The 72,089-nt window shown below is 43.0% G+C and overlaps 1 protein-coding gene across 1 annotated transcript; it reads right to left on the bottom strand.

The window, feature by feature from the left end:
- Positions 1 to 1,102: 1,102 nt before the first annotated feature.
- UBTD2 (ubiquitin domain containing 2) lies at positions 1,103 to 57,172 on the bottom strand. The gene is made up of 3 exons (XM_061372822.1): positions 56,999 to 57,172; positions 27,395 to 27,631; positions 1,103 to 7,262 (listed from the first exon to the last, which is right to left on the bottom strand). Exons 1-3 carry the CDS (start codon positions 57,066 to 57,068, stop codon positions 6,865 to 6,867), a joined length of 705 nt encoding a protein of 234 aa, XP_061228806.1. The 5' UTR covers positions 57,069 to 57,172; the 3' UTR covers positions 1,103 to 6,864.
- Between the last annotated feature and the right edge of the window lie 14,917 nt (positions 57,173 to 72,089).

The following is a 72,089-nucleotide window of genomic DNA, read 5'->3' on the forward strand; positions in this document are numbered from 1 at the left end:
ATAAAAGGAAAAGAGTTCCAGGAAAGTCACAGGCTTCTTTGTAACTCACATCACAAATTAAACGTGAAATTATGCTTAGATTTAGAGAAAATAATTGAAATGTTTAGCTAACATTAGACCAAAGAGGCCTACAAAAATTATTCCTACTCCAGATACCTTGGGTAGTTAATTAAGACTGTAAAAGTGGTGACTTGAATAAAGGCAATGTCAGTTAATGTAATTATAGGAGAATGACACAGATCCATTATCTTGCACTGTCCCCAGGAGCACATCTGCAGGCAGCAGATGCTGGGCACAGCAGAGGTTGATGCTGGATATCTGAGCACATCTCCAGGCACGTCTCCACAAACTGCACATCTATTGTGAGTTAAAACATCATCAAACACCAAAATCACTGCAAAACATGCCTCTGGGCTATCAGACAGGTAATGAAAAGGCTGTAGAGCTCCAGCTCACAATTAAAAACCCTCCTGAAGACCTTTAAGAAGAAAAGCAACACTGCATTTTATTTTTTAAGGCATGGCATTTCCAGGAGTACTTTTATTTTTTCAAATGCAGGGGAAGAGAAGTTTCTTTTTTGTCTTAAATACAGGACACTGTGTACAGCATTTCTGATAGCAGGTCACGGTGGTTTGCTCTCAATGGCGGAAGATCTTCCCTTGGCTTAGAGAAAAAGAAACCACGTAATTTAACAGTCTAAAGAGAACCTGCTTGTGCTATTGCAGCTGATTAAGAACATGTGCACACACTACTGCGCTCTGTCAACCAAGAAACAGAGATACAACATAAAATACATACTGCATTTTAAAAGTTACCTGATATTCACAGCATCGTTATTTTGGCCTAGAGTTCTTCACTGACTGAAGGAGCCAGGGAGGGGGAAAAAGTTAAGAAGCATGTTTAACACAACAGTATATATGGCTCTAAAAGACTTTATAAAAAGGGGAAAAAAACAAAACAAAAAAAAAGCCCAAAACATTCATGTCACTCATCCTTGTGTTGGAGCTGTGCATTTTGTGTGTCAGTACCAAATCTAGCACCATATCCTGCACAATAGGAATGTTTGTTGCATGGCACACACAAACGAGCTGCATACAAAAGGTTTTACCATAAAAATGAAGATATTTATTCAAGAAGTACAAATTTGATGGTACCAGCCATCTTTGAAAGCCATTACCATGAGGCAGAGAGGACACAAACCAAAGTCTCTTGCTCAGAGCATGTGAAAGTGTATTACAAGTTGCCGGCTAAGAGTCATTTCAATCATTGCTCCAAAGCCACCTCCACTTTTTCAACATTCCCTGGACTTGAGAGGCACAGATAGGGTTTCTAATAAGAGACCAGTTAGTTGTTTTAATAAGCCATCAGCTAAAATTTATGTGGTTTTAAATTTCCTTAGACTGTCTCCAGCCATTCACTGGATTCAAATTTCCTAGAGGAAAAATGGGACTTGGGAACAAGCAGGTACAGAATTTTTGGAGCTCGAGATAAACTAAACAGTTTTAAGGCAGGAGTCAGGATTTTAAGCTCTCTATTTGCCCCATGGCTCTGATCAAATGGTCTTTGTCTGTAAATACACAAATACAGAGTTAAGAGCATAAATACCCAACAAGCTGTCCTGCTTGGAGGGCATGAACATCTGTTTTCATGGAGAGTCCAGTGGACACGTTTCTTAGAAGTCTCCAAGTCCATATAAGAAGCCCGCTGGTTAAAACATCTCATTTTCCAACTAGTTGACTTTTGTAGGCTCAGTGGCATGGACCTCCCCTGGAAGGAGAGCTGTAGCTCTATCTCCTATGAACAAGAGCAACACCCCATGGCTACAAGAGTATCTAAGCGGATGAAATACAGAAGAGGAGAGCCATTTGAAGAACAGCTCAATCAAAAACACTTGATGAAAGGTAAAGTCTTAAAGCAGGCAGACTTGTATATACAGTCATTAACCAACAGAAGTGTTTGTAGCTGTGGATGTAATAGCACGACATTCATCTTCTTTGGGAGAAGACAGACGCACGGTTGCTGGGAAGTATAACTCCAAGGCTTCCTAGATCAGTTCACTTGCAAGGCAGACCACCAACATCTTCAGTGGGTTTAAAGCACATTTCTTCTCAGGGAGTTCATCCCCCCCATCCAAAGCAAGTCTGCTCAAACACCTTTCTCCAACAGCTCTACATCCTGCTCCAGGAGAGCACAAGCTGTCCAAGAGCTGGCAGTCATCATCCAGGAGGGAGCCAGAATTACAGGGGAACTGGCGAAGGGCAAAGGAGAAGCAGCCCCTTTAACAGAGACTACTGACAATACAACAGAACAGGAGTGAGCAGCGCAGTGAAAAAGCCAACAGATTTTTTTAATGTAAACATTCTCTGCATAAGGTGCAGGGTCTTGGATGTCTGTACAGTGACATAGAAAAGAGTTTGTAAAGTAGACGTCAAGAGTCAGAAATGTAGCTACCACTTTTGCTTCTGAAGAAGATAGAAATGGAGAAACGTACAGCATTCAGTCTGTCAACACTTAACACAGCAAAAATGCTTTCAAAAATCCATGGCTAAAAGCATCCCACCATTGTAACAAACAGTCTTTTTTTAATAGTTTTTAAAAGGTTTTTACATTATTTACTAACAATAGATATATATGCAGAAGCATGTCATACTACAGCAATATCTTATCAATCAGCCATCTGCTTTACCAAAGGTTATGGACATTGCCATGTGTTGCCTTGCTGCTCCAATGAATCCCCATTCTCCCCTCCCCAAAGCCACTTAGGAACTTTATGTGGAAGGCAAAGAGGAGCTGGGTTTTGTTTGGCTCCTCCTGGGGAAATGTTTGTTGTGGCTGTTGTTACTACTTTTAGCATTGGGGTGTCTATTCGAAAACTCAACTTACTACACTGGTGACTCACATCATTTAGTTTTCAGAAACACTTTCCAGATGCAGAGAAGAAAAGGCTTTCAGAAAACTAAACCAGTTCTTGCTGCACAGCTATTTCAAGCTGTGTTTTCTGCACCAATAAATTGAGGGGCACAAAGAGCCAAGGTGAAACTTTTGGGAGCTGGATGCTCTGAAGGAGCAGCTGTCACTTCATTGTGGAAGATGAGTGTGAACATCCTTCTGCAGTGCACCAAGCAATGGATCTACAGCATCTGGGGCTTTCTTGGAGCTCTGTCACCCCAGGAGACTACATGTTTTTGTGTCTCTCTGCCCTTCAAGCTGTTGAGGAGTGGGGACTTTCACTGTGTTATTACTTCTGGGTCAGGCAGATGCAGCAATAAGGAGTATAAAAATCTGAATCACGTCAAACAGACGTGATTACTGTCACTAACATGGTAAAAAAAGTTATCTACTGGCAACAGTTCATAGCCAGAGCTAATCAGGAATGACACAAAGGGCTGATGGGCCTAATAAAAAGTCCTATTACTCCTCACTTGTCTGTGCTTGGCATTGCAGTTCATGGCTGTGTGTTAAAAAACCTGTTGTGTTGCTTCAGCTATGCCCAAGACACCCCATGGTGCTGGCAGCACACCAACTGGCAGGCCGAGAGGCAGCCCTGGCCATGCTGCCAGCAGCACTGAGCCCAAGCTCAACACACTCTCCCTGCAAAAGAAAGATGGCCACACCAGAATGCTTCTACCCATCCTTGCTGTGAGCAGCACCCACCATGCAGACTGGCACCAATCCTCACCAGGGCTGTCAGCTCAGCAGCAGTTTAACACTTGGTCAGTCTCACTCCAGCCAAGCCTACTCCACTGGTCCATTAAATGAGTCTCCTCTTCCTCCTTCCCTCCCTTCTCTAGGGCATGTGGGGAGCCCCACTGTGCCCCAGGAACCCACTTGAGTCCCACGGGAGCCCCAGCCCAATCCCCTGCAGTGGTGTTTATAGCCAAGACCATCTTGCAGGACAAAGACAATTCATTTCAGAAATGGAAATCACTCTTCTCTCAAGGGAAATTGCAACCTCTAGTTACACACATGGGATATGTTACTCAACATGCTGTATGCCTGTATGCCTTCATTACCAGTATTAAGTTACCTGTTTTGAAACTTAAGAAATCTTTCCTAAACCAAATCCTGTAAAATTTGTTTCCTGTCTCCAGCAGGGTCCGTGCTCACCTGTCATTTTGTACAGAAGAGGATGAAAGGTCTTTCAATTATGAAAGTATTTTATCACTGAATTTTTCCAGTTATACATATGTGCTTAAGGGACAGGAGGGGGAAAGGAGGGGCTGTTAGAGAAAAGAGTATTTTAATGAACCAATTCTCTTTCTACTCAAAGCCCACTCACAATTTGGCCTTCAGCTCACCTTGCTGCCCAACATAAAAGCAATTAATATAAAACATAGTCATCTGTAATGGCATAATAAAACTGAACCTTTTCCAACTCAGAGTGGGGAGAGGGAAAGGAGGAGCTCTCCCTGACCCTACACACTGTAATCTCAAAGCCAGTGCAATTATCTGAATGAAAATAGAAAAAGAGAAAAATAATCATCAAATTGTATCCTTAAGAAAAGAAAGAAAAAAGGAAAATAGTTGTATGCACTGTAGTGTTCACAGTTACAGAGCTGTTACCCTGGTTTGCTCCTCCTTTATCACAATCTCCCCCTTCCATAAGGGCTTCCAGGGAAAGGACATCATAAAGACCATTAACACAGAGATGTAATTTATGCCTCATGGACAAGCAGTGTCTTTCTGGCATGAAACCATCCTTTGCCAGCAAAAATCCAAGAGAGCTTTGAGCTATTTATAGACCAAGTACTTTTTTCCCTTGTGGAATGCAAAAGATCTTGGTGGCAAAAATACAGTATAGGAAATCAGATTTGTCTTAAAAGAAACCTTCTACAATAAAAACCTTTTGTTACAGATTAGCATTTATCAGCTTTGAGTTAATCTTTTAGAAGAAAAGAAGAAAACCAAGTCACTTTGTTGTTTACAAGAACAGGGAACTAATTTTCTTTTATACAGCTCTGCCACTGCACTTCAGTTAACCTGTACCAAAGTGGGTCTAAAGGAGCTGTCAGAAAACCATAGGCTTAGTACAACACAGGGAGCAACAAGAAAGCTCTATTTATTTGGAGTAGGGTTGGAGATGAGTATCACATGTGGATCTGTTTTCCAACCATCAATGTAAATTCTGTGCCTGCTTCCAACTGCTAGGAAAGCCTCATGATATTGTACAACTGACCACTGATCAATTTTGGCTCTCTCCTGATGCTCATGGAGCAAGAACTCCCTTTGAGTCCCAGAAACTGAGTTGTAGGGAATTAATGAAGAAGCAAAAGTAACTAGTTTAAAATTGTCCCTGCAACCCACCAGTTTCTCTAGTAGATGAGAAAGAGCTGGGACAACTGTAGCTTCAGACCATTGATTCAGAGAGGGAAGACAGAAACCCACAAAAACAAGCTATTCGCACCTGAATAGCATATTTGACTTTGGAAGAAGTTATTTCAAATCTGGTTGAAAAAAAACCCAAAACCCAAGAAAACTAGAAATTGTGTTCAAAAGGCTTGATCTCAACCAAAGGCATTACCAGACAGGGGTGCAGAGCAGCCAAAGGAACACAGAGAGCATCTTGGAAGGAATAAGCAGTTGGATCTCTCACCCCCAAATATGCTCTGATTCAGATTTTTGAGAGTACAAAAGAATTTGTGATTTACTGAGAGAGCTCCTGTTACATTCTGAAGGGAAAGCACTGGCTGTGAAACCCCACTGTTATGCTCAGGGCTGTGGGTGCATGCTGGTGAGGATACCTCCAGTGGTCCTGGTTAGAGTCCCCAAGGCTAGAAGACTGCTGCTGCAAAAGACATTCACACAAAAAGCTGAAAAACACCTGCTGTCATGTCCTCCTCACCATCTTCTAGGCTTTGTGACCTCTAGGAACTGAGCAGGGGAAGCTGCAATCCATTGCATCTGGGTGTAACTGCACTTTAACCTGAACCTACCACAATGCCATTTGACAAAGGTGATGCACCTAACACTTAAGCACAGACCAGCACATCATTCCCCTCAGCTAGCCTGTTCACAGCTTGTTTTAATGATCCAAGTGATATACAGGAATTCAACAGGCACATGCTCAGGTGCCCGTGAGCCTGTAAGCTTCAGGCTAAGTCAGTCTGGTAGCAAGTAAGCTTACAGTACAGTACAGTACAAGAGAGTATACATTGACTAAGTTATTGCCTAAGGCTCCGGTGGGCTGTCTTCCCAGCTCAGGAGCCCGCAATGGCACAGGACTGCGTTGCCACCTTGGAATGTACAATTGCTTGGTCTGAGCATCACCAGGAACTTGAGCCCCCAGGCCAGCTCCACTGCCCAGGGCTGGCTGTGCCTTGGCAGAGCCTGGGTAAAGCCCAGGAGCTAGGTCAAACCAGAAAGGATCCCTGATAACAGGCAGCACAGGACCTACCCAGAGCAGCTGAGATTCTTGCATGAACTGTACGTGGTGCTGATACAAAATGTTATCAACTGATGAAGGTTTTGTTTTGATTTTTAAATAGAAGTGCTCTCTGTTGCTCTGGTTCCATGGATCAGGACACCACCTACAGTTTGAAGAATCGCTACGTATTTGTATTGTTTAAGTGAACAACAATCTCCTCTCTCCCTCTTTGTACCTCCTCTCTCTTCCCTTCCCGCTCTTTCCTTTGCCCTTGCCCTGTGCTGCTTGCTGTTGTGTTAAATATGAAATCAGGCAAACCCTGAAGGCCAGTTTACATTTTCATGTTTTGTTTTTGCAGCTCTCCATCACAGATGGAATTTTTGCTGGTCATTTCTTGGAACTAAGCCATTAGCAGGACAAACCAAAAGAAGAGGGGGCAGTGAAAACAAACCCCATGACAGAGATGGAGGCTAGAAGAATCAATAAACAAGAAACAGAAATCAGTTTTCCACCGGGGTGGGATTTGCTAAGGGCTGGCTCACGATGACTTGCACCACGTAGTCCTTTGGGATTTTCAGCTCCTCCAGTTTCATTTTGTCTGCCAGTGGCCTGCCTGAGAAGAACCAGCGCTGGCTTCCGGGCTCCACTCCCTCCACTGCATGCAGCCGCCTCTTCATGTGGTACACCGTGTCCATGCTGCGGACCATGAGTTTGAGGTCTTTGCCTGTGGACAGGCGCAAACGGAGCTGGCATTCGTGTCCTGAATTGGGTGGGGGATCAGGAATATCCAGAGTCTCCAGATCACCCTTCTCCTCTATCATGTTGATAGGTGGGGCGAGGCAGTAGACGGGAAGCTGGTACCGGTTGCCCAGTTCATCGTAACACTCTGTAAGAGCACCTTTAGGAGATAAGAGGGGGGAAAACAATGAGTATGAATGCATTTCACATTTAACACTGGAGTGGTCATGCTTGGAAGCATCTGCCCTACGGCTAAACCACCCAAGTGAAGAGGTCTGAATTCAGGCTTTAAAGGACTGATACAAAAATCTTTTCATTAAAAATTGCTTCACCTCGTTTCCTTATGGAAACTTGGGGTTGAGTTAAAAGCACTTCCCCGATAAACCAGGATAAACTTCAAAAGCAGCAGGAAGAGATGAGAGAAGATGATGTTCTCCCCATGTGACCTTTAAAAGAGGAATATTTCTCTGGGAGCACAGCCCAAGGTTCAAGGCACACATGTACCCATAAAATGCTACTTGGATGAATTACATGATCCCAAACCCAAGCTCTGAATAGCCAAAATGGCAAATACCAAAGGCAAGAGACCACTGTGAATGAAAGGTTTTGTAACTTCGCAAGCATTCAAAACTTGCTGAAACGGTTTCATATAGGACCCATGTTTTAGTGAGCACTGCCAGAGCAAACATGACCACCCAAGTCAGACAACTCTGTGGCTCAGTTTGGAGCACGGTGTTACCACCACAGCAACAACACCCAGCTGTACTTTATAGTTGCACACCATCTGTAACTCCCATATTCAAAGCCCTGAAGTTTCAAAAGTGATTTGTATTTCTGCAGACTCCTAAGAACTTCCTTGGGATAATCTGGGTGTTCATGTTAGAAACAACTGGCCAGCTGTGTGCTGCCTTCACACAGCATTCCTTCTTACTGAAAGAGTACAACATACACGAACAGCTCAAGAATTATAGCACTTACTGAAGTAACAAATGCAAGATGACTTTTTCCCAGTATGAGGCACACTTTATAAAGATATTTTAACCCAGACAGATAGATATGCCCTGCAAAAACAGCAGCATATTTTTCATGTTTTAAGAGTTACAGAAGGCTGAAAGCAGAGCCCTGCTGCAGACAGCACAGCTCACCTCTTGCAGGAAGACAGGAAATTGAGATGCTGTGAAAGATGCATCCTAAATCACAGCAGAAATCTCTTCTCACTGTGGTTAACCCCCTCCAGATATTCAACCCTTCAAGCAAACGCTTTTCCCCTGTTTTGAATTTACCTGCTAGCACAAGCTTCCACATTTTTGCCCCTAGAGGGGGCACATTCCCTTGCAAGATCACCCATCCTTTTGCAGGCAGAAATGTTTGAAGAGGAGCCAAGTCCTTCAGCTACAGAATAAGTAAAAAACTCTTTTGACTCGGCAGTTCTGCACACAACTGCTCCTTGTTAAAAACTAAGGGCGGTTCTTTGAGTTGGAGGTTTTTCATGCTGTCAGGGAGCCGTCTTAAACTTGCCTGTTTGATCAGCACAATTACTGCAATATAAAATTCTAACTCAGGGAGTACTGTTGTCACTCTGCCCACTGTGACAGCAGCATCTTGTGCTGCATCTTTCCTTTAGACAGAAGCACCCCCTTTTTAAGGATAATCTGTGTGGATGAAAACACACAGAGGAAATCTCTGGCTAGAAGATCAATGTTCTCGGTGCAGCTGCTTTTGGAGCTTTTCTGTTTGCAGAGGTAGCACCAAGGCAGCTGAGCCCTGAGATTTAGTGAGAAAACAAGAAATCCAGGAAAAAAAAACAGTTATACCACTCACTGCAGTCCTGTTTCATTTATGAATTTTAGAGCAAATCAGCTTTTATCAAAACCGTATTGGATCTATCTATACCTTCCATGGTGCTTTGTGTTATACAGACTAAAGCCCGGAGTTCCCATACTTCAGTTTTACCTTACAATGTTAGTTTCATTCTGTACGCCTGATCTATTTAGTAAATGTCACAGTACTAAATTCTGGATCACATTCATAGAAACAAATAGATGCTGTCTGCTGATAAAGAAACATCCAAACTTCAACAGCCTTTACATTTAGCCAAACCAACTGAACATGTATCTTTCTTCAAAAGCCACTATCTTAAAAGAATGCTCCTACTTTAGAATAGGGTTATCAAAGAGTTAATTTTAGATACTGTGGGGTAAGTTTGCTAAGGAATTTCTTCATCATTTACATCCTTGCCCAGCTGAACTAACATCAAGGTCAAAGCATATGCTATAAACACTGGATTGCTTAATCATAATCAGATAAGCAATATTAAAAAAATCCTCTGAAACAGCAGCTAACTTGGAGGTCTGTCTTAAAAAAACAAAAAGAAGAACCATTTGCCAGTAAGAACAGCACAGTCCCAGCCCAGGCTGAGGAACAGCTTATAACAAACTGTTAACGTAACAACATGTTACCGTAAGCCTCACCAGTAATCCTATTCTTCCACTCATACTGGTAAAAACACTCTGAAGACTCTCAAGTCCTTTTGCCTACCATTCAATGGCTTTCAGGACTGGATATACTGATCAAAGCATAGGAGACTACTATTTGTGAGCAGAAGAGACTTTACAATGCACCATTTCCTTACCGGCACCCTGCCCCTGTTGAAGGCCAAGCTGGAGCCCCAAGGAGGAGGCGAGATGTTGAGCTTCGCCTCCTGAGAGATATGGAGCTGTGCACAGACAGCGTAGTCCTCTTCAGCCAGCTTAATTCCCACTGGGCTTTCTGAGGCTTCAGTTAAGTGATCTCTGGAGAGGGTCAGGCTCTGCTACAACCTTCAAGATGTTGTAAACCACAATAAACCTAAGAGCAGAATGTGAAGGGTTGTATCATGTCGGTTCTAGTTCAAAAGCAAAATGATGGCTGTATGCGTTCACCAGAAGGCATGGTGAGCATGGAGCTATTTTAAGTGATGAGGCAAACACAAGTTATCAGAAAGGAAGAGAGGAAAGTGGCTGAATTACCCATAGTCACCACAGCAAGGCCTATCTCACCAGCCAGATGGCAGCTCTTCACCAAGGCATTCACTGCAGCATCCTTTACAGAGCACAAAGCACGCAGGAAATTAAACATCCGAACTACAAAACCCTTTGTAATTTTGCTTCTATAATTGAAAACCATGTTTCTGATCCTTCCTGTGAGATACATCAGCTTGGGTCACACAAGTTATTTAACAGGAAGGGCACTAAAAGAATGTCAAGCTTTTATGAGAAAACAGAAAAAGAGAAAGATTATTATTTTTTTTTTTAGGTTTCCCGTTACTTAGGCAACCAGGGTCCTCACCAGCCAGTTACAGCATAGGAAAGATGCAGCCTCCCTTAAACCAGAGGAGGAAAAAGCAATGCAAACAGAGGTTTGGCAGCTCAGGCAGGCTAGAAAGAAACCACGTAAAAGGGGCAGATTTCAAGAACAAAGCAGCAGAGGATGGGTGGCTGGCATGCAGGTCTAGGTGGAGGATTCTGTACTGGACGTGAAAAATCAAGATGTTATAAAAAGAGCTGACAATTATACTGAGGAGAGACAAATTAAGCTTATCAATAGTTCAATATATTCTCTGTATATTTAAATACTCCTCTAGATGTTAACATGACTTTAATAAACTTGGATAAGGAACATCCTGGTAGCATCATAAGAACTGCCTTTAAGGAGAGCCAATGACACAACCAACCAACCCACCAACCCCAAACCCTAATCCTCTCCAACCTTCTAGCATTCAGAATTAAGGTGACAGGCAAGGTGCTTCGAGGATCTCACTAACCATTTTCAGGATAATTCACATTATCCTGAACATTTCCCAGTTAAAGACTTACACTTTCAACCAAACTTGAGTCATTCGGTACAAGCGACTGCAACGCAGTTATGCAGTTAACTTTATAGGCTTAAAACAAGTCAAACAGAAGATACAATGGTAGAATCACAGCAGATGGGATTATTTTAATATTTCAAAAGTAGTATCATCTTGGAGACTGAGGAATTATGGAAAGAGCTGCAAGGCAGAGCTTCTCGTTGGTTGTTATCCAGGTAGAAAAGAGCTTGAGAGTTTCAGGCAGAAAAATAAGCAGATGTGATCATGAAGCATTTGGAATTGGAACATTTTGAAACGAATTGCCTTGCAGGCCATAAAAAGTCTGTTTTACTTAGATGATGAGGATGGTGATCTTTCTCTGGATTGGTAAAGGCAAACACTAAAAAACCGACTGGTTGAGATACTGCTTCTGCTGCTAAGCAGTTCAGAGTTTGGACTAGCAATTTAAATGACATGAAGGTAAACTTGCAAAAGTTACTGCAACCAGGCATGTATGACCACACTCATCTAAAAATGTAAAGAGTTTTAATGCATTCTAATGACATCTTGAAATTTCTTTAAAGCTGCATACCACTCTCTCTTTAGAAAAAGCAGCAAATTTATTGTTTCTGCCTTCTGTTTCTTTAAGATTTTGGACAGTTTTGAGGAGGATTACTCAGAAACACGCAAACCCTAAGAACTGAGCAGATTCCATCTCTTCTTCCATTCCCTCAGACAGACTTGCTGCAGGAAGAGAAATTAAGATGACACAAAACAAAATCTAGCACTGCAGTGAGACTAGCTAATTTAAGGCATTTAAGTGTCTGTATGTAACACACTTGCCCAAGGAACAGCTGGTTCATTTGTTTTTTTACTGAAAAGCTTCATTTTAAACCCAAGTTGAACCTGGATTGCTGAACAGATTGGCAGTAGTAGAGCTTTCACCTCTACATCGGTGGTTTGAATTCAATATAGGTCTCTAATGCCTGAAACTCATTATCAACATCAGAAAACAAGTGGGTCTTCTTCTGGGCCCTACAGTACAGCAATTCCTAGAGAGCAATGACTGAGGCAGAAAAGCTGAACTATCTCTTAATCTTTATTAGTCACCAATTCTCAGTCACAGCTGGGAAACACAGGATCTTAGAAGAAAAAAGAGATGTGTACTGACGTCAATGGCTTGCGAGAGTGGTGAAGGATGACTGCTCACTACATGAAGAGGATCAAGAGAAACAAGTGAAAACATGCAGTCGTTTGTTCCAGCTCACCTACAACCATCACAAACTGGGAGGAGTTAACAGGGAAATAAAAAAGGTCTTCCACATTAAACCCCGTGTAACTTAATAATGACTGGAACAGCTTAATGCTGCAGTTAACAGCTGTAGCTCTCTCTCCCGTTTTCTGGAGGGCATCGTGTGGGAGTACTCGTGCAAGCCTGTGCCTTGCACCACGTACGGAGCACAATAAAGCAGCTACAATCATTAATGGCGTGGATGAAGCACTAGATAATAAGCCACACATATAATCCCCCTCCTATGCTTCTTCCACACTAAACCTCCACAAGCTATGCAAGTTTAAACTACCATAAAGCTGCTGCACAAAGCCTTTATAAAGGCAAATGCTTGTCTCCTAAGCCACAGCACAACTGCTTACACAACACAGCTCTGCTCTCATCTTCAGCCTCCCTTTGTTATAAAGGACTTACTCCAGCTCTTTAAAGAATGGGTTTTGTAGATAATGGGTGTTAAGCATTTCATAATTCTCATTTCAAATTCACTGAAAAACAGCTCTTCCATTACGGAAACATTATTGGTCTGGCTCAATTCCACAAAGGAGAACTCCCAGAGCCAGCGGGAGATCCCAAAGCTCCAGGAGCTGCTTGATGAGCGGGGACCAGCTCACTCCTGCTTGCAGCAACTGACACAAGAGAAACAGGAATTGTTCTTGGCACATGACAGCAAGAGAATGGAGGAGAAAAGATACCCTGCCTCTGTAATCCTCACCATGCTCTTTGGCAGAACTACCTTGTAACTGGTTCACTGAATCAGCCATTGCACTGCTCACGCTCATATCCATGCTTGGATGTTCTTTAGAGAACCCGGCTCACCCGGACTCCAAGATCACTGATAAAATAACACACATTCAGCTGCCTGAAAAGGCTCTGCAAGGCAATAACCTGAGACATGCTTTCAGGAGAGCGCTGAACTACAGAGATTCTTGTGGTCCCTTCCAACCTGCATGAACCTAACTAGCTGCTTTTGCTGCAATCCTGTTTTAGAAAGGAAATCACAGTTGTAGTATCCACCCAAAGATCCCCCATGTGTATCTAAGTCATCCTGCTTCTGACGAAGCACACCTCACCCTAGTGCTGGGTAGGTTTGTGAACCAAGCTGGCAATCTTCATGAGTAAACCATTCTTAAACCAGTTTTGCAACTCATGCCTGCACACTAGCACAGGGAGGAAATCCCAAACCACTACCACTGAATCAGCAGTGCCTGGCACCTACAGCAACCAGAGGTTTGCTGCTCTGCAGAGAGCAAAGCTTGCCCTCTAAGATGGAATTGTCTGAGCTCACATGCCAAAGAGACCCAGATGCATCTGAACAGCAAAGCAAGACAAGGGGTTTGAGCAGCTCCTTCTGCACTAATCCACTGGCTAAGAGGGATGTGCTGTCATTGCCCAGTCTGCCATATGTCTTGTTCGTGCAGTTGTCTGCAACCACTGCTGTTCGTCAGAAACCTTTTGGTTTGGGTTGGATTTTGGGGAGGAGGGGAAGAGAAGGAGAAAGGGGTGTTTATTCTGGGAAGAGGCAGAAATGCAAGATGCATCACTGGGCACAGGGATCTGCTCCCTTTATCATAGGGAAGCATCAGCATTAGTTAATTCATTAGCAGTAATTAACTAGGCTGAAGGTGAAAAATAATTAACAGTCTTCAGAAAGACATGAATTTCTGCACTAAATAAGCAAGCTACTTCACTTCAACTTTTAGCCACAGTTAGCATGTATTCATCCCTTATTGTCCCTGCTGTGCTAGAGTGGGGAGAGCAGGGCAGGGAGAGGAGAGGGAATAGCTGTCATGGGAGGAGGGACAGCTGGAAAGAGAACGATCTGTGAAGGAGAATGCTTGTGGGAAAGGGGGCTCAGGGCCCTGAACCAACTCCCTCAAAATTCCTATTAAAAATCCTCACTGATGCCAACAGCAGCAGTGACAATCCTGTCAAAAGAACTGGGATCTGCAGCCCCACCATGCTCGCCTGCCAGAGAAAGAGGGGAAGCCAGAGAAAGAGAGGAAGCAGGAGAAGATAGGAAGTACACCAAAACCCTCAACATTTGAGTAACTTGCTTGCAGAATAGACATAATTCTTCCTTAATACAGTTTTACTAGAGCACAAATACCTACAGGCTATGCAATTCAAGGGCTTTTCATCTGCTCTGGTTGTGGCAGACAATTAAGACACCCATCAGGCTGCTACACACCTCTAATCCACAACATGACTAAGGACTGCCAGTTACTGGACCAGGACTCTGAATAACAGCTACCAACTAAAATTAAGACAACAGTGAATTTTAACCATTACCATGGGTTCAGAGGCTGATTAACCAGCCACCAAGTCACCTTTACAACAGTAAACAGCCTCCCAATCTCTTTCCTTGCAGACTTCTGCCATGATATGAACTCTAGAGCAGACCGATTCATTGGCAAATTCTTCTTTACCCAAATAAGGTTTGATAAAGTCAATTACGTATTAATGCTTGGTAGTTGTCATGTTAGCTATACCATATGTACTGCCACTTCTATATTGCTCTGTAAAACTTGGATCTAACATTACAAGAAGGTAACAGCTTCCAAGAAACATTACATCAGGGTTCAAAGATGACAAGTTGTTTTACTAATGAAGTATTCATGTACTATTCTGCTTTGCATGTCATTAAAATAGATGCTTGTCTAGACAGGCTTCTCAAATAAAAATAAAAGATCTGGTTGGTAAAACAGTTTCTCTGGACTGCTTTTTCATTTACAAGTTTTTGCTTTCTTTGAAGATTCACAAAGCTTTCCCTCTGCTCACCTAAAACAGACTTGAAAAGTCTTCGGATGCATAAGCCATGAATGGTTGACCAGGATGTTGCAGAAAGGCCACCAGAAAACACAGCATACTGGTCCTTAAGGTACAAACGCTTTACTCTTTCACAAAACGGGAGAAGCTGACATTTGGACTGCAGAAGTTCTGTTAATCCTAAACTAGACCTCTGTATTTACAAAGACTCCATCATCCTATGAAAAGAAACATGCTTTGGGAACATTGTTTTCTGCCTGAAGAAAAAAAAAGTCTTAGGGCCTTTTACGTAATAACCATACGCAAAACAACTATTCAGTCCTACTTTCTTCATATGACAAACTACTTTGCTATTTCCAGTTACTTCTGGAAAAGAAGTAACTGCTTTGCTATTTGTATTTTACTTTAAGAGGATTTTCCTTTAGCTAAGATCAGCAGGACACTAGTGATCAACACTGTAGACCCCTACACCATCCAGCAAATACTCCAGAGCCTGCTGCACTGCTTTCCAAATAAGACAAAAGGCAAACATAACTTCACCTTTGCTTGAGACTAATCTCATTAAGCACAATCTGCTTGTCCTACCTTGAACCACATCTTCTAGCCACCTAAAGAAAAAGCATGTCCTTTTGCTTCTCAGGTGGACAAGGCACAGCCTGACCGTGCTAAGAAGCCCTGCCCTACACATGGGGAAGCTGCATGACCACTGCCAGTACTCTCAACCTTCAAACAATCCCCTGCCCACCACAATGCCCAGTCTGGGCAGCAAATTATTTGAGACTTAATATGATCTTGAAGTGGATGTGGATAGAAATTTGGCTTGAGACAGCACTTTGAGCAGGATGCATCCACGGGCAAGGAGCATGCGAGATACCTGACAAGGCTGAGCTCCTCATTTACCAAACTGAGGTACTTTGAAGGACACCAACTCCTTCAGAAGCACTAATTTTAGGGCAAAACACTCTGTCAATTACAGTACCAAGCAATACCACCTTTGAAGATCACCTTTTCACACAGAAGGCAGCATCTAGGGGGCCCTCATTGGCTTAGACTGAAATTTTCAATGAGGAATATTTTGAACACTTCATATTTCTTTTTCTCATTTTACTAGAAGACAGCAAGGGTAGATGAAGCAGATATCCAGCTTCAGTGGTGTAAATGGCCAATGACGGAGAAAATGCCCACTCCTGAGAAGTACTTAATAAACTAGACATCATGTCCTGACCACTATCAGATACCAGCAGAGTATTATTCATTCAAAACAGATGTGCTACTGCCTGAAAGACCTGCAACACACAGATCAACAAGCAGTCTGCAGCTTCTTACATGAAGAATTTTAAACATTCTCTTGTCATGAGTCCAGGTTTATTTTGTGCAGTTAATGGCCATCACGTAGAGTCAGTCTTGTGGGTTTTTTTGTAGTTGTTGTTCTTCCTTAAAGGAGTTAGCTGCACTTTCCTGGTCACACATTAATGGTTAAAAAACCAAAATGCAGGTCTGAAAACAGTGTTATACAGTCATCTTCACTGTACCCAAAAAGGCACACTGAAACCAAAGACAGGAAGCAGACAGGCATATGCTACCAGGGGAAGAGACTTGAGAAGAGTCCAAGCAATTATGTTGATGAAACTCCCCAAAATACCTTTCGAAAAACAAGAGCAGAAGTTAAAAATATTTAAGGAAAACAACTGTAGGATGTAGCCATAAGTGGGTTTTTATTTGAAGGGTTGATAGTTTCTAACCTGCACTTAGATAAACAAATATTTCAGCCAGCCACAACTACTTTACATCCCGGTGATTTGATTCAACGCTCCATTTGAAGAAAGCATGGAAATCCAGCATCCCTCAGAAAGGATGATGTGCATCTATTTTAACAATATTAATCACAGCAGAAATGACAGAAAGCATCACCTTAATTGTAGCTCTGGACTGAAGAGGCTTCTGAGAAAACAGACCCTGCTTCAAGGTTAGGAGAAAGCCGGTGAAGCACAACAGCATAATGTGTCCTTCACTAGCACCACCAATGCATTGCATTTAGGAAGGCAGAGAGAGCTTGTAATATTTATATGGAACACACATGAGCCAGCAGCTTTGGACTTACACGCATCCCAGTGCTGCAAGCACTAACGAAGGCTATAAGGTAAGTAAATTAAAGCAATTCCCAAATTTGAATGGGTCTCTTCATCTTTCATGGTAGCAATCTGCTTTAAAGTAGCACTAGGTGCTTTTTCCATTGTGAATACATATACTTACTCCTCTACGTTTGGGTACCGGCCCAAGCATGTTATCTTTAAGCAAATGGGAGGAAAGAGAAGGAGATCCCACATAACAATCTGGAATTTCCAAGAGAACAGAAAACAAAATCAAGATAACAGAAAAGGGTGCACCATTAGACTAAAAGCACCTCCAGCAGCAATATGCTAGCCCGATTCCAATGATTATCTCCAACTGCCTCATTGATTAGCTGTTGTCATTCCCCCTCATTCTCTGCTCACAGACCTCTATGCTCAGCTGTCCACCACATGCTACGCACAGTGGTTGCAATGTGGAAAGAACATGAATATTGGCTAAACATTAATCTGACTGTTATTTGCTTCCTTGAGAACATGAGGAACACCAACCCTATGGAGAAGCTCCTGGTAGGCGCTGCAGATGTAGCCTTCTTGCATGGAATTCTCCAATTAAAAAGGAATTTATTGGCATTTCTCTAATTTTCAGTCAGGGGATCTCTTGAACAGCTCACTTTTACAAGAAGCATTTCTCTAACGAAAAATACCATACAAAACATACGGCTTTATTTCAGCCACAAACTGCATGGTGACAACCTAGCAATATACAATACTACAAGCATCTCTTTCTCTCGCTTCTAATCACACCCCAGTGGAGCACAGTCCTCTTAGGACACAGGGGCTACATCCCAATGCTCTTCGGAAACCTGGAGGCACACCCAGCCCAACAAAAGGAAATTAATAATCCATTTAATGGTGCTGTTAAGGATTACTTCGATGAGGGATCCTCTGCAGTGCACTGCATTTCAAAATCAATGCTGGCTTACCCTTCTCTTTCTACAATGCATGCAAGCCACTGGTTGTAGAAGTAAAGGCCCTTCATAAATGGTTCCCTTCCACTACTTCTGAGTCTGTGGACACAGAGATGTTTTCTGAGCAGCACAACCATACTAGTAGTTGCCCAGTTCCCAGCTCCTGCTTGCTCCTGCTGCTGCGATACCCATTGAGCTGTCCTGCTGTAGGTGCTCACAGCTATACAACTGGACAGGGGAACTGATAAATGTCAAAAGCAGCTCAATGTTGTGGCAAAGGAGATTTTAAACCTAGAGATGTTCACTGACCCTGCTCAACATCCTGCAGCCCCATGAAGAGATGTGGAAAGGGAACAATGAGATTGTGTAAAGGGAAGCAAGCATCTTTTTCTGCTGCTTAAAGCACTCAGGGTCTACAGCCCTGTTCGGTATTAAGAAGCCAACTCCACTTTACCAAAATGAGAATACACATTCTGCTTTCCTCTGGGCTGTGCTTCATACCTGAAAGAAATGCTGAACACCCCACACACTTCACAGTCACCAGTTCTCAGTAATTCCCCTGTTAGGATGCACACTCTCCCCTCCAAATACTAAGAGCTCTACAGCGTGGCCTTGGCAAAGCAGGAGCCCCATCCTGTCATACAACGCTGCCTTCCTGCTCCCTTGCATCCCTCCTCTGACTCAAGCGAAAACAATCGAAGGAATTATATCAAATGAAAGAAGCCAGCAACAGCTGGCTTTGCTATTTAGGAAGACTTTTATACTGCTTCACACAAAAAGAAGGGTTTCTCTTCTTCAGTTTATTTTGTGCTTTTATAGGCATCTTCACAGTAACACTCAGCTTTCTATGGGGCCTTTTAGAGTAAAAACCGGAGCAAAGATAGGACAAAACAGAGCTGAAGAGGAAAAACAACTGCTTGTGAGACTCCATCAATGCAGGATGAGGTTATTCACATTAACTCCCTGCCTCTCTCCCTAGAAAGCTTTCAAAGGGGAAATGGGGAGAGTACTCAAGAGCATTCACAAATCAAATAAAATCCAAACCAAAGGTTTCTCCAAAGCTTTCAACTCCCAGCTCCAAAGCAGTTATTATGAACGAAGGTATTTCTACTGCACTATAGTTCGTAAATTAATGCTGCAAACTTGCCCTTTGTCAGTGTGACGGTAAACAAACCGATTGCTTTTAAACACCCAGGAACTGAAATAACGTGCTGTATTTTCAGCCAGGAAGAGCTGCTTTCTCACTCATATTTATAAATTGAGTATCTCCTCCTTGAAGTTCCAGTTTAAAAGAAAAATGCAGCTAAGGCTGCCAACTGTGCAAGTCATGTGGTGAGGCTTTAGAGGCTTGACAGCACTGTTAAACCAAATGACAACAGTGGTAAAAGAGAATGAGAAACAAGGCTTTAGAGAAGGTTTAAACATTTTGCAGTTTGTGTCTACAATCTGAATCCTCCATTTCTTTTCCAAAGGACAACAGAAATTGAAGCAATTGGTGTTATAATTGATTTTTGCCTTTTTAAATTGCACATGGATCAAAAGCAAAAACCAAACAATTGTCCCGCTTTTATAAGACAACTTGCTAGTACCTGGCCAGTCTTCAACTGTGACAACTATGGAGCAAAAGGACCTGTATAAGCACTTTGCTCATGCAGCAGGGCAGCACTGCATCTGCCCTTTCCCAGCACTTTGTGCTCAAGTGCCTCTCTGGAAAAAGGCATTTCTCAAGAGCAATAAGCCATCCCTCCAGGCATGGCAGCTCAATGGTGGACAGAGAAAATGCTGAGAACCAGAAGCAAGAGGTGGCAGAACAGGAGGAGATGCCACACTGCTGGCTGTCTCCAAGCAGCCACTGGGAAGCAGGCTGAATTCAGTGTCTACGCAAGGAGCACACAGCCTGGAGGCCACTGGTTGAAGATCCCCAATTCAGATGAAGTCTTCGCATGAAAAAGGAATTACTGTGTCTGAGCAGAAGTGAAACAGCCACAGCATTTCAGAGATTTCTCAGCAGCAGGAGGTTCTTTCTGAGGACAGGGATGACAGAAGGAACACATATGAAGCTGGTCCATAAAATGGAATCTGAAGATGAGTTATCTCCCTCATGGCTCTGCAGGAGCCCAGAGCAGGTACCCATCCAGCAGCTGGATAGTAGTACTAACACTTGTCACATCCTCATGTCATGTCCATGCTTCAGAGCAATGTGATGGTGAGACTGCAACAACTGGAGTGGCCAAACCGTGAGAGAGGCACCTCTGAAACTGGGACCGCAGCCCTTGTTCAGAGCATCTATCAGCGCTGTGCACCCATGGAGGCAGAAGACTATCAAAACAGTCTAGGTGCAATCTGGTTAAAGGTGGACTCAGTGAATTCACTAACCATTGCAGCAAAGATAAGCCTAGGGAGGGAACTTGCTGTCAACACCTTTCAAAAACAGATATTAATGTGTAGAAGTAAACCAAAATACAAGCACCCTCCTAATGCACACTCATGTTCTCAGTGCAAGCAGCAGTGAGGCTGATTCCTTGCAACACATCAGAAATTTCTGGGGTTTAATCCCTTACTTCTGGGGTGTTTTTTTTGCTTAAGAGAAAATGCTCCCCTCAGACTACGAGCTTCTCTCTGCTGAGCAGAATTTAGTACAAGAAAAAAAACCCAACCAAGCAGAACAGCCCTCAACCAAAACCAGAAAGAATAAACCTAGTAGTGGCAACTATAAGTTTTATGATGCTCACTGCAGATTTGAGAATTTCCTTAACTTTTACAGCCTGCATGCTCATCTCAGTACTACTGCTGATCATATTGACAGACACACTTTGATAGTCAGACCTCCCAAAGCTTTTTTAACTGCTGGAATCTAAAATTAGACAGCCACAGTCCCCAAAATACTGGCTTTTTAGAGAGACATTAGAGACACCTGACTGAGCATTCTTGTATCCACATACCAAAGCCCATTGTTCAACAAGGTTTCACGCGTGTGTGGACAATGTAATACATTACACAAAAAATATTTTGTCAATACCAATTAAAAAGCCTCTTCAGACAAATGAGCTACTGAGAAAGCAATTCTTACAGCCTTAACCCCTAGCAAAGGCTATGTAATGGTACAGCAGCTTGCAGGAAGGGGTGGGGTAAAAACCCCACAAGCATCTTGTGGCTTAACAGGCAGCAGTTTACAGAAGCTGATTCAATTTAAATGCTAAAGATGCCGTGGCAAAATTTACTGCCCAGATTCTCTCAACCACAGATTCATCAATACAACAGTGAAGTCCAGTACAGCCATCACAAAAGGCTCTGCAAAAATCAGAGAGATTCACTTCTGGAGCTACTTATTTTACAGGATACATACATGAAATGCTTAGTGTTAAACATCTACTATACAATTTTGTCACAGATACAAGCAAATTATTGTACAAATTTAAAGATTAACTCCTGAGAGCCTGCTGACTACCTTACACTGCTTCCTTTCCCATTTACAGCTGGCAGGTCGTTTTTAGCAATTACTGTTTTGAGAGCCTGGAAAATCAGTGCATGGGATGGCTACACAGGACCCACTGCAGAAAGCTCATTTACAGTAGCATCCCATCACTGGCACTCCCATGCAGCACTTCTCGGATGTTAATAAAGACCAAGCATGCAACATGAGAAGCCTTAACATTCATAAAGGAGCCGAGTTTGGCAGATATCGCCATTTAACAGGTAAAAATGCCACAGCAGGTGTATTTCCTAAAACGTGATGCACAAAGTCTGCAACAGAATAAAATCTCTAATCATTTGAATTAGAGACCATGCTTCAACTTGATTTAGAAAAACTGATTTCACTCATGGATGGTATAAAGAACCCCTGTTCTGATATAGGACCTGGATTTAATAGAAACCAGTGTATATCCCTGTGACGTATAATAACTTTTATTAAATTGATACAAAGTGGCATAGCCATTAATGGCTGATACAGCCTTAAAAGGACTACTGGCACCTGTGTGCTAACTTTCTCTCTCCAGGACAGAGAGCTGCCTGGTTCCTTTTTAATAGAAGCATTGAATGCTATTTTCATCTTTTGCTCCTTTTTCTACAAAAATAAACTACAATGACCACTCCTCCCATCCCTCACTCCAAGTCATATGCAACTTCAGCTGGTTTTCCTGTGCAAAGGAGGCTCTGTACACCCTCTACCTTCCCTATGTATAAGGATGAGGCTGGTTGGGATGACTATCCTACATTGATGGCATATACTGCTCAGCTTTTCCATTACTGTTGTGTTCCTCAGCCCTGCACGGAAGAAGAAAATGGTATTTTGCTTATGGTTTGCCTCCTACCACCAATACAGACTGGACTGACCACCCAGTCCCTGACACTGAGGACGAATGTTTTAGGCAAATCCTGCGCACCAGCACAATCTTGGTATTTAAACTTGCCATGAAACTACTGCAGAAAGTAAGTTAGAGAAAGGCAAAACCTGTCAGCCTGAATTTTCCATAAACATTGGAACAATCTCAGTATGGATGGAAACTAAGTAACAGCATCCACTGAACAAAGTTAATAAACCACCATTGTAATAAAGGTACCATGAACAGTCTGCCAGCACTAGGCAGCAAAGCAGCACACTGATGCCCACCATCAATAACCCACGTGCCTATGAAACACTTCTGGGCACAGGCACTCCTTTTGTTTCCCCAAAAACTTGAATAATTCTTCCTGGGGACCAACAAGAGAAGGTGAAATACCAGCTGCAGCAGGCAGCAGAACTTTTACAGTGCTTATAGTGATTTACTTAAGTAGTATATACACCTCCTTGGGACTTCTCACACAATGAATGCAATCAGTGCTAAAAGCAACACTGACAACTTGCCAAACACACCCATGCTATGGGCTGCTGTCCTGTTCACCCATAATCATACTGTTCCATCAGCTTTAGCTGTCACCTTCTCTCCTTGTTACCTTGCACTCCCAAGGTCTTGAGCAACCACGTGAAATCCTTCATTTACAGAGAAAAATGGACTTTTCAGCACAGCAAAGGGTCACTTTACTGAGTACAACTGAAAATGCTCACATAATACTAAGTACTAAAATGAAACTAAACAGAACAAAAAAACCCAATCCCAAATCTGACCAGTAAGGAACACATGCATCCTTGCAGCCTTTGAACCCCAGTGCTGTACTGCAATGCAGCTGAGCACTATAGGATGGCAGATACCTGACGTGATGTAACATGTCCTTTCAGACAGCAGTAGCCTCCCAAACCCCAGTGCACACAAAGGGGAGGCAGTGCAGAGGGATGAACGACTGCAGGCGCAGCCTGCAAAGCTGCTCTTTAAGTGCAGGGAAACATCAGGCCTGAAGGCAGCAAATCTCACAGTGTGATACAAAGCTATAGCTCAAGAGGGAAAAAGAGTATTGCTGGAACCGGGGAGTTGTGTTTGGACTGGAGTGGGATAAACAGGGGAGGTGAAGCATGCTTTTCCTCTATACCACTGCTGTTGGCTTTGGTTTGGGGTTATTTTTTTATGGTTTTCTGTTGAATATTTCACCCAAAGGGGAAGAAAATGCTCTATTCACAGAAAAGAACATTTCAGTAATTTCACCTACTTTTCTCCAGCATTTAAGTTAAATACAGCCCTGCTTTTCATGATCTCAAGTATTATATGCAGTAAATGTGACAGTTCTGCTTGCATACAAAGAGCCAGCTCTGCAAGACTACTCACTGAAAAAGCATGCTGCGAGCTACACGAGCTGTATTTTAAGGCACAGAGAAGTTGACTGCTCTCCAGCACAAACCCACTGCTTAACAGAGAGGCCCTTTTATCATTCAAACGGCATTAAAGGAGTTAAATCCAATATACTGGTAACTCTGCTACAGGAAAATTAAATCTCTATCCTGAAATCTAAAAACTCCACTTAGCCCCAGACAGATTCCAATTAATACTAGCTACTTTCAGGGCAAGTTCAGCTCAATACTAACAGTTGTTGCAGACCCTAATAAAATACTACACACTCCAACATTTCCTTTTCGATAGCTAATAAGTATGTAAAACTGCTCTTCATTAAATTTAAATGGACTCATTAATAAAATATTGAGGATGTGCTACTTTAAGACATCAGAAAAAAAAGTATAAATTGGCGATAACGTTATTTCTATTTTTAACACACATCCCACGGAGGCACCCAAGATAGATGAGAAGTGCTAAGCTCATCCCACAAGCTTATTTATTTATTTAATGCTTCTTATGTGCTATTTTTAACCGCAGAAGACAGCAAAAGGCATCCATTAGAAGAATTACATTGGTTAGAGCCTTCCTCACACCGGTTAAGTAAGTGAGAGACCTGGCTGAACACGGTGTTAACAGATGTGTTTTTTTCCTCCCTTTCATATAGGTTTCTGGAATAAAAAGGCAATTTTATTTTTGCAGCATCAGCTAGGCCAGAATCTGTATCTGCAAACCTCTGTCAATCCTTACTCATTCCCTCATCCCCTCTTCCCACTCCTCCACTTCCCGCATGGTTTAATTCTGTAAGTAATACATGGCTTGAACGCATACAAATGTGTTTAGCACACAGGGACAGTTAAAATGTAGATGTACGGTTATGGTTTGCGCTTTTAAAGCCTCAGTTCTGCACAGAGAAAATAAATGAGAAGAAGTGCCATACTCTCCTACTATTGCATCATTTTGCAGAAGATCTTTTCCTTTGGGAGAGGAAAAAATTAGTTTAAATTTTCTGTTTTTTTTCAGTAGAGTTAATGGAATTTATCTTAGCTGATGTTGGTTTTCCTTAGGAATCACAATTCTTTGGTGGGCTAAGAAATCAAAGGAAGATTCCAATCCTTGTCTGTCCCATCACAAATACAAGTTTTCACGTACAAAAATGCTACAGCTACACTGTCAGATTATTTACTTAGAAAAAAACACTACTGACTTAGCTTCTCCAGGCCATCTTCCTAACTGGCTGCTTTCTCTGGGGAAATAGAGTATTTTCATGCGCAACCTGAGCAGCAGATATTCCTTTTTCCTCCCATTTGCAGAACCAAAGCCTAAACTCCACGGAGGCACTCCAGCGCTTCCGAGCAATTTCTGCCAGGGTTTCTGGTGGAGCAGAACACAAAACTGCTCACAGACACTCAGGTACCATTTCAGGAGCCTCTGCAAGCATTTTGATTCTCATCCTAACTTTGCTACAGAAGACACAGCCTGACCTGGATGTGCAGTTGCTGCCAGGTTAACAGCTACAGACAAAACAGGTACAAAAGATGAATTTCAGAGATGACACAGGCCCCTGCCATGCTCCAGGTCCCCACATAAAGCCAAGGGCAGGGTGGGAGGAACGATCATCCCCCGTGGGGTACAGCATTGCTCAGCAAGTTACATGGGTGAATCTAGACAGAAGCGTTAAGTCGGGTAAGCACAGGACTGGACAGTTACTGCATTTGCAGCAGCTAGATTTCTTAACAGCTATTTTCCCTCCTTTTTAAATTTTCCACAAAATGAGGTTTTTGTAATCAAAACCATGGAGGTTTTGGTGTCACTCCGAACAAGGACAGTTTGCTTGTTCTACCTGCCTGGAGATAAGCTCAGTTTGCTGAGAACAGGCATGACTGAACCCCATAATGGAAGGCTTTGATTCATAATCTGTTCATACATGGCACTAACAATGCTTGATGGCTAAGAAATACTTGAATTTCTGAAAGAAGTACCTTTCTCCACAGTGGGAAGGTCACATTACATAGGAAACTATGCAAGCAGCTGATGCACAAGACAAATGTCACCAGCGGAAAGTTGAAGAAAAGGCAAGTAATGCAATTTTGTGGGTACAATAATCACTACTAAACTTGAGATTCTGGATGAATACTCCAAATATTCTCTATATTGGAATCCTGCCTCAGGCCAGGAGTGGCTTGGCCAACAGAGCCTCTGATACAAGTTTGATTTCCCCACTCACTTCTGAAATAGTCTCAATATTCTGCATGTGGGCCTTAGAAAGAAGGCTGCAGTCTGCCAGCAGCAGGCAGGACCCCAAGCAAATTGCCTGCTGAAAAAACAAATTTAAGAGTCTACATACTTCTTTCCCCTTAAGTATTACATTCAATTACATTAAAAGGCTAATTTCCAGAGCACGGCATCCATCCTGCATTCCTCAGGCTGTTCAAAGAGAAGAAATGCGAGTTCTCTGCCCAGTTTCAGATTTTTGCTTGAAGCCAGAAACTGCTGGGACTGAAATACACTTACAAATAATCAGTTATTCAAGAAACTAAGGAACATTATTTTCAAAATTTGGGAGTGCTGTCCTCCATCCTTCCCTTCTTGTGAGGAACACTGACACACAAGTGACTTCACCTCAGAACCCAAAGAGACTGGGGCAGACAAACTCCCAAGCAGGCTTGAACTGCTTTAATTTTCCCACCTGAATAGAATTCTCCTCCACAATTACCAGTTGTTTTGCCAATCAAATGAGTAGAAGCAGAGACCTGACATGTCAAACAACTTCTCTGCATGACTTGATGCCGTAAGTTTAACGTTCTCCTTGGAAGCACTGTTCATATGTACACCGCACACATAATGCCATCAAAATAGCTCATTACCAGTGTCTTGCCCAATTCCATAACCACACTAACTCATAGCAGGGACATTATTTTATTTGCTCCAATGGATTTAGCCTAGAATGTGTACAGGCCTCCAACAGGTCTGTCAAAGAAGAGACCCGAGATCTCCTTGACATTGGCAGGTTCTGAAAATAACTGACAAACTCCTCTTTAGATCTACAGCTACTACAGAAACAACTGCCCTTGACAAAAACTCCCTCATTATCAATCAAACCATCAAAACACAAGCCTCCTTGAAAACAAACAATGATCTAGAGGATCACAATAGGTTGCCCATGAATTATGGAAAAGCCAGGTTGTGTTGCAGCACTGGAAGTTTCCACATCTCAGTGACATTTCAGAGATCCTTACTGCTCAACCGGAGTGGGGAAAAGAACATGTTAAGCCACAATTGCCAGCAGTGTTTCACACTTTAGTACTGGAAAAGAACAGAGATCCCCAAATCCACCCTTTTCAAGATAAATACATCAACTGTGACTTCAAGAAAGTGATGTTCTAGACACCACCAATATAAAAAGAAACAATAGGCAATGTGAGTAGTCAAGTTCATAAAGACTAGTTACCCCAGAAAACAAGGTACATGATCTTCCAAATCGTCCTTTTTTTGCTTCCCAGGAGACCTGAGTCAGCACACACAGAACGTCTTTTAAACATGTCAGAAACAAGTTTGTTATCTGACTGCATGCATTTCTCAATGATTTTCAGGTTAAAACCACATTTGCCTTAACCTACTGTTAACACTTCTCACAGGCCACATCCATCTTAGATGAACCTACCATGTGGTAGTGTTATGTTTGCACCATCAATGATTGCTTGTGCCAGTTCGTGATCATTGCTCTCGAAAGCATGTGCAGCAGCCTTGAGGGCATCCCAAATCTCCTTGCGACCTTCGAAAGCTGGCGCTGTGTCCCAGAACTCGTCTCTCTTGCTGCGCAACTGTCCGTCCGTCATGGGGTAATCACTTTTCCATTTTGGTTTCTCTTTTTTCAAGGGCTGATTACGACCGAGAGCAACTGTTGAGGGGAGAAAGAGGAAGGGGAATCAAAAAAAGGCAATAGCACAAAATTACTGATGTGCCCCTTGGTTGTTCTGTTTAGGATCTCCTGAGCTAAAGTTCACTTCTGGGCAATCCTGATCTTTTTCCATCCTCTTCAAGGCATTGACTCCCTTCCTCTGGGCTCCAAGCTGGTTTGACCTCTTTGAAAAACTGAGGGGATACCTCCTCCTGCTTGCTTATTTCACCTTTACTCCTGAGCACCCCACAGCTTCTGCCCAAGCTCCTTGGTAACTCCTCATCCCTCCAGCTGCGCTGTGTGTGCCTGGCTGGGAGACTCACACTCAACACAGACATCTGCCAAAGGCCACAGCCAAAGCAGTGGTACAGCGAGACATCCGTAATCGCAACAGCAGGGTGCAGTGAGACCACACTGCATCTGGATCTCTGCTCTATGCTGCCAGCAATACTCCCTGCTCAATAAATGAGACAGTCTGTTAATATGAGAGTTTCAAGAGGCTAAAGATTTTTTTCATCATCTCCTTTTTTAATTAACAGTTTAACTGACAGGCTTTTAATTAAAAGATTTAACTCAGAGTAAGTATATGCAGAAAGGCAAATAAGATGCATAAAGGCTGGAACTGTCAGAGAGAGAACACTCTAAAGAATAACTCAGGAATCCATCAAGCTTTAAAAACTGGTTACCTCATTCACAATAAATGCGAAAGCATTTGTTTCATTTTAACTACAGCTGGTTTTGTGTAACAGCCAACACTAATCACGTAATGTTAGTGGATTACAACTACCTGCTCACTTTGAATTACAGCCTTGATACAACTGTGTTAAATCCTTCTCTTCCATTTGTGTAAGAGTTATTTCAACTTCTGTTGAAAGGAAAATGAAAAAGAAGGGAGCAAGCTTCAGCGCACACCAGGAAGACTTTTGTCTTCGCAGGAGTTAAAACCCCATTTCCTTCAGCCCCCTCCTGGCAGTGGGAGAAGCAATATCTGAAATTGGACCTGCAAGGACAGTACAGGGAGAGAGCAGCAACAACCCACGAAAACAGTTCTCACCCTGGAAAACCCTGAATACATAGTTTAAATGTCACCAAAGGACACAAAGTGTCTTTCAACATTTGAGCTAAATTCAAGTGTTCTTGCAACTGAAAATAAGCAGCACCTCCATGGTCACAGAAACTGGATGATGAGCGCAGAATGCTCCTGAAAGACAGGTAAACTACACAGAGCTGAAGTCAATTAAAGACCCCACCACATATGATGCTGGAAAGCCATCCCCTCTTATGCTCTCCATGAAGAGCCCTTGCTGTTCCAAGAAAGCGTAAGTACCCCAGCTGCCATCAGGCCAGAGAAGCATGAAGAGATGCAGTCTGTTACTTACACCCATTTTTATCAGGCCAAAACATCTCTTCCAAGAATGAGACACCACAGCTGCTGTGATATCAAAGCCTGTGAAGCAAAACTGCTGCTTATCAGGTGCTCCTGGCTAGTCTCCAAGGATGGGAGAGCACCCGGGCAATCACAAGGGTTTCCATTTAGCACTCTGTATTCCACGTACATCCTTAGAGATAGTAAAAAGCATTTCCTTCCTCCAGACCCTCTTATTTTTCTGGTAAGAAGTCAACAATAGCTGATAGACTTGCATCTCTCCTCAATCTTACTCCACCATTCATTTGTGAATGGAAAAACAGTGTAATGTTTAAACATTCTTCATAGCTCTTCATGTAGACTTACACTGTATCTCTACAGTTAACTACAAAATGTATTTACGGCAAAGAGTGCGTGTGTGGGTGAGGGACATGACTGAGAAGCCTGTGTGTCAATAGATCAGAAATACTCATTTCAGATAAGCACGGCATTTTGCAAAAACAGTATTTAATTCCAAGATTCCTTCTTCTTCCTTGTTGGTTTTTGGGTTTTTTTTCCCCTGCCACAGATGCACTCAGCTGTTTGCAGATAGCACCTGGCAATGAGCACTGGGGCTCAGGGTTGACCACCACTGCCTGGTGCTACAGCAGACGCGGCAGCTTAACACATGCTTTAGGGAGACCAAAACTCATGTACAAGGTTTAAACCTCACGCCCTTACACAATCTGATTTTATATGACCAAAGAACTATCTACTTAATTTTGTACTCAGAACAACGCTCAGATTTAAGAAGTTGAGACTTAAATCACTGAAAATAGGGTATTTCAAAGAATTCCTGATGGTGACATTGACAACTACGTAAAGGCATGAGCCTTCCTCACATAAAAAAAATCCCAGTTTATATTTGCATGGAAACAAAGTCAGACCATAATTAAAGTAGCAAACGACAACTGCACAGCACACATGCAATGACTCCAGCTTTTATTCCGTTTCCCATGCAGAAACTAACAATAATAAACTTCTGAATCCTTTCAAGTGACCACAAACATTTATTGCTTTTTGTTTCCATGGGATTGCTTCCATTAGATTGCTTCCATTTGCTTTTCAAAGAAGTGCTGACCATTTAACAAATCTCAGAACAGCAAACCCAAGTGTTTACAAAACACCAAGTTTCCTGGCAAAGCCCAGACCTCACTGGTCCAAGTCTCAGCTGAGCACACGCAAGCTGGGAGCCAACAATGGTCCAGCCTAGAACAATGGTGAAGGAGGCAGCCCAGACAAGATGGACTGCGTGCATTACACAGTATATTATGAAACTGTAAAAGCATATGTGGTAAAACACTTAAACCAGGAATTGTTTCCTTTTTAGGCTTAGCAGTCAGAGCATGAACATTTCAGACTGAACAGGACACTAAGAAATATGGGTCAGTGGGCAGCTCTCCTTGCATTCTACTTCAGCTTACATCTGTTTGCATGAACACTCAGTGAATGCTAATTTATTCCACAGGGCCCTCTCTTTCTCCCCAAACATTAATTATGAAAGCAGGTTAACAGCACTTCCCGAAGTCCCCAAGCATGGCAGCGTTTCTTACACACAGCCCTGCCAGCCCTATATCTAGTACCACAGCAGAACTGTGACAGGCCATTTCCCTGCCTCGCTTGCCCTTTTGCCCAAGATAGCATCCCAGTATACTGCTCTCCACTAGACAAGAATAGCAGCGGAGAGACTAAAGAAACAGAGATCCCAGCAATCCCAAATAACTTCTCCCTGGAGATATAATCCTTCCTACAGTCAGCAGTGATGATAAACTCAGTGATAAAGTCTTTTCTTTCAAGCTGGAAAGAAAGATGGTGGAAGAAAGTGACTCTACAAATGCCTCTAAAGCCAAATCCAGCCTAACAAGCCATCTATCCAAGCACTAAGCCTTTAAATGCAACTTGGCGTCGCAAGCCAGTGTTTAAAAAGGTCTTTAGCATGTTTACCATTTATTAGAAGTGTTTCAACAATCCCCTAAAAGCTTTATACCTCCCCTGAAGAAACATTAATCTCTCTCTAGCTGTATGGATAGATGGAACAGAAGGGATAATAAGAAACTGAAGACACATAAAAAAAACCTAACGTGCAAAAGGGCTGAAATCTTTCCACCTCATGTTTTAGTCACTAAAGATAAACATCACTATGTGAATTTCTACAATCAAAGTTTTGGACCACATTAAAGGACTTCCCCATTTCTGTACTAAAAATAATAAAGAGTAGTCAGAATAGCACTGAAACAAACATCAGGAGTCTGAAACGCTTTGACAGGTATTTACAGTGTCAGTTTTATATTCCTCGCTTTGGAAGTAAACTAGAGCTCAAAAGAAAATGTTGAGTGCATTTAAGACCATGCACATCAGAGGCACAGCCAGCTTGCAAGATCTGGGAGAGCAAGTAACATCCACATTAATTTTTCATCTTACATCACTTCAACATAAGTAAGAAATTATTAATATCCTGCTTGAAGATATGAATAGTTTTATAAGTGCCAAGAAGGCATGTTCTCTCTGAAGCAATACTGAAAGTTGCCCATCTCAATAGATGGCAATGGTTGCTTTTTTTGGCAGGAGGTTTATTTAGAAGGAAATATGAAGACCATTAACAGTCTACTTTTCAAAAAGGAAAAGATCAGCACATTATCGAGACTCCAAAAATAATTTAGGTTGTTCTTGCCCCAGCAGCTCACAGATACTCAGATGGTGTTGTGCATCCCAAAGAGGGGCAAGAAGCTGCTGACAAGATGCAGGACCTTTCTTAATTTAAGAGCAGCCTTTCTCAGGGAGAACTACATGGTCTTACAAAGGCTTTTCCTGGGCTGCCAGAGTTGTTACTACAAAGTGATCACAGACGCTCTTTATCGTCCTGGATACTGGACTTGTTCTAACCAGAGATGCCTTAAAGATGCCTCCTTCACTGTTTCCCTCCAGTTTGAACTGCACTACTATTTACATCGTAAACAGTGCACAAATACCAAATACAGCTTTTAGGTCTTGCTAAGGTCCATTCGTGTTAATGGCAGAAGCAATAGCTAGGGTGGTAAGAAGTCCTGATAATTACATAATGAAGCTCTTAGGGCTCAACACGCATAGGAGAAGAAACCCAAACCTATCAGTTAGGAACTCCTGGATGCAGCAGGAGCCAGGGTAGGAGATGGGACTGCAGTGATGCACAGATGGCTGGAGAGGCAGGCGAGCAGAGAGGTAAATCTCATCTGAATCCAGCATCCACCCATCCGGCACATCTGCCATCCAGGTGTCCCTACACATGTGAAATGAAAGCACTGCTCATACCCCCTTCTGTAGTCAAGCATTCTTTACTGGACTGTTTTATACCTCAAAGTGACTTAAAACCAGTGGCAGACAACCAGTAGGCTGTTTCTGTTCCATGGGTAGGATCTAGTAGCATATAAAGTGTTTTCTTCTCACAGGTAGAGTACGCCAGGATCCTGGAGGTTGCTAATACCGTCTGACCTACTAACCGTAGCTCCTGGAAAACTACAAAGTGTTATTTTTCAGAAGGAAGGATGTATTTCTGCAATCCTTGAACACTGTCTTATAACTGGAATTATGAAAGTTTGTTTCCCTTCCCCCCAGTTTCCCATCAAAGCAGTGGAATCAGTAAGGTTATCTATGCTTCTTTAGAATGAGCTTATGCAGATAAATCCAGATATTTAAATCAGTTTCTTAACAGAATGTCAAAAAAAAATGTCTATGTAGAGAGAACTTTTAACAGCTGTTGTGTTTGTTATGTTGCTGTCACTGTGGATCACAGTACTGCTGTCTCCTCCAAAGCAGACCAGATGAGTATGAGCAGCTGGTAACAGAAGAGTCTCATACTAAAAGCCAATATCCAGCTAAAGCATTCAGAATTCCTAGTTTATACACCCATGAATTGTAGCACTCTATAATCAAATTGGATAATATTTCTGCCTCAAAGGGCTTGCTGTCAAATTAAATAATGCAAATGCAGCCGCTGAATGAGACATCAGAAGCTTACAGCATCTGCAGGAGGACAGGTGGACCTCTGCTTCAGTCCTGAATTAGATTTTCCTCCTCAGTTACTGACCACACAGTAGCCCTGTAAGAGAGGCCACAGATTTGGTCCCCTCTTACATCCCAGTTACCTCCAGCAACTGATCTAAAAACTTAAGCCTTTGGGGAAGTATCTCCTTTGCCATCACTCAGCTTTGCGTGTGCCCTTCTTTCCCACTCCATTTCTTCAAGTATCTTTCACCTGCTTCTGAAAAGTGTTAAGAATAAAATAGTGATTTCTTCCTTTTTCTTTGAAACAGAAGTATATGTTGCTTGTAGCATTAGCTTTTCACTGCTCTTGTAACAGGTGGAAGAGATTGTCCCAATTTGGCCAAAACGTGTGTTGGAAAAGTCTCCATGCACACGCAACCCACCCAGGACACAGAGAGCCTGGCAATGCAGTTCCCAGAATCCTAGAATGATTTAAGTTGGAAGAAACCTTAAAGCTCATACAGATCCAACGCCCAAGCCCCATCTAACCTGGCCCTGAACACTGCCAGGGATGGGGCAGCCACAGCTTCACTGAGCATCCTGTGCCTGTGCCTCACCACCCTCACAGTAAAGGAGGCATCTGGACTGGACATGCTCCATTTTAGAACTGGAAGCCCATAGCTACTGAACTCCATGCATTCACCAGCAGCTGCAGGATGGAGCAGCAAGAACAATGCCTTTCTGTGCTTCCACATGTCTGTGCATGTTTATGAAGTCCAACACACAACAAGAAACAAGCGCTGAGGAAGGTTGACATGGAGGGACCCCATGGGTCATGACTTCAGAGCAGATACAGCCAAGTGTTAGAAGATAATATCAAAACGTTTCAAAATGTTGAAATGATGCTAGTACCAGGATTACGAGTTAAGAGCAGATACAGGCAAGTGTTAGAAGATAACATCAACATGTTGAAATAACACTAGTATCAGGAGAATCTGGCAAGATCTGGTTATGTTTTCACTGGCCGCCTTCTTTGTTTTGTTTAGGAAAATATCTAAAAGATGAAGACAACTGCTTAAGTGTTGAGAGATGAGACAGATTTTGAATGAGCCATGAGGAAAGGAGCAGGAGCACCCATGAGAAGTACAGAAGGAAGGACAGAAAAATCACCAAAACAATCTATCTGAACGGGAAAGGTTAAGATTTCCAGAAACTGTTCTCAGTGAAAAAGATGGGATTTGACAACTGCCAGGCTCCCAGGCTCCACTGGACAAGGACAGAAATGATAAACCATCAAGGAAACAACACAGACCAAAACTTGCAGAGGATGAGGCCAGCGAGAAGGTGGCACACAGGTGCTGTTTGGTTTGCTTTAACTGCAGACATGCACAGGTTCAATAGGGGAGCAGTATCAATTTGAGTAACATCAGTGGGTGATTATTTGAACACAGGAGAAGCTATCTAAGTATTATCGAAACTGAACTAATGATCAAAAATACTGTCTTTACAATATTGTTTGGTTGTTGAGGATCAGTTGCAAACAAAGTATTTTTCTAAGACAAATGAAATGCAAAACAACAGTTTACTACCCATGAAGTTTCTTTTAGTAAGCCCCAAGGGTTTCCTTCCCCACAATCAGCGAGCAGTATTCTATCAAGTAAGTCTTAAAATCTATTTTGCTCCAATTTCCTCATAAGGTATCTTGCAATTTGGTATCAATAGCTAGATACAGCTCATCCTAATAATTTTCTCTGCATCATTTTCTAGTGTGATCCTTCCAATAGCTGAATTATAACAGCGCTAGGAAGAAGAGTCAGCACAAAGGAGAGCTGCAAGAAAACCAGCTAAACAGTGGGAAACGCATTGCATCTAAGAAGTAGACAATTTAAATTACACTAAATAGCACAGGCTACATTAAGTAGCTGAGGAACACAGCAGGAAAATGGCAGAATATTGTCTGTTTCTTTCTAGTTCTGAGCATTTTTATTTCTTAATAAGGTTACTTTTTTGCAAGTCAGGAACAGTGCTCGGGAAAGGAAGTGTCCCAGGACAGTAGTAAAAGACTCACAAATGAAGTATTTTACTGAACACTTGAATATTCCTAACAAGGAAATGAAGGAGTATCAAGATTTCATGTGAAAACTAATGGAAGCATCTATCAGTTCAGTCCTGGGATTATTCAGAGCAATGTAACAGACCTGTGGGCCTGAGAAAAACATGAGCTTTCCAACTGCTGTGGATGGATGGATGGATGGATGGATGGATGGATGGATGGATGGATGGATGGATGGATATAAAAACAATGCTAGAAACTAGGCTGTTTTAGGCTTTTTCAGGAAGGTATACTGAGGAGGTTAAACGAACACTACAAGAAAAACTAAATTTCTTGATAGAAATGCAAGTTACATGCTTTAAACAGATGTGTAGTAAAACACCAAGCTACAGATTCAAAACCATATTATAAAGGTGTAGCAAACCAGTTAATTTTGAGCCAGACAAGACATAAACTTGTGGTGTGAAGCTTTCTAAAGCAGCAAACATAGCAAAAATAGAGCTGTGCTCAAGAAGTAAATCCGTCAACATGCTTCAGGGGCTCCTTCCCCTTTCTCCTACCTGGAAAGGGGGGAAGGAGAAAAAAAAAATCAAAACAAAAAAACAGATGGAGAAGGCAGGAACCAGTGGGGACAGCAGACTGATCCCCATCACTCAAAGCCAGGCTTGCAGTCCTACATGAACTGCCTGCCAGACGTGACTGTGCTCATGCTAGATGATATATGCGGTCCCTTTGGGGAAAGGGGGTGCCATCAATCACTTGTACCAGCCCTACGCTCAAAGCCAACCAGGCAAACAGCACTGTGAACCCCCAGATGATGCTCACCTGTGCTGGCACTAGGGATGTCGCAAAGGTTTGCTCAAAGCCGGAGCAGGGAATGTGTGCTCCCTGTTCCTCCAGGTCTCTCCTCAACTATTAAACACCACCTTCCTCCAAAAGGAGTTAATTACACAGAAGAAACCACAGTGAATAAAATGCAAGTTACACTGGTAATTACAGGCAGCCTTGGACAAGTCATATGTGCACAATGCTTCCCTGCCTCTCAGCATTCACAAGGCACTGAATCTTTGCCGAGTCAATCCAGAAGCTTCACAGCATGAGAGATAAAACACATGAGAGGATGAGGGCGTATGAATGTGCTGGACAAAGAGAAAAAATGACTCTAATTGCCAGCTATTACATTGTATTTTCCATTTCTCCCATATTTTCAACAGGAACCGCAGAAGATATCAAGAGAGCTTTATATTTCCAGGCAGCTCATCACTCATCACCCCTTACATTTCAAAGAAGACAGAAGCCAGCAGTACTGCAGTGAGAAATAAAAGCTTCAGACTTTTGAGATCTGCTCCCTGATGGTACACCAGATCCAAATACCCCAACTCATCCCAACACATGCAGGATCTATTCAGAACACCAGCAGCACTGATGTGTGCTTTGTGCTGGGGCACACAGTGACAACATAGGTCACCTTTCACAGAAATTTAAACCATGTTTGTGTATTTTATCTAACGTGAGGTGTAATTCACATCCGAGAGCCAGCTACCAAGAGGTGAACTTCAGCCTCTCATCAGTTCATGCAGGTTTTATAAGGACAATTCCACTGCTCCTGGAGCTGCAAGAGCAAGACAGCAAACCCTGACAGTTACAAACACTCTGGCTAAGTGGTGTCAGATAGAGCAATAATGCAAACAAAGCTCTGAGATTTCAAATGCCTCCAGATTTCAAATACTTTTCAAAGCAAATTTTTCACACTGGTCTCCCACCAAAAGCTCAGCACTATTTCCTAGTGTTAATTCTATGGCTCTGATATTACAAAAGCTCTGTGGTTACTCCTGAGCCCAGCTTGCCCACCCAGCTTCCCACTGGAAGCACTGTATTTCTCAATCATCTTGCTAAAGCTCGTGATGTAACAGCTCTTCTCCTGACAGATGAACTCTAAGGAAGCGAACACCTTTGTGGATTCACCACCTCAAATCTTTAATGACTCGGTCAAGGGACAACCACAGATGAAGCAGGAACGCTGCCAGGCAGGGCCAAGGCCAGATGACAACCATCTGTCTCTATCACACACCATCAGAGGAATCTTGGAGCCACAAATTCTGCTTCCACATCCAGTAGGAAGAACAGCAGCAGCTATACTAGCTGCTCAGCATTAGCTTCAGGCTCGCAGTGTCCAGTAGTGCTGTGGTGAAACAGCTTCAAGGGACAGACGTTATCAACACGATTACTTGTCAGCACTGTTTACACTAGAATTTAAACTGCTCCTGTCTCTGGTAGATGCACGTTTTCAGCTGGATGCAGAATAGGATGAAGATTTACCTGTTCCCAAAACACAGCACGCAAGCACTGACTTAATCTGTGTGATCTACAGTGTACAACTAGACTATCTTCCTTGGAAGCTTATGACAAGAACCATTAAGGAAACTGTCAGCAACATGAAAAATATTCTGTTTGAGATAGGCTGCATAAAGTACATGCTTCTTTTGACTTCTGCAAAGCATAGCTTAAGTTAAAACTCAATCACAGCTAAGAGCTCGGCATCCACGCAGTCTCTTGCATGCAAAACAAAATAAGCACAGTATGCAGACCAGCAGAGCTGGAAACAGCTCTGGAAATGCAGTGGGAAGCTGCACAGAGCTTACCTAAAAATACCCCAAAAACAAAAGAAAACTCCCCCCAGAAAAGCCCCAAACCACCCAAATCCAGTGTTTTCTGTCTCCCATCATGAGGAACAATGCAACTAAACAACTTAATTTTTAAAGTACTAAAACCCTTTTCTATCATCCCCTCAATTCAGTTAACAGGAAAACTTCAGACACAACAGATAAAACCATAAAGCAGCAAGTTCCTCCAACTGGTCAACTCCATGCCAGCGTGTTGCTGCGATGCAAGCACATGCTTGCTGCTCCATGCCAGCAGCATGGACCACTCTCATCTGCTACTGTGGATTTAATACAAGGTAAGATCTAATGTTCCCAGTTGCAAAGAACTCTGTCCTCGCTCAAAAGCCCCCTTCCTCCTCAATAACGCTCTCCCTCTGACCACTGCATAACAAGGATCTATTTGAGCTGCTAAGGAAGGATTTAAAGATGTTTACTGCAAGCTGACATCCCTCCCGTCATAAAACTTGCAATTGGAAGCGCTGAAAGTGCTTCTCTGCACGCTAACAGCCAAGCTTTGAGCAAGGCACAGATCAGGGTCTGGCTCAGCGGCAGTTACACTGAAGCTTTGCTTTTTGTGTTGGCCTAAGCCATGGGAGCGGCAGAGCCGGTGCCAGCTCGTCACACAGCCACAGATCAACCACACAAGGTCATCACAAATTCTCTGGGTTTCTGGTAAGTGACAGACGGGGACATCTGCTATACATCTGGTCTGTGTTTAACACACCAGGAGAACTTCCAGCACCAGTGCAATTTTCATTAAAAAAAAAAAAAGGAAAAAGAACATTAAAGGCAGCCGCAGCCTTATCTTTCATCCTGCCAGAATTATAAAAAGCGTTGAGGTGATAATTCTCTTTGAACAATGCAGCCAGCTCCACCCTGATTAGGTGCAACTGCACTAAAGCCAGCCAGAACAGCCTCCTGTTTGTGTACTCGATGATGCTGCAACCGGTGAAGACTCTCTGGGCGATGCCACTAGTGAATTTACTTTATTACAAGTAAACCCAGACTTCTGCAGCTCTTAACCCATTTACTGAGCCAGAAGGAAGGACAGCAAGGGAAGAGATGAGGCATTTCAATGCCCCAACAGAAACAAGAACCAGCACCACCAAGATTCAGATCTAGTTTCAACATAATTTAAACCTTTTTAGGTCATCACTGTGGCTCAGCGCTACCTAGGAAAATTCTAAATCACAGAGATCCTAGAAATCCATAGGGATCCCCAACAGTAACACTGCTTAGGAGGAGCTGCAGAAGTCAGCACAATTTTCAGATCCATCTCACCACAGTGTTCATTTGTGTCAGGTTTTAAAACTTTAACACAATCTGTGTAATAAGGTGCAATGCACAAGACAGATGGCCAGTTTAACGTTCCTCATGAATACGCAGGTGAGCGTGGCATTCCTTTCCATGTCACTTCTGCCACATAGAGCAGTCACAAGCTCCAGAACGAAATGAACAAAAAAGCTTCCAAGTTGGTAACTGTTTTTACAGTGACCAATGATTAAATCAGCTTGGCTACAGAATTTAACACCACATCTTGAATTTATTCCAGCGTCACAGTTATTGGCAGGGATAAAGTTTCACATTAGCCAATTAACTAAATGCACTATTACTGTATTCAGCTACTTAAGCTCATCAGTAAATTAAAGAGCTCAGTAAAAGCTGAAAATAGGAATCTTACTTGACACACATACCAAACATACATTATCTTAATGATTTAATTTTACAGTTCCATCTTATGTTCCACAGGTGCCATTTGGAAAACTGAAAGGCAATGGCTTGGTTTGAGGAACAGGTGATGCATAAACAAGCATTTAAAGATTTAATCTGAGAAATTTTATTTCTCAGAATGATACTTGCTGCTTTGCTGAGCTCTATTTTACAAGGTAGTTTTCCATGATAAAATTACCATTTCACACTCACTACAAATTACTTCTGCATCAATTTTTAGATGCTTTCAACTTGGTTTGCATTCAAGAAGTGTTTTATCTTAGTCTCTAACTAAAACCTACCACTCATTTTCTCAAGGACTATACCCTGGTAACTTCCAAGAAGTGTGTCTGCCCATGCAAGCTGAACAAGGTAAACCTGCGGGCACACAGCCCTGTCAAGCACCTGCGGCTGAGACAGATGTGTAACAGTGGGGTAACGCATTCTCATCACTCCTCTGATGTCGAGCCTCTTTCTGCAAAGTAATCTCTCAACTGGGTCTTAACAGTAAGTGGCAAGGTCTTCGTTAATAGCCGCCAAGTCAGTCCTGCCATACATAGCACCAGCACACCAGTGATTTAGGAGCAGAAAGTCAAGTACTCTACTTGTTGATATGTATCCTATCTAAGGTTACACAGCAAAAAAACATGAAACCACAACATCACTCCAGACTTCCCCAGAATGCGGACCTGGTTTTCTATCTACCACCAAGCCCATCTTTTGGGGATATTTGTCCTTTCTGGCAAGTTTACAGCCACAGGATAAAAAAGCCCCAAGGCCCAGTAAGAGTGAAGACTTCATTTCTGAAGCAGGTTGATTAAAAACAACTCACCCAAACCCCAGGCTAGCAAACACCCCCTGTGTTTCAGTTGCCCTTAGCATAAGAGGTTCTTCATCCACAAACAAGGTTTTTACTTGCTACAGTATTTTAACTCACAGGAGTCATCTTCCTCCACTACTGTCCCTTGTTTCCCATTAGTAAAAAGCTCATCACAATATCATCACATCAGGATGACCATAGAAGCTAAATGATCACATCACTGAGCTGCCAGGTACTCCTGAACAGCGAGGTACCAAAAGTAGTAGGTCCATTTTAATGTCCATACATTTGACTGCGCACACTCCACTTCTACAGGGCGGAAGTCTGGCAAACTGGTGGCTTAAAACCCCAGTGAAAACCAAACCCATTTATTTACTTCTCTTCTTCAGTCAGTATTTTATGGATTCACAATCCAGTTAACAAACTTGAAAATTCATTCATGGAAGTACATATGCTCGCAGCCTTCAGTTCTACAGTATGCCATCTAAACCAAGTGGGGGGAAAAAAACAGTGGATCCAACCCTACATTTGATTTTCACCCCATGTGAAGGATAGAATCTGCCTTAAAACAATGTGCTAAAGAGCCACAGAATCTAAAGCAGACATTGGAATCTGCCTAGGTGGCTGCATTAAGTGATACAACCAAAGCAGTTACTTGCAGGAGTCGTGGGGGCCCAAGAGCAGCTTACAGCAATTGACTAACAGCTCTGTTCTGCAGATGGAGATCACAAAACACAGGAAGAAAACAAAAACTAAACCCGAAAATGAGAGCAGTTGAGAGAGAGAAGTTCTGTGTTAGGACTACCTGAGAGCATGGAAATAGGATAAAGACTACTTTCTTCTAAGTAACAGTTAAGTTGGATGATTTCCCTACCGCCCATCCACATATCCGATCCTGCGTGTCACAGTATATGCAGTTGCTCTTCCGTGCCCTGAGATGCCACACCTCTTCTGGAGACTGCTACTCTACACTGGCAGGGTGACATCTGTTGTCCCACCTCTGGTTTCCATGGAGATTGAATTAGCGCATCATAGAATCATGGAATGTTTGGGGTTGGAAGGGACCTTAAAGCTCATCTAGCTCCAACCCCCTGCTACAGGCAAGGACACCTTCCGCTAGACTAGGTTGCTTAAAACCCCTTGAAAGAAAAACACACTGTGAGTTGAATTTTCCTAGTTGAAGCCTGTTTCCAACTGCCTTCTCCAAGGAGGAAGATTTCAGGGACAGAAAGAGCACCATGCAGAATCAGTGTTCAAAGGCTGGACAAAGCTCCCATTTATTTTCCAATACTTACAAAGGAAAAGAAACAAATCATACCCAAGAATTAAAAAAATATACATTTCCGCTACCTATTCTTCTGTACTCAGATTAAGGACTTATTTTATACTGTTTTGTCACATACTTTGTTAAGTAACAAAAGTGTAATGATAATAATTACATCATTAATTAGCACAATTACCACTGAATAATCCTTTTTTGGATGTTAAATGCAAAGAATTTCCTCTTGTATGCACTCTGTGCGTAATACAAGACGGCAAAACCAGTATCATACAAGGCTGATGTGACCACAAATTCTTGCATTGAAGGTGTTGGGGTTTCTTCAGCAGAAGACATGCTGGGCCTGTTGTTCACATTAATACTGATACAGTTCACAGGACAGGCTGGATACCTGCAAGTAAGATTTCTTTAAGCTGCACAAAGAGCATCTGATGTTTTTTGTACCATTTACTAATAATGCCCAGGCAACTTCAGAAGATCAAGCTGCCTTTTGAAAAGCACTTGTCAACCTCTCAGCTATAAGGACTCCAACCTTTGAAGTAGACTTTTTGTCAAGAAAACCATATGTATCCCAGAGTTACTTAAAAATAATAATATATTAGGATACCAGTACACTCTTAGGTAATTAGAAAGCTATCTTCCATCTTCCTAATCTAGAATGAAAACTATGCAAGTCTTTACTGCATCCTGAATATATATATGTATGTATCTCTCATACATCCAGACAAAACACTACTGTTAAATGGGAGCACTTCAACAAAGTAGCCTTAAAACTACATCCTTTCAAGGCCATTTTTAATCCCCTGTGGATTTTTCTGTACTCAGGAAAAAAATAGACCTATTATAGCCTATGGTCAAGGATTATTGATGTGATCCAACTTTAAGCATTTAACGGAAATTGCCTGAATTATAACCATAAACAAGGCAGCCTCCTCTGAGCAATGGTGAGCATAGATGTCAGCTTCTGCTGTGAACCTGCTTCTGCAGAAGCCTGTTACTTTCCAGGAGATGGAAGGACCGGAGTAAGCACAGGAAACTGCCCTCTTTATTTAAATTGCTCAAATGAAAACAGATTAAAGCATCCAGAGCCTTTCCACCTTCAGCAAATTCATCTGACCTCTTTCAAAAGTCCCTTAGCACGTAAGTCTTTAGTTCTATTAATGGACTGAGCGATGCTTGCTCTGCACCAAAGGGCAGCACTTCCAATGGACACAACAGCACATCCCCTAGGTAACTTCTCTTCCTTTCAAGTGAAAGGATCACTACAGAACATAATTTGATTGAAAACACATTTATTTCTCAACAATTCAGAGAATACTAAAACTGGCAGTGCAGTGATTATGTTGGCAATAGTGCTGGCTGTTACGTACCAACAACTGAAGTAGGTCTTGACCACAGGCTCTGCTTGCCTTTTCTAAAAGGTACTCACCATAATACTTGAAGGAGCTTATTTCTCCAGTGTCATCATCTACTCGTAAGCAAAAGCAGTATTGCTCGTCAGGACAGATGCACTTTCCACATTTTTTCACATATTATTTAGACATGAGTGCTGTAATAAAGTCAGTTTATGTTGATTCGGGACTTGAAAGTTAAGTTTCTGTAGGAAAAGTCTTTGGTTCCAAGTTACAGCAAGCATGAAACAGGCCCTCTTCTCACCCCTTTTTCTTACTTAAAGGAAAAATAAGCCTAGCTTCAAATTTAAGGATGAGAACTTTGGTAACTGACTGCAGGCTACAGCAGTTACCAGAAGAATACATAAAAACAGCTGGATGCAAGCTCATTGCAGATTCACCCAGCTTGCTCAGTTAATTACGGTGCTCTAATGAGTAAACCATACCCATGAAGTGCTGCTTCTGCAGCTCCAATCAAGGGTGCCTCAACCACCAGATCCAGAAGAACTGAGGCTGCATTTCAGACTCCATCACAGCAAGCAAATTGTAAACATGAAAGAAGCCCTCTCAGATCACTCAGCAAACAGAATAAAAATACAAGAAAGTACTTAGGTTTCCTTGCTTTTAAAGGCCTGGATCAAAACTAGGAATGGAAAGAAAGCATATATCAGGGACTTCAGCAGACTGAGCAGCTGCCAGCTCAGGCCAGGCCCCAGGCAGTGATTTCATCCAGCAGTAGCTTCTCTCCTGCTAACTTTAAGCTGCAGTTTGCTTCATAAAACTACGGCCAGTGTCCCGGACCCTCCCTATTACAGCAATATTTAGGCACTACTAGCAACAGAGGCTATTAAAATAATAATCAGAAAGGCAGTAAGAAATAAGAGACTCCTTTGCTGTGGGAAGAGTAATCTCTGCTGGGGTACATCCAAGATGAACACCAGCTACTTAGAGATTATTGGAAAAATCAAGCAGGAAGAATCCTCTTTTCATGTTCTCTTCATACTAAACCTAGAAATTTGAGCTCCAGTATTCTGAACCAACCCTATTTTTATGACAGAGCTAAAGCTAAAATCATTTCCCCTCCCTGCAACACAGCATTTTCCTCTTGGTTAGCACAGAAGAGCTGGTATCTTTGAACTTGTTAGATACCTACACCTGCAACAGCAGGAATTGATCCAAACTGTCCCAAGCTCTTAATCCAAATCACCACTTCAAGAAAGCCATTAAAATACGTATGTTTTCAACAATCACTCTGTTTGGAAAAGCTAGACCTAGGAACATTTAAAGACTGGTCAATAACGCACCCAGTACTCAATTTGATCAGTCTCAGCTGTGTTTCCACAGAAAGAGCAGGCTGCGATATTAACCAAACCAACCAATCAAAACCAAAATCTGTATAATCCAAAGGTTTTAACCTGTGTAAAAGCTAAGGATGAGCATGAGAAAAATGCACCAGAAAATGTTCACAACTGAGTAGCATTCACTCCAGCTCCCCCAGCCAAAAAGAGCTCATACGGGCTCATTATTTAGTATCAAAATTGACTAACACATAATAATCCACAGTGAAATACCTTGATAGAAAGTTCTTTGTTTTGTGAGAAAAAGGGTTCCTGATTTATTAACCATCAATATAAACAAGTGAAAGTTGAAAAGTTTCATAACAAGAATCAGAACAGTGCAGATACCTAAATCTGAACTGCATGGGAAGAGTTCCTTCAGTTGGAAAAAAGTCCTCATACTAATTTCTAATAATGAAATGAAACATATGAAAGAAAGAAGAGTGACTGCACCAAGCAGCTAGATGTGAGCTTTATCAGTGGGAGATGAATTCAGCTTGGAAATTTGGCAGACAGAGCAATCAGATAGCAACAGCACACTTGAGTAGGCAAACCCGGAAAGAGTTAAGACCAGATTAAATCTGTTGGTAGAATTTCTAAAGCAGAATATTCTGTTTGACACAGCACTGAACTAGGAAATACAGAAGACTTAGTCGGCACTGCCATCTTGGGCTTTGTAAAACCCTGGTTTAAGCTGAATTGTCACTACTTAATAAAACTTATTAAATAATACTGGGTTTTAACAGGCTTGATTATCAGGCAGCAGTGCTCTCAGCATCCCTCTGGATGCAGCCTGCCAAGAGATGTTAACAAAGTAGGGCACTGGCAGGAACTGAAATGCTTCCTCCCCCACTACCAAAGTATCTATAGTGTTTTCCTAATGTGGAGCTCAATGCAAATTATTACATCTTGGTAATAAGTTTTCCCCTACAATAAGATAAAATGCTAATGTCATTTCTTCCATGGTCTTGTGGCATGCCATTTTCCCTGAATATAATCATCAGAAAGAACATAATTGGTGTAAAAAAACTGCACTTGCATTCCTGAGCTACACCACTTGTCTTCTTCAGGATACATAAAGCCAAAAAAAGTATATTCCGTAAGTGAACAGATATATAGAATGCAAAAGAAATATTCCTTTGCTTTCCAACGCAGTATTTTGAAGCACCTGTGGTATGCACTCCTTTAAGAAAGTTAACTTATAAATTCTTGAGGAAAAGTTGCTCCCTGGGAATTGATCATGACTTGGGACGGTTGAAGGCTAAGAATGGGGAGTATTAAAATGCCCACCCATTCTGCATGAGTAATTGCTACTCTATGGTGCAGCAGTCACCTAGACCCCATCAAAGAGGGTGTTTCATTTGGGGTTCACCTGTTAATGCACCCCCCCAGATTTCTACTCCCAGCTGGTCTGGTGAACAGCCTCCACTTGTGTTAAAACCACTCAGAAATCCTCACCAGCAGCAATAAATGATTCCTGCTATTTTAAAGATAAATGGAACCCCAAATCCTCTTTTTTCAAATGAGTGTTTTTCCCACTGCTGGGCACTGACTCTCCAAAAACCAGTGGAGTATCTGACTTTTCAAACAGCCTAAAAAACTAGAGTGGTACTTTAATCATGAGCCATAACCTCTCCTCCTCTTCAACTTAAACCTAGTTACTAAAAGGATAAGGTTTAGGACAACTAAGTGTACAACAGACCAGTCATTCTGCCAGAAAGGGCGTGAAACTTCCCAGGAAGACAAAGCACACACAAGTCTTGAGACTTGTCTCAGTATACTAACACCTTATTGGACTTTGGTGGGTAAAGGACTACAAAGCCAAGCAATGCAGAAGTGAAACGGTACCTTATAGAACATGGGTACCTCGGAGCATTAATTATTGCTAAATAGGCAAGGTAAAAACAGCAAGATGGTAAGACTCTCAAGAATTCTCCTCTGGTCAAGCTTACTTGACTTAAAACAAAAGGATAGCTCAGAAAATGCAGAAGTTGCTCCTACCAAACCTGTAAGGGCTAGTTACAACACTGTAAACTCTTTGGGGCCACAACTGTTCCTTTGCTTCAATTCATTCACAATTCATAAGCTAGCCCAACAGAGACCCAGACTACAACTTGTACTCAGGAATAGCATGATTCCAGCTGTAAGCACATGCCCCCAAAGAAATGTGATTTTAAAATCCATGAGATACACACAAGGTCACAAAATGCTGGAGTTTTCCTTTAAGTAGAATATTTTGGTAGCATTTCTCTCTGTAAGAAACAAAAGACAGAAAAACTTTTGGAAACCTGTACCTAGACACATGGCATTATTTACATCATGATCTCTCCAAAGCGGTGGTGGCCCAGGAAGCTCTGCCACAGTTGAGAAGAACCTTGTGTATTTTCTACGGATTCATGCTATTTAGAAGAAAAAAGAAAAGATGACCCAAATACAGTTGAATTATTTTAAGAGCTCTACAGGAAAATAATCTTTCTGTACACTGCATTGTTTTTTCTCATTTTGAGAGAAAGCACTCATTCAAAAAGTCTCTACCATGAGCCAGAGTTCAAGAACTAGATTATTTACACCTCAAGGACTTTCATTCAAGTACTGCTGTGCAATACCAAACCACAAGATCCATGCTCACTTGTTCTGACAATGCTGCTGCTCCTTCTTCCTCCCACAGGAGAGACTAAAATGGTGTATTTTCTCTAGTTCCATTCTGAAGGAGTTTCAGTTAAAGAAAAAAAGATGAGCCTGTAGTATTTTTGGAGCTATTTTTGTGATGTAGTATCAGTGCAGCAGCTGGAGTGTCCTGGGCATGTTCAACGAACGTGCTTGTTTTGGTTGTGTTAAAGCAGAGATGGGACGTTGCATTAAGTTACATCAGTGTGAGGCTATACAATGTGTGACTGATTTAAAGCACGTGATTTAATCAAGCAATGTGATTTCAATACTCATGTGGTTTTCTGCTGCAGTTCAAGCTGTGTTGGCACCAGAACTAGTTTTAGATTTGGATAAAGATACAGTGGAGATGTATCTTTCACATCTACAGATGTGAAAAACCCAACACATAAATGGCTAAGAGAACTCATCTCAAATGAGTATTTAAACCTGTTTTGGCATAATAACCAGTATTGATAAGCACTTTACAAAACATTTTTATTTGGTAAGTGCTTGTATTTATAGCAACCCATGTTCTTTTAATGTACTCCTGTAGGCACATAGCAGAAAAATACAAAAAATGCAGTCTGTTATGTATTTTCCTGAGCCAAGTCATCAACATGCAATTCACAAGCGAGTTCCATCTCTTTAAAAACAAAGTTTTAAATAGATATTTGACAGCTTTCCCCTTCTTCACCCCTCAAAGTGCTAACCCTCAGCTGGGACCTGTGATTTACCACCCCTTCAGCAGGTTTGCTCATTACATGCACTGGACATATGTAATGCACAGGCAAAGAAAGAGATCTGCTCACCCTCAGCAAGCAGGGCACTCCTGAACAGGCAACCAGACCAAATCTGGGAACAGCAAAGGATGCTGCTACTTAGAGGTGTGAAGCACTGGAGTGCTAAGCTTCATCTGAACGTATGTTTAACAACTGCTGCCACCGAATATAGCCTCCTTGTGAATACATCCAGCAAGAGCTAGCGAAATTGTTAGTCAAATCTTCAGATAACATTTATGGTTTCCTAACTGTTTAACATATATGCTACACTTTGCTTCCCATTAACACTTCCAAACTGCTTATTGCCCATGTCTTTTCAGTCCCTGCGCTAACAAACTTGGCGCATCCAAGGCTTGCAATTAGTAGAAACAGCACTTGAACCTCCACCAAAAAAACCCAAAACATGCTTCCACGTTCAGAAACGTGAGTAGCGTCCCCTCCCTGCTTCCAGCACGGCCCTGAGGTCCTTCTTGTTCCCCATGGGGAGAAGGATACAGTGCAATGACTCCTGCAAGAGAGGTTCAGAAGCATTTGGTGGTCGAGAGCCCAACTGACAGCTAAGCATTCTTCATGAAAGATGTTATTCTGACATACACAGCTTTTACTTATACCAGAAATGAAGCAAATGCACCTGAAAACACTCCGATGGCATTAAGTCTATGACACAGGCAGCGCTTTTCTATACCTCTGCCAAGAAATACTTCATGCAGTACATATGAAGTGTGTGAATTAACAATTTTTACTTAAATCATTTACCTTTTCACCAGTAAGCCATTATCCTGTGATAGCCGATGTTCTATAGTAGGCTCAGGCACTTAAGCAGCAGCATGTGGCCAAAAAACAACTGGCAGGAGAAAATGACATTCACCAGCTGCAGGTACTATCTGCTATTTTGTAGGTACTCTTTTACAAAAAGACTGTATTTACCCATACAGACAAGAATTCACAGGAGATGATAGTTCTGTGGCGGAGAAATAAAGTGACAAAGTAAATGCCATGAGAGATCCTTCTCCTGAATCCAGAGTGCCCTTGATCACAGCGTGAGAGCAGAAATGGAGCTCCATGACTGGATTTTAAAAATACAAAGGAAACAAGTTTCCAACCCCAAGCTACTGCGCTCTGCTCCCGTTGCCATCTCAGGCCCCAGAGTGTTCTCAAAGAGCACTCATCTCTGTTGGGAAAAGGTGAAAAATGCTTCCTGCATGACATGCTGCCTGAACTGAGAGAATTATTTATGGTTGCTGTGTTTATTTTCAATTATTAAACTCTAAGTAGTTACAAACCATAAAATGTTTATCATTTCATGGAAACTATTTTTGTTATTTATAGGAAAGCATCAATAACAGTAGATTGAATGTATATACATAAGGATAAACTTTCCCTATTAAATAAGTGCAAAGATAACATGTAATCTGCAGCATTGTATGATACATTTCCACATTTTAGTCTCTAATCTTTTCCCCCTGGGCTGCACCTGTTCACACTGAACACTACTGAAGCACTTCACTACCATTTGTGAAGTTCCTTTTCTTTCATATTTGAGAATGTGGGAAAACCACATGACAGATCAGGCTGAAACTCCCTGCACCCCCTCCCTTCCACCTCACCTTCAGCACAAGCATGTCTATATATACATTTATGTATATATATATAAAATCCTTCAGCACATCTGACTTCCTACAGAAGCGAAGAATCATTTATTCAGAACTGTGCCCATCTCCTCCCATAAATGACTTTCAAGCAGGGCTTTGATTTTTTCCTTTTAATTCATGTTTACCAATATGGAAGGAGGTGAGACAGGAAAAGAATGAAGGGAGGAACTGTTAAAGTGATCTAATATGCAAGCACAGCAGCAAGGATCCCCATCCCCACCAGTATTTCTACTTTATGAAATACAATTTTCAAATGCTTTACATTAGGCCCTAATAGGTCAACTGGATGTAGAACAGCTCCTGCAAATTAACAGCACGTATTAATTGCTCGTGCACTTAATTACCTGCAGAACCTGCCATGCCCCTGCATCTCTCAGTACTGTGAAGTCTCGGGATGACTGGCTACTCATGTCATTTTAAGTATTTAAGGTAGCCTAAGAAACTCCAGTGCCATTCAGCATTTAAGACACAGTTTTCCATTTGCTTCAAAGATAGGAAGCAGAATAAAACCCCTTTACGCAGTATGCACTGCCCCATCTTTTGTCTATCTCTCAGAGAGGTTTTACACAAACCTAATCTGAGTGTGCCAGGAGAGAAAGAACCTGGCTAACAGCTGTGAGTGAGATCAGCCCAGGGTCAGCAGAAGGCAGCAAATGCAAAATGCAGGTTCCACATGAACCTTGAATAAACCATGGTAGACATCATGCATATTTTACTGCACACAGGTCATGACAGTAAATATCAAGTTACATAGTACACTATAGGTATTTTCCATTGACTGTACAAGCAGTGCAATGAGCACGCATACTGCTTTTGGATGCTTCACTTCTACTGATACTGGTAACTCAGGATGAAGCACTGTGTTAGATTCTGTACTTTTCACACTGGAAACACAAACACAATGTGTTCCTTAAAAACAAACAAACAAAACCCCACCTGCACCTTTTCTGCTTCCCAAGTAGGGGAACATTTCTCTTTTTCAAATCTTAGATGTCAGCCAGACAACGTATAGCTCGTAACATACAGTTACAGCTTCATCTACATCAGAGTGCAAGTAAAATGTTTCATTCAACATCCAGAAATCAGGTTACTGACTTCAGCTTTTTTGCACCTGCTTTGCAGAATGGGTCATTTTTTCATCACTCTCACCACACTCCCATATCAAAAGATGCCAGGCACTAACCTTCCACCAGCGGGCCCACCAGCCATGGCCCTGGCACTTTCCCAGTGAGAGGATCCGATGTGCCCTGCACGCTCGCTCCCAAGACCAGCTCTGCCAAGTCACAATACAAGTGCCAAAGTCATTGCTGTAAGCAAACAAGAGCCCGTAGGCTTTCAGTAAACAAAGCAAGCAGATGCCTCTGAAAGCCCACTGTACACGTGCAATGCTCACATCGCCCTGGCATCCACCCAAGGTCAGCACCTTTCCACATGCTGAAATTCAGCATCCCAAACTAGCAAGACAATCCTGAGAACCACCTCATCCGCCTGCTTACTCTATTTTTACTACAATTATGATGACTACAGCTGTCTAAATGGAGCAGCTTTTAAAACTAGAATTAAGAAGATTGAGAAAGCTCAATTTCATAATGTGACTTTTGCAAAAGAAGAAACCTACGCAGCTTCCAGCTGAAAATAAAACAAAAGCCGCAAACCTTCACAAGCTTCACCTGAAGCACCTGCCTGTAGGAAAGATGAAGGTGAACCAAGGATTCCTGCCTTTAAATTGCCACACACCAACTTCCCTGCTGCATCCTGGCTGCTGGATGGCAAAACTCCCCCATGGAAATGCTCTTCCCTTTGCCAGACAGGGAAGAGACCAGCCCTGGGAAGAGAAAGCTCATGGATGCGTACCCAGCTGCGCCTCTTCTCAGGGAACACCCCAAGGGAAGGAAAACCCAGCCCTTCCTGCATTTTCTTTCAGAGCAGTACTTCGGCCATGCTACATGGCTGTGGACACACTGGGATCTGGCTTTTCTGCAGAAGATGGACATATTGCACCAGCCATGCTAAAAAAGTCATTCTGAATTCAGTGAGAAAGAACTGGGAGGATCATGAAGTACCTACTGGCCAGTACAGAATACCTTCCTGTAGCAGGCATAAGCAATTTGAATTTTTAAACAAATAACTAACTTACTTAAGGACTAAGGAAGGAGTTAAAGCAGTATTTGTATCAAAGGAGTCTGCATTTTAAGGCAGTGAAGCAGAGGTAGCAAGTTGGAAACAACTGCCTAAAAGTGTAACTGACTTTTACACACAGCAGCTGTCTACAAGAGAGGGTGAAAGTTTGAATCAAAGCCTTCAAGTATCACAGTCCTTTTTTGCTTATAAAACAGCAAACGAGCAGTTGTATTTATTTCTCACACACAGGCTTCTGGTCAGAAATTTTTCAGATATTTATTTTCTTTCAGGAGCTGGGTAACCAGACTGGCTGTGGCCAACTCGATCCCTCCTTGTACCTGCAAGAAGACTTGCAGGAATTGGCAAGACTTAACTATAAGGCAAATCTTTATTTCTGGCTTCAACTGTATTATAATTTGTGACTCATGAATTATATTATTCAACATTCCCATGAAAAATAATAGCTATCATATTACCTGCTGCATTAAGAGCAGATCGCTGGTTTTCAGATTTTATTCAAACAGGCAACTGATATTTTTCCATTTATCCAAAGTCTCCAAAGCACAATGAACATACAATTTATTATATTTAATAGTCAGCAAAGGAGGACATTGGCGCTTTGAACACTGAAATCCCAAACAGAGAAACTGAAACAAATCACTTCATCTGGAAACCAAACAAACAACTACATGAAGGAACACCAAAAAGGAAACTGAACAGTTAGTTGTGCTCATCAGCCTTTACTAGCAGTGAAAGTAACACCTTATTTCATTTCCTAAGACTTACTTGTTATCACCTGACAACAAAAACATAGTCTATTAGTTTACAAATGAAAAGCGACATACCATCAAAGTGATATTCCAGGAGAAAAATACTGGGAACTGAATTATCAGCCATTCTCAGCACAAGATCCACAGATCCTAAGAATCTCAATGGGGCTGTGGATGCCCAGCCTGCAGGAAACCAAGTCATTAAAGGCTCCTTTTATTACAAAGCCCTGACAAAAACCACATGTACTCTTGGGGAGCTCGTGAGAGAATCAGAGCAAGTTGGAAGAGCCATGCTAAGCTTTTCTTGTTATTAAAAAAAAAAAAAAAGCCACAGCAAGACCCAGCAGCTAATGCCAGCTCTGATTTAATGAGAGTTTTGCAAAAACACATCCAGCACCATATTACAGGGTTGCATTACAAACCAGCAGGCACAACCTGATGTCTACAACTACCTCCTTTAGATGGGAAGAAAACCTCAGAAAGGTGCTGTGTGCAGGCACCCACCATCACAGCTTGTAACAGCCAAAACACAATCTGGAAGTGAGAGACTCTTTGACTGCTCTGACTACAAGGGGTAGGCACCAATGCTACTAACTGCTCAGTCATGAGATGCTTGTTTAACCCCCCCGTGCAAGCCGTGCATAGCCCTAATGTATTAGTCCAATTGTGAGCAACAAATCTGACTACTTAATATGCAAACTCCCTTGGTCAGTCTTCCATAGAAGCTCCATGAAAGCAGTTATTGTAACTTCAAATTAGACATGTGATAAGCAGCACTGCACAGCACTCTAAAGAAAATATTTAAGAAACTGTTGTCCAGTTACCAAAAGCAGAGGTTGAGTACATAACTTGGCTTTGTAGAAGTTACCAAAGCTCCAGCACTGCATCAAATACTGCAGGAGGAATTTAAAGTTTTAATAATCTCCTATTCCAGCATGTCAGTCAAATGTGCAGCCCTATTTCCACTTGTCCCCATTATCACCGCTGGGTGAGAGGGGCAGCAGTAAAGAAGACAAATTTCAAACAGAATCAGCATCTTTTATAACAAAGAAGGGCGATAAGAACTCCAGCAGGCAGGCGAACATCATGTCAGGGAGAGTGCAGCAGCAATCAGACAGCTGCAGCCAAAAGCCTTAATGTGTAATGACTTGTCATGCCCATACTTCTAGACACTGGATTTCCTGCCCTTTTGTTACTCCACACAAATAACTGTCTCACTGAACTTTACCAAGACAAAGTAATATGCAACTTCTAACAGGGGTAAGAGTTTGCCAGAAGAAAATGAATGGGTTCATGTTTCTCCTTTTCCTTTGTACTGCTCCCCTCCAAGGAAACAAAAGAAGTATGATTCCTCCAGAAAGGACTTCCCCGTAGGGATAGCAAGTTGAAAATCCAAGTTCTCCTGGTTTTGCTAAATTGAACATACCTGGTAAGCTATTAAACCTTATGTAAATGAACAAGTGCAGAGCTTTCCAGCAGTTTACTCCAAACCTAGTGCTTTTCCAAAGAGCAAACACACCTGAAGAAGTCGTGTAACATGTAAGTGGCCAGAGAACAACTACTTCTCTGCCAGCCTCACCATCCTGCAGAAAAGTCTCCTTTGACTAGGCACAGCAAGAAGAGGTATGGTGGTCAGCTTCTAAAAGTTTGGAATATCAGATGGCAGACAGCCGAGCTAAAGAGATGAGGGGAGGAAACCATGTGTCTATAAATCACCTAGCAATCATCTTTTATTCTTCCTTGTATCTCCTTTAATCCATCTCACCAGCCAGGATACCCACCCACCCACCACAACATACTCTGATGGTACCAAGTAACAAGACAGGAACTTTTTCCTCAATACAACAAGCAACATTCCACTGAAACAAAAACCTGCTAAAAAGAGCAGTGATAATGAAACAGCTGGTACCAATCTGCAAAGACCATTTAATTTCCAGCAGGATGGGCAGAGCAGCATCTGTTTAATTCTGGGTAAGAAACAGATGACTCCTGCTTCGGTCAATGCAAACAGAAACCCGCAATAAGCTGCTACACCCATAGGAGAGCTGGTATTTTTTATTAACTCAGTTTTACAGAGACAACCATGAGTATAGGCAACAGCTCTCTGGATACATGCAAGCATCCTGACCTTGACACATACCAATAGTTAGAACACAAAGGACACGCAGGAGGTCAGGGCACACTGTCAGCTTTGCTGAGCAGCAGAGAAGTATCGGGAAGCGTCAGTGATTGACAAACGGACCAAGGAGAATACCAGGATGTGACAAATCCTCCTCTTGACTCCAGTGATACAATTGAGCAGGATTTCATCAGTCCCCAGAGCACCGTAACAGACTGAGATCTGTATGAATTTGACTTGAGATCCAGCTCCCACTTTCACACAGCATCAAGCACTGCTATTGTCATCTAATCAGCCTCTTGACCACTCCTAATTCTCCATGAAACTTTTCCATTCTGGGGGAAAGAAAAAGCTTCCCCAAAATAAGTCCATCGCTGGCACTGCTCTGATTAGAACAGAGACTTTTGTTCCAAAACACCTTCCTGAGATTTATAAATGGTCTGGCCCTGCTCACTGACAGCAATCTGAAGGTGAATACACCAGACTAGGTCACAGCCCAGGAGCTGGAGGAAATGAGCCTTATATGGGAAACAGGATTAAATCACCTTTCTGTACAGTCTCCAAATCATGTTCACTTGTGCTTCAGCTGGTTCACTTGCTGATGCTTCAAGACATAAGCTCCCTTGAGAGAGTAAGTCAGATTTCATACTTGGCATGGGCACACATGCAGAATTTGTAAAGCTAAGAATTAGTGCAGACTGGACTTGGCTATCTCAGCAGTCAGATTTATAAAAGATATTCTGAGGTTCTTCCAGCTTAACCCACACCCCCTTTTTTTCAGATACATAACGTCACAAAACAGGCTACTGCACACTGTACCTGACTGTTTAAGACAGTCCTAAGAAGCCCATAATTCAACTGAAATTTCATCACTTCTCACTTCAGCAAGACAACCTTAAGGAACATTATCCTTAGAGCATGAATCAACATGAGCCAGCTGACATACATTTCACATCTATTGCATCTTGAAAAACCAGGCTGCTGTTCTAATGCACCAAGCACAATAGACTATTTAACCCCAAAGCAGCAGCAGTGTGTCATGCCATGCAAACACCAAGCAGGAATGTGCTCCCACTAAGTCCATCCAGGATGGTACTCTGCCGACAACTTGGACGGAGACAGCCCACCTCATGCACTGCTACTGGGTGTGCAATAAGGCTATTTTACAGTATCAGCCAAACTCTGCTATTTCCTATCTCATTCATTCAATATCACAGGCAAGATAAGAGTGAGGAAATTAAACTGAGGCTATTTCTGTGACATGATCTCATCTCATAACACCTAGCTAGTGACACAGGTCTTACAACAAACAGCATAGCTTTTAATGCTATTTTTTGATCAAGATTTTTTAAGAATGTGAAGATTTCTGTTATTCTTTTTCCTTGCCTTCTAGTTTGGTGTGGTCCTTTCTGCACTGACACCCCTGCATTTTTTACTGGTTTTAGGTAAGTCTGCTTAGTACAGATGCTTTCTAGGTAACTCACTTCTTCCTTTTATTTTTTATAATAGAGGAAAAGATAAAGACTAACAATCGCCAAAGTTATAGAATTATTTTTAATGACAATGATGTGATTAAATCCTACACAGTTCTTAGCAGCTGGACACTGGCGTCTCTATGAACTATGTATCCAGCATTAGTCAGCAGGGGGTCACTTCAGATATAATTATAAGCAGTGTTTGTCTTTTTTTTACAGTATGGAACAACAACAAAGTCACTGGTATAAAAGAATACCCATCAGCTGGGGCGTCCATAATAAAGCCAGAATCATAACGTTCCATAAGGCACAGGGGAAAATGTAGTCCTTGATGAGCAATTCTCAACCTGAAATCTGTGGCCCCTGCATGTGTAAGGACTACTTGTAAGTCAAATGTCCTGTGGGTAGGCTGACTTTAAGTGACAATAATACACACACAGCTCAGCTGGAGAACATCAGGGGTCCGCAAACCCAAGAACGCTAGGAAAGCAATCACTTACGCATTTAGGTAGAGGAAAACAGAAGGGTAAGGGCCGCTTGCACTGCAGCAGCGTTTCCACATAAGCCCACTAAGTAGGTGTGCTCTTGCACACAAGTGAGAACATGCTGCTCCAGCATCTGAAGTCGCTGGAAATCGATTACTTAGCATGGGCGATTTAGGCTGGCAGAAAGAATCCATCTTTCTTAGAATAAGAATAAAAATAAACCCCAACCCCGCAGCAGTGCCAGGATCTAAGTTATCTGAAGAATTATTTTCTGCACACCACAAGGAGACGAGCCCAAGGACAACAAAGTTTAGCAGCCCCAGGCAGGCCCTTTCCCCAGCCCATCCATCATTTCATCAGCCGCCTGCCCCCGGGCCGCGCCGGGGCCTGGCCGCGGAGCCCCCCCACACCCGGCGCTGCATCCGCCGGGGCTGCGCCCACCCTGCGCCCCGCCGAGCTCCCGCACACCGCCGCCGCCCCGGGAAAGTTACGGCCCCGGCGGCCGCGCTGGGCAGAGGGTGGGAACCGGGCGCGGCGCCCCGAGGCCGGCGAGCGCAGCGCGGCTCCCCCGCCTGACACCAGCCCCGGGCCCGTCCCCACCGCAGGCCCCGGCCCGCAGCGCCCGCCCCGGGGTCCCCCCGCAAAGCCGAGGGGGGCTCACCCGACCTCCCCCGCCCAGCCCCGGGGCCCGGCGCTCACCTCCGGTGCCGTCCGAGTTCTCGTTAAGGCTGCCCGAGGAGTCGTGATGGGAACCCACACACCCGCCCATGGGGCCCGCCCGGCCCGCAGACCCGCCGCCGAGCCGCCCCCCCACCCCCCTCCCCCTGTAGCCGAGCTCCGCCGCCGGCCGGGCAGGCGCGATGGCTCCGGAGCCGCCTCTTCGGTCTGCAACACCGCCCCCGAGGCGCGTCCTCCTCCCGCCGCCCGGCTCCGCCTCCGGCCCGCCGGGGCCCGCCCCGGCCTCGGGTGTGCGACCCGGTCCCGGCCCCGGTCTGGGCCCGAGCCGGGTGGAGACGGCAGCAACCTCGCCTGGGTTTGTGCTGCTGCAGCGCGCAGGCCGGGACGGGCCTGGCTGCGGCCCGGTGCCGCCAAGCCCGAGGCCGCCCCTAGCCTGCCGGGTGGCGGCCGCCCCACGGGGCCGGGCGAAGCCGCGGTGGAAGTTGGCGGGCGGCCCTGGGGCGCTGTGACCGGTCCCGCCGCAGGGACTGGGCTGGGCTGGGTCGGGTCCGGCCGCGGTCCCCAGCGCAGCGTGGGCGAGGGAGTAGGTCGCGGGCGGCGGGCTTTGTGTGTGGGATGCGGGGCCAGCCCTCCCCGCTGCGGGGCCAGCTGCGCCGCAGCTGCTAGGCTTGGGGTGCAGGGGTCGGGCGAGCCGGGTCCACCTGGCTCTTATAGCGAGATGGGTTTGGTTTTTCTTACGGTGGAGACCGGGGTTTCCCGTGCTGTGTATGTCTGCACATGAAAGTACACGCACATTCCGAGTTAAATCTGTGCCCCATTAATCATACAGCTACATCTGTCCATACTGCCCGTTTAAATGATGATAAAACTAAGCAAAATGAGTGCTGCTTGGTCAATCAATGCCTTGGGTGATATGGTTTAGAGCGAGGTGTCCCTGCCCATGGCAGGGGGGCTGGAACTTGATGATCTTAAGGCCCTTTCCAACCCTAACTATTCTATGATTCTGTGATTCTACCTTTTGAGAAGTTTGACTTACATGCACCTAATGCCTAAAGGGGTTATCTTACTTCAGTAGCAATCTTGCCATGGGTTCAGGGAGTCACAGCTCCTACACTCCACAGATGCGCTGTAGCTCTTTGAAACAAGCACCAAAAAGTCCGAACATTGAAAAATGGAAGCAGACAGTATAAAAAATAAAGCATGGTAACAGACTGTGCTCCGGGTTCCCCACATGCTCTGCTATACATGGCAGCTTAATGTTCTGATACACAAAACAGCAGAAAACAAAACACAAGCTGAGCATATTTTACCTCCTTAAAGATGACATCGCAACTGTATTTAGAGTTAAAATAGCATAGCTGTTTGTGGAGCTCGCAGTCACTACAGTGAGAGGAGTGGACGGACGAATCTGGTGTTCTATCATTAATTTTCCCACATAATGTTCATACCAAAAGACCAGCCGGCCTTTGGGAAGGCACTTGTGTTGATAATTAAAATCCCAAATGTATGAGAGAAGCTGAGTGGCAAATGCCGAGCACTTCATCATCTGAGAGCAAAATGACTTAGCACTTTATGGGCGGCTTTATGGGCTCAAATAAGAAGGTCAGGACCGGTAAGAAAACGAAGGGAAGGATCACTGGAGTCTGAACATGTGCACACTTATGTCAAGAAAAGCAACAAATTCTTGTCTGTGCAGACATTAAACCAAATAAAGGAAACACAGAGCTCAGTTGTTCTATTTTTTGTCACAGATTGTATTGGAGAGCCTGAACATACACAGGTACAAAGGTACATCAGGGGTATTTGGGTTTTTTACTTTGGATCAAATGTAATTTGTTCAAAATTGTAGGGATACAGAAGAAAGTTAAGGATGTTTCAAATTGTTGTGAGAGTAGGTGTTGATGTGGTATATTGTCATCAGAGCATGATAATTCTGTGGGGAAAGCATGACTTTTGTTGTTCTCATGCACACATTGTGTGTAAGTTATATGTATTTGTGTGTGTATAAACACTTGAGATGAACCTAAGTCAGTGTTTACAGCCTGATCCCATGTGCCAGGATGTACTTGCAATGCAGCACTGAAGTACAGGAGACAAACCAAGCCTTTTCTAAATGCATTATTTAGTTTGAAGATTATGTTCCTTCTCAAACTAATTTTCACAAGAGGCAAGGACTGAGCTTTGCAGTTTCCACATTCTAATCTTGGCTTTGCCCTAGATACCCACTGTGGCCTTGGACAAGTCCCATAACCTCGGCAGCTCTATTTCTATCAGTAGATTAATGTTTGTCTACATATCTCTTGGGGATGTGGCTCAGATTAATTAATTCTTACTCTTTATTACTTGTTAACTGCCTGCAATGTGTGGGATGTAAAACACTTTGAAGATCAGACGTGTCATTTCACAAATTAAGTGGTGCAATGAATTGACTATTCCATATAGGTACAGCTACCCTATAAGATTCAAAGTTATTCTTTGTGGGTCATAAACCCTACAGTGCCAACAGCTAAAGGATCTTCTTTTGGCACAAGATGCTACTGGACTGTATGTTGTAGCAGGAGGGCCAGAGCAATGGGGTTTGTGGGCAAGGAGTGCAGTATGTAAAAAAGCCCTAAGTGGACCTACATATGCGTTGTGAGGGTAATTTGCCATATATTCCTATACATGAAAATATTTTGTGTACTTCATCAGTACACAGGACTCTCCAACTGGGATCTCACTGTTTGCTCACAGTCAATGGTGGTGAGTTTTGCCATCACATGATGATACAGAATGACAAATCCCTGTTCTCTGATGATTCAGCTTTGCGTGGGAACAAGAATGAGATGCTGAAATTGCATCAGTACTGAAACTTCTGTCTCAGGCATCAACATTTTGATTTTTATCAGTCCCACCCAGGACTGTAGTATCAAAGTCTTATCATTATAAGTGAAAGTCTACCCAGATCTCTCTCATCCTGCTTTGACAGATAGGAAAGGGAGACACAAGAGATGAGGTTATTTGCTAGAGGTCCCGCAGGAAGCTGAAGCAGGAAAGAACCGTGGGGTCCAACCACCATGTGCCAAGCCCATCTTCCTCTGTCTGAAGAAGTTTAGCGGGTTGCTGTTTTCAAATTTACTTCCACATGGCTTTCTGGAAGTTAATGAAGCTGTAGCCTCATTTTCACAGGCTACATGATGGAGGTTTCCTTGCTCCCGTATGATGCACAGCACCTATATTTAAATGTGCTTTTGAGGAATGCTGGCTTCCATTCCAAAATTCCCACCAGCGAGTTTTAGGCTGACTCCAAGCTAATATAATCTGTCCCTTAGAAAGCCGTAGCAAAGCAACTCTTATCAGTCTGCACCACCTAGAGACCACAAAGCTGTGCCAAAATGATGTTAAACCAGACAGTTTGTTTTCCTGGAATGACCAAGGGAAAGAAATGTACTGCACAGGGGGTTCCTTGTGGTTGAGGAACCCAGTCAGACATCAGGACATCCAGAGCTGGCCAAGTATAAACAGAATGCACGTCTGCCTAGTCCTGCTTGTGTCCCCTCTGTGCCCTCTGGTAGTGCATGTCCTCAGCACATCTCCAGGAGCACAAACACGTTGCTCCAAAAGCCTTGGCACACACTTCTGCTCCTGAAAATGCTGGGATGGGAAGTTTGATCTTCTGAGGGGAATTTCATCGATCGGAATGTGTATTCCTGTGAAGAGCAGGTTACGTTTCTCTTCTGACCTCTGAAGAGCCCCATGCCCGCTCCTGTGGACTCCTTTGTCAGGCTCTTTATGTCTTCTCTGTTAATAACAGAGGCATGGTGATGCTTCAGTTTTCTTTTACACATTTCTGCAAAGCTGTGTGGTTTCTATCCTCAATTGCTGTAGAAAAGGGGTTACTGGAAACGCTAAAAATCCTGATTTAATACACAGCATCAGAGATGACGGTAAGAATCTCCAAGTATAGTAGATTCTACAGCAGGATTCCACAAAATCCCCCCAAATACTGCTTGCTGCCAGTTTCACTTTGCAGGAGTCCCAGATGCTCAGAGTGCACCAGTGTGTGGAGGACTCATTTTTCATCGAGCATTTCCGCACTGATGTTATTTTACAGGGACAGGAGAAATATTTTGCTTTTTAGCCTGTAAACCTTGAAAATGGATAAATGAATCAGTCCAGAGTTTAATCAGATTATTTTGCACTTCGCTCACATCTTTAAAACCAGAACTTTGTGAAGTTATGTTTCTCAAACACTGAGTTTCTGTGGGAAAAGAGTTGTTTTAATGTCAGGCTGCAGGTGTATAAGCAATTCCACTACAAGTTCAATTTCTTGTCTGGACTGGAAATCAAGAATCCACAAATTCATTTTTTAACTGTGTAGAGGGACCATGTATTTTAAAGTATTAACTGTTGGCCAGCAGGTACCATTGTGACAGACACACATGAAGGCAGCTGGCAAGTGAGCTGTCGACTTTCATTTTCTGTTTCATGACAGCTTTATTGCTGCTTCTCCTTTAAACATGCTTCCCATTTTTCATCAATTCTGAATTCTGCAAGCTGTTCTGAAAGCAGGGGATTTTTAACCTACTGTCTCAAACAGCTCCTGTCTACTTAAATTCTCTGAATAAGAGATATTTATTGCTTTGACACATCAGGGAGGTTTTTCTAATGGTCAAAATACACATTTAAACCGACAACAAAAAAATAGTCTTGACTATTAAATAACAAAAGTGAAACACTGCTTCCCTCCTGTGGTGACCTCCCTGATTGCACACTGAAACTGAACAGACGAAATAAATTGCACATTTTAAGTAATATTTTTATTATTATTATTATTCTGATGACATTTGAAGAGTAACGCTTTCTTGCTGATCTGCAGCCAAGCAGTCATTCACGTCCCGCTGTTATTGTTACAGCACTGGATTTAATATGCTATTTCAAAGCCAAATGGTGCTGTTGAAGCACAGGAAGTGCCAGCTCTTGCTAATCGGCTGCCATAGAACTTTATCTCATTACAATCTGCTGTTTGTGGACACGTTCTCCTCTTTCAGCTGCACTTGAATTGATTCTCTGCCTGGGTGGGTGCAGAAGTGTTATGTGTCAGTGTGCTAAATAATGAAGAGGATTAGTGGCAGCGGGACAAAGGGAGGAGATATGCATGAGGGCCCCAAGCCTACCTGCAAACTGTTTTACAGGCTGATGGATCACTGAGCCTGCACAGGACAGGCCACGCTAAGGGCTATGCTATTACCATTCCTGCATTTGCTACTACTATCAATATTGTATTTGTATCTGGAGGGCTCACTCAGGATCCCATATCTCTACCCGAAAGAACACTGAAGTTTTAAAGGAAAGACATGGGGCTGTAGGATGTGGCTTACTTTAGAAAAGGAACATGGAAGGGGCATGATAAAAATGTCTGTGGTTATGAATAAGTGAGAAGAAATGGGGCAAGAGGTTTGGATTTCCCTTTTTCCTTTTTTTTTGTCATGCAAGAATGAAGGCATGCACTAGTAATGGTGACAGGAGAAGTCAGGGCTGATTAAGGAATATTTTTTTTCATGGAGGGTGCAATTGAGTAGAGTGGAAGAAAGAAATGCATAACATCCAGGACCATTGCTTCTCTCTTGGCTTTGTGCTAATCGCAAAAATTCCTCTGGGAAAGAAGTTGGGGAGTTCCCTTGTTCCTGGGTTTTAGCTCTGCTTCCCAAATGCAAAGCGTTTGAAATCAAAGAGCTGTTTCCTAGACAGAATCTACATACAGCCTTCTGACAAAGGAGTGACAACTGGGTTCATTTGAGGTGAAATCACACAGTTTTTGGCGGGAGGAGGAGGAGGGGTGGAAAAGGAAAGATGCTACCTCCTGTCAAAATGCTTTTGATAAAATGAAAGCTGAGCCAGATGGTAATGGTACAGGCTAATGTTACCATATGGCAGATCAGTCATGCGAGAAATACGCTACTTGAAGGAACGTATGAAACTGATAGATGTTAATATTCCAAATATTTGAGATTTTCATCTTGGGCATTCTCATGGGCTGTGAAACTGGAAGAAAATGCATGTGCTCAGGAAGTGCTTGCTTGGACTGCAGTTGTACTCCGGTGGGATATTCGCTCCTCCTCCACTTCCCTCAGCAGTAGGAAACATCTGGCCAAGCTCTTACTTTGTTTTCCCTTCTCAGTGCTGGGTCACATCACGTCACAGCTGTGTGTGTGTCTCGGCAGGTGCCTATGCAGAAGGGAAATGGAGTCAGGGAAAGGAATAAGGTCTCACTGCACACACAAGGCAGGTCGGGGACGCCAGCAGTGCCAGTCACTACCTGTTTGCAGGATATCCGGAGGAGAGGCACCAGGGCCACAGCCACAGGGTTGGGGAGAGAGGGGGAAAGGGCGAGGGGTGAATAAGCATAAACCCCAGACCTGTTCATTTCTATGAGTCACACAGAGAAAACCAGATCAAAACAGTGACAATGGTAGCTATCACCAGCCAGATGCTACCAAGAGAAGAGGAATGATACAACCGCTCCGCTCTCAGACTCTTGCCAGCTCTTAGTTTCTAATGGTGCCATGCAGTGTTCAGAGGTGAAATATTTTAATCTCTTTTATATGACTGAGCTTTGCAGGGAAAGGGGGAAAACCCTCCAACTGAACAAGATCGCTGGCATGGCAGGATACATTCACACTGAACTGTTGGATGAATTCGCCTGGGTGTGTGTCAAAAGCTTGTCTCATCGCTATTGACATTGAGGAGAAGCTTATTTCATAGAGACTGTAACTCTACTGAGTTGGTGGAATTGTATCAGGGATGATAAACTTGGCTGAAAATCTGTTTTGAACTTCTGATGATATTAAAAAACCCAGTAACGACAACAAGAGATCTTGGCTTATGACAACTATTGTTTGTCCCCTATGATGTATAATGCCTTGGGATTTAGAATAGCATCCTATTGTTACTTTTCCAATAAACAAAGAGGCAGTTTCTCCTCCTGCCTTATTAGATAGTCTTTGTATGAATCAAGGAAAATAACACATCTGTGTGAGATGGAGCACAGTATAAATGACCCTCATTGGTGTGCCCTGAAGGAGACGTGGCCTCCAGCGCGTGTGAGGAGCCCAGTGAGGCACACACAGAAGCAGCTTTAAAGCTCCTTGAATGTAGATCAAGAAGTGTTGCTTTAATTTCCACTTCAGCACTCTGCACTCTTCAGCAATTTCCAGCAATTTGAACTGAAGGGATGCAGGAATCAGAGCGAACCTCACAGGAAGCCAGTTCAGCAGAAGTGGTGCTAAGGAGTGATCTCCAGTATTTCTACCAGGAAACCTCCTCCTTACTGTTACTGTTAGCACCACAGCCTGGATTCATGTCACCTCTCATCGCACTTGCAATAGGTGATAGGAGAAACATTAAGAGATGGGAAAGTGTTTTAAATATTTATATTAGTAAGTGGGAGCATTGTATTACTGGGTATGGGGCCTCTTAAACTTGTGCAGCAAGATCCGGAAAGAAACATCTTTTTGGAAATGGTAAATGGCCACTCCTCAGGTTACCTCTGTCTTTTTCCTTAACCAGTGTTCAGTGCTAGGCACAAGGCTGAACTGGGTGAGTATGGGGAGCTCCGTCCTTTGGGGCTGGACAGTCCAGGGTTGGAGGACTCATGGGCACATGATGGCACACTGCCCACAGTACTGCTGTCCTGACAGTAAAACTGCCTTAGGTGAAAAGGGGATCACTTCTGTTGTTCAACATTAGCTTTTTTTCACCGCTTTACCTCCCCCTAAAAAATTACTTTATAATGAATAAAGCCTGGAAAATGCAATTTTTTTTGCAAAAAATAGTGCGAACCTCTACCAGCTCTATCACTGTCAACAGATCTGTACACAGCAGCAATTCCTAGGTTAACCATCATAATAAGGAAAGAAATACTCTGCACACAGGCAAAAGTGATGAAGTAATTGGTATCATCATCCTTTCAGCAATGCTTTGTTTGTTATTTCTCATTTTGTGTTCGTACATTCGATTTTTCTTGCCTAAGCATGGTATTTTGCATTTGTTCTCATTGAGTTTCAGCTTACAGATTTCATCCCATTATCTAGATCAATTTGAATTCAGAGCCTGTATTCCTTATTGTTTACAATAGCTCCCTGCTTATAAAACTGTATTATCTTTCCTATCATACAAATCAGTTATTAATGGACATGATGAACAAACCAGGCTCCTCTGTCCCCACTTGAAATTGCTTGTTTGGGAAGTGGGGCTTTTTTTCTCCTGCTTATGCACCCAAATTATGGTGATTTTGTTTGTGTTCTCATTTTGCTCACATGCCCCTAATTTGCTGCTGACACTGTCTTGTAATACTGAGTACACAATCTTTTTACAGTCAGGATGTATCACATCTGCTTCTCCTTTGTCCAACAGGCCTGTTATTCTGTCAGAGGAGGAAATTAGATTGATTTGATGTGATTTGTTCTTGAGAAATCCAGGCTGGCTTTTTCTTGTCATTTTATTATCTTCAAGGTGTTTATATTGATTGTTTAATAATTTGTTCCAGTATCTTTCCAAGAAATAGAGTTAGGCAGGATGGATAACTCCTGGGGCCTCTTTTTCTCCTTTTTAAAGCCAGGGCACTGCTTGTTTCTCCTGTCTCTTGGGACCTGCCACCATTGCTTCTCAGAGATATTCACTAATGCATTAGAAATTTCCTTGGCTGGTTCACAACTGCTTTGGGATGAATTCAATTAGCTCTGCTGACTTAAGGACATCCACACATTTCCAGAAGTCGTCTTCCCTTATTCTAGCCTGCATGTGCAGCTCCTTTCTAGCCCAGGCACCAGGTGATGCTTTGTGTGAGGGAGGACATCATGGTGGAGCAAAGCAGCATCTATCCAAAATGGAACCCAGGCACAGATGGGCATGTGGTACCCAGGCAGGGAGCTGAGAAGTCTTGATCTCCACAGCACAGACACGGTCTGGCTGATCATAATGAACCTCTGAGCTGCTTTACTCATTTCAATAAATGTTGCCTCTCATGCAGATCTACAGAAAAAGTAAGACAGTGGTTGTGGAGCAATTAGCTGTAAAATTCATGCTGCCAAACAGAGATGATTTCCTGATCACGTTTGCTCATCTGAACTGCAGAACACTATTGCAAGGCTACTGAATTATTGTATTGTGATGCATTGTGAAACTCTCTAAAACGTTGGTTATACACCCAACAGTTATGTGAGGATATCTGTGACCCATGTAAAGATGCAGATGCATTCAAGAGTTTCTGGCAGTTTTGGACTTGCAAAGGTAACTTTGAAAAGGGATTGGAATAGCACAGACCATCCGCTGTGCTGGGGACTTTGATACTCTTCTCTTGCTGAGTCAGTTGTGGTCCAGATGATAGCTCATGTCCTTGGGCTCTTGTTTTCCCATGTCACGGCTCGCAAGAAGAACCAGGTGTTTTCTGCATCGTTATTTGGGTGCTTTTTTTGCACAGGTCCAAACCTAGCAAACTCAGGTGAATGCAGCTTTACAAATACAAGAGATCCCACTGGTGCCAAAAGCAGAGACATAGTCGTGATGATACTAATTCACAGGACACTCGACATCTGTATTTGGGTAGTGCAGCTGGTTACATTGGACCACAGGAGCATTGCGGCATCTAACTTATATATGGAAGTGTTAGTTATCATTGGCCAGATAGGTGGGGAAAGCATGGTGTAAGCTTGAAATTTCCAAGTAATTTATTTCATTTATTAATTATTAACTCTCAGACTGTTAGGAATACATTTACAAGGTCTGGGGATAAGAGTGAGCAAGATTAGGTCATGCTCATACCTTTTACAACAACTCAGATTTTTATTACATTTCCATCCAGGAGGAGACTTCATGCTGATGAAATTATTTGAGGAACTATTAAAAAGAACCATAAAAATCCAAATTACATTCAGTGCAGCAGAAAGAGGAGGGTTTGTGAGGTCTGCTAAGAAGCATTTATCACCTGGAAAAACACCACAGTTAGCAAAATCCAGTTTGCTTTTAATTTAACTGTTCAAGAGTGACTGGATGACTTTTTGTTAATACAGAAATCACCCAAAGCAATAACAGAGCATCGCTCACATTTCATTAAGCTTCAGACCACTAGGGTGAGCCAGACTATAGCCGATGCCAACTGGCGTCTCGTGTGAAATGGAAATGACAAATCAGATAATGAGATTCGTAGCAAATATATCAAAACATGTGATTAGAGCTCATGTCCATCATCTCAGGACTAGGGCACCTCGCTTTTCCCCTTGTCCTAGGGGCCAAGGAACAGCATACTTGGAATCTCCACCTCTGATGAACTGCTGAGATGGTTCATAGAATCATAGAATAGTTAGGGCTGGAAAGGACCTTAAGATCATCGAGTTCCAGCCCCCCTGCCATGGGCAGGGACACCTCACACTAAACCATATCACCCAAGGCCTTGTCCAGCCTGGCCTTGAACACTGCCAGGGATGGAGCATTCACAACCTCCCTGGGCAACCTATTCCAGTGCCTCACCACCTTAACAGGAAAGAATTTCCTCCTTATATCCAATCTAAACTTCCCCTGTGTAAGTTTTAACCCATTACCCCTTGTCCTGTCACTACAGTCCTTAATGAGGAGTCCCTCCCCAGCATCCCTACAGGCCCCCTTCAGATACTGGAAGGCTGCTATGAGGTCTTCATAAACGTGCTTTGGAAATTCTGCCCTCTTCATGCGTGTTGGCTGCCCAGCATCATTCATTTTGTGCCCTGGGGCTCCCAAGGTGCTAAATTTCATTCTTTGTCTAGGGAGCTCTCTAGTTCCACATGCGACTGTGCCAGAAAAAAATCACCTTTTAAAAGGTTTTAACACAGCTCTTAGCTAAGCTAAGTGTGAGGGAAAAAATCCTACCCACCAAAGTGTCCTCTTCGCCACCTCAGTGTGGGGTGGATATGAAGTGCTGTGTTCGGGGGGTTAATATGGAGAGTAAATGAGGAACACTTCAGTTTAGATTTGGAGTCAACTGCCCTATGTAAGAGCATGGTTTTGTAGCTGGTGTAGGGAGAAATCTAAGTCACCCTGCTGTAAGCCAGCTCTGATTTAGAACTTGCATTATGGCACCGGGTTCACACTAAGCCAGGACTTACATTGCCTGCCTTTGGCCAGTACAAGCACACAGCTGGCAGTCCCCTAATAAAGAACCAGCCTTGTCCATTGGCAGGACGATCTGTGCTAAATCAAGTTTGGGAAATAGATGGAGAAAGTCAGCAGTACTAAAAAGATGTTCTCGCCCTTGGTCACCTCCTGTTCCCTATGTTGTGTGATGTGATTCGTATGTGTGTGGTGTGAGCATGTGCTCATGGGGTCTGTTCCGTTTTGTGACCCAGCATGGGTGTCTGACACTGTGTCAATGAGTGTTTGGGGCTTTGTCCCTTGCTGACACTAGGGCTGCATCTATCCAGCTGCTTTTAAAAGACAGCTACCTCTCCTTAGACATCTACCTGCCTGATTTCATGGGAAAACGTGGCAGCCACAAATATGAAGCAATTAAAATCCATAAAGTAACCAGTGCCTCTTGCTCCTCATTTTTCCGTGCTGACTGTCTTGGTGATTTGTAATAACCTTCAGTGGACTAAATCTATGAATGCTTGAAATACAGAACATTGCAGGGGACAGTGGGGCTCTCATTTAAGGAAAAACTTCTTGAAGTGGTTTGGAAAAAGCCTGCCAAATACTTGTGTACAGCATCACCGGATAAACAAGTGGGCTCTGCGGGCTAACACAGTCAGCTGGGCATCATTTAGGTTAAACGGTCACATAATTCTTCCTCTTCATGTTCTTCCAACACCAGAAAATAAAGCTGCAGTTTGCTATTATTTATCCTGTGCATTCATTGATGTCAGTCACTGAATAGCCCTTCAGGGGGCTTTACTGCCCTGAACAAACTGCAGAAAATGTGGTCTATTCTCTCAGAGCAGGTTGAGCCCATGGATACTGTGGGACAGTGCTCCAGCTCTTCAAGATCTCCCCTGGTATGTCCTTGTTAATGGGTTTTTTGTATAGACCCTAGAGTGGCAGAACTGGTTCAGTGATTGCCTTTCCTGAAGCTTGACTCAAAACTCTATACTTTGCTCTTGTCAAACTTGGAGACTCCTTTCTATGCAGACACTGGCTGCCGGTACAGTGTGAATGACACTGGAAGCCTGTGGCTTAGGAAGGCACCTGGATGACTGTGTGCTGCAGCGCATTTGCTCTGCTTGACTCGTCTCCTGCACTGTAAGCATCCAATTTATAACTGAATAGTAGAGCTCTTAGATTTGCAAAATGAGAGAATTTAAGCAATTGTAAGAGTTAAGATCCCAAACCCTTTTCTGCTACTTTGTGACAGTGGGGATTGAAAGGACTGAGACCTTCTATCACACTGAAATAAATCTTAAGCAAATCCTGCCTCAGAGCCACATTCTCCATCTGTGTTGCATGTGCCTTCAGAGCACACTGCAGTCCAGGAGAGAGATTAGCAAGCATTCTAAAGAAAACTGCTTGTCCAAGAGGCTGTGTAGCTACATTACCATAGCCAGTTACCCATATATCCCATGACATCCCGCTCAGAAGTTACATCCTGCTCATATATCTATGCACAGCAAATGAGCTGTGGAGGGGAGACATGCACGAAGAGCAAAACAAGCTCTTTATATTGGCTTTGTGTTTAAGCTGGCACTGCAGCTGTGGAAAGCCTGGCCATTCACCATTGCCACCATGCTATCCCTCTGCTCTCTCTGCTGTGCCAAACGAACCGAGGCAACCCAGCATGAAGGAAAGGTAAGCAGCCAGCTGCATGGATTCACTGTAAACCTTTGCTTAGAGAGACCTCACTGTGATTCTTTCCATGGGTACATGGGTATTTGTGCCTGCAGAGTACAGGCGGCAGCACAGGAGGGTGTCTGCAAGGGAACGAAGCCAGAGTGAAGAAAGCTGGGACTCTAATGGCAGCCTATCAAAATATGACCTGGTTTTGATTCCTCTGCTTATGTTGCTTCTAATTCCCATGCTTCCCATGGTAGAGGATGTTTGACATACTTTGAGCAAGCGTACACACGTCTGCACAGGGGGAGCACTCATCTTCCCTGTACCTTTCCAGCCTGCCTGCCTGGACTGACGCAGATCCCCCCAGTGAGGCTGACATCCACTGAGATGTTTGCTCCGGTGTCTTGTACCCATTCCCTCACTGCATCTGTGAGCAATGCCTGCTGCTGCTGTGTGTAGCCCCTTCTCCTGCAGTGATCCAGCACATGCTTCTTAACAGTTCTATTGTGTGGCTTCTTTGCAAAGGAAAATACTGGGGGAAATAGACACATTTTGCTCCATACCCAACACCCCACAGATCCACCAACTACCAAATGAAATGAAGTAATAATGTGCACTCATCTTCTCACATGGCCATCTCCAGGTCTGGTTTGTGGTGGTCCTGGAATCTGCAAATGGATAAACTAAGCAGAGGGCACCTGGAACAACTTTATTCTTGTTTCAGTTGTTGGTATTTCTGACAAAACCGATTCAGTTTAAACACCTCAAGTGTCAGTGTAATGGTGCACAATTTTCTTGCTAACTTGATTTATGCAGTTGGCTTACCCCAGAAAAAAGCAGCAATAACAGTAGGCCCAGGCAAGTTTTTCACTTGTAAAACAATATCTACTCATAGGAGCTGCTGACAACTCCAGGAAAATGCGATCATCAACAACTTCAGCAGAGCCATTTCATTCAGTTTTATGGCCGTGACTTTGAACAGCTCCATCACTGTCAAGGAAGGTACACGGCGCAAGATAACAAACACGGGATGTGTTAAATAGCAGCACATACTTGTAACATTGAGCTTTTGGGAAGCCTGTTTTCAAGAGCAAGCCATCTGATTTGCTTCCTAAGGGAGGGAAACACACACCATAAAAACAGACACACATAGAATCATCAGTGTTTGGGTTTCTTAGACAACAAGAGGCGACAGGGCTGTTCTGCAGGTCCTGGATGATGAGCTAGGTATGATGAGAGATGCAAATTGCCCTCTGTAATGGACTTTTCTCAGATTGCTGTTACTCAGCAATAAAATCCATCTGAAAGGTCTTTCCTTTCTCTATGGTTCCCACCTCCATTCATCAGTCCTGTTTACAGGAGGCTGCTTCCCATACCAGATGCTTTCAGTGCTCGCCTAACGTCTTCCATGTCACATCTTCATCACTGAGATGACAGCAAAGCGGACCAAGAGGAGGGGGGGACAAGTACCTCCACAGCTGCCTTCGCTGCTGAAGGGAGTGTTTATGTTGTGACATCTTTGATCTGTTTAAGTCTCCTTTTCCTATTTTTCAATGTAAGTTTGTATTTCCTTTCTTGAACACCTTCCCGTTCCCACCACACAAACTCCTCTTGTGTTTCTTATCTCCTTACATCCATTATAAACATCAGGACAGAAATAATATTGACAGAAACTGCTTTGTTAGACTTTGGGGTGAATTCTTCAGGGAGTTTGAAAAAAAACAGATAATTTGTAATTTGGAAGCAGTCTTTAAGGCTGGCCTGAGACTGAAGGAAGGACTGAGGCTGTCCTGCTCTCTCATGGAGTCGCATCCATCTCCTCGGCTCTCAATCACATTATGTGGAGATGGTTAAGCTCCGGGGCTGATAAACAGTCTGCTGAAGAATGTTTTTTCCACTTTGCCAGGCAGCAGAGGAAAGGCTCTCCTGACACTCCTGGTGCCACGCACGCCGCGCTGCGCTGCTCTATCAGTGCACTCAGTGGGCTTTTGGAGCAAAGCATAAATGTTTCAGAGGGGTGCTTTAATAAGTGTTTGCTCAGAAGCTGTTGATTCCTTCTGTGGTAGTTGCTATGGTAAAACATGTTTATTCAAACAAGAATAGTGCACACAGAGTGAGGAGATTCACTCTTAAAACCCATCTCACCAGCGAAAGGGATGACACCAAGAAGATGGTCATACAGCTCTGGATGTGGCTTCAGCCAGGCAGTCACTTCAGTAGTTCACCCTGAGCAATATACTCCTTTAGCCCACAAATTGTGTTCATCCCACTTTGAAAGTGAGGTTTGCTGAGTGTCCTGAAGCGTGTGATCCCTCTCCTGCCCCTGCCATCTCCACTG

Source organism: Neopsephotus bourkii, unplaced genomic scaffold (genome assembly GCF_033783945.1).
Source record: "Neopsephotus bourkii isolate Nb327-2 ecotype Australia unplaced genomic scaffold, CSIRO-AGI_Nbou_v1 NB_1622, whole genome shotgun sequence".
Taxonomy (NCBI): Eukaryota; Metazoa; Chordata; class Aves; order Psittaciformes; family Psittacidae; genus Neopsephotus; species Neopsephotus bourkii.

What these genes read in the sequence shown, in the direction of transcription:
- UBTD2 (XM_061372822.1), bottom strand. Translation starts at nt 57,068, where the DNA reads ATGGGCGGGTGTGTGGGTTCCCATCACGACTCCTCGGGCAGCCTTAAC. An exon ending in GAACTCGGACGGCACCGGAG is followed by an intron (nt 27,632 to 56,998) that starts GTGAGCGCCGGG and finishes TCCCCTCAACAG; the next exon opens with TTGCTCTCGGTCGTAATCAG. An exon ending in AAACATAACACTACCACATG is followed by an intron (nt 7,263 to 27,394) that starts GTAGGTTCATCT and finishes TATCTCCTAAAG; the next exon opens with GTGCTCTTACAGAGTGTTAC.